The following is a 72,089-nucleotide window of genomic DNA, read 5'->3' as shown; positions in this document are numbered from 1 at the left end:
AAAGAACCCACCGTGTTTGCTTCTTGTGGAGAGTGGCACAGCTTTACCTTATGAGAGCCAAATGTAAGCGAGCTGCTAGGAAAGTTCAGTGTAGCCATTCAAACAAGGCCAACACCGAGGGTCAATACCTTCAAAAGTCTCCTATTTTTCCCACTAAGAAAAGAACCAAAAATATTTAAACTATGAAAACCTGCCAATTGGGTTTATAGCAGAAGTGAGTTGAAGATGGCATTAGCACTGCACAAAGGCTTGTGCCAAAACTCTTCAGTTGTGAGTCATAAGATTTCAGGCCCCTCCCACAGCATCTTGCTTTGAGTATTTGGATCAATTTAAAAGAAAGCCACAAAGCAAAATGCCACCACAATGGCAGAGTTTCACCCAGTTCCCCACTCAAGTGATAAATTGCACACAATTTTTGACACAAACTATAAATTGGGCAAGGTTCCCTCATAAGATTTGTGGACCTTAGTGAATCAATGAACACAGCTGGAGATTTGAGTTTGTAATAAAACATAAAACAAGGTGAATTGCAGAGGTTTTTTGGAGACATTTCACACAACTCTGGTTTCTCTTACTCAGATTCAGGTCCTTTGGGTTGTAAAAAATAATATGTTGATATAAAGAGAGAATATACTCTATGCAGAGAAATCTACTAATTTAGAAAGCTTAGGGCTAGATTGTACCCTAATGCCCAAGGCAAGAACAGGGCAAAATGAGCAGCCTCCTTTCCACAGGGCCGAACACAGGCCCTGCAGGAGTCAGTCTACTGGTGACACTAGCCTCCTAAAAACAGCTGTGAAGCATAGAACCACTCATTCCCTCCCCATAAGCTAAGAAGTCTGGGCTGAAAAAAAAGTGCTGGAGCTGACTCTAGAGAGTTCATTCCTCCGAGCTTCAGGAGAAACTGTGGAGGAGTCACCATTCTGGGGCTCCACAGCAATATGACTCTCACAAGGGGACACTGGCTCTTTAAGAGGGAAGGAACCAATGCCTGATCAGGTGACACCCCCTTCCCCAAATAGGCTTAGACAGAGCACTTGGGCCCTAGTGGAGGGGCTCCCTGAAGCATGACAGGAAGGAGCTGCTGAGAGCTGCCTGAGCCCACAGGGGAGATAGAAGGAGCAGCAGAGAGTTACCTGGGAGAAGCCTGCAGAGAGCAGAAAGTTGTGCAAGCCGTCCCTGGGAAAGAGGGAGGAAATGCCAGAAAGCTGGCAGAGGGAGATGCCTGCTGACCTTCTGAGCCAGAGAGCTGTGGCCAGAGAAGGCAAAGTGCAGCAGAGATAGATGCTTGCTGGCTCTCTGAGCTTGAGAGCTTATGATAGATGGCCAAAGAGGGCTGAAGGCTGGGGTGACACATGGTCAGAGACAAAGGAGCAATACTTGGGAGGTGAGAATGGTAAGAGATACAGTACTGGAGCTACAGAGAGTCTGAGAGTAGTAAGAGACACCAGGGCTTTATGTTGATGGACAGTTGGGGATTTGGTTCATTATGGTTTATAGTCAAAGGGTTTATAAAACATTAACCCCACAAGGGCTATTTGTTCTCAAAGGTTGTTTGGACTATTTCCCCCGAATCAACAAAGGAGAAAATGAGGCCGTAGTCTCACTTTCTGGTGATGTCCTTCTTGTTGCAGGGGCCACTTCACCACAGACTCCTCGTGTTATCACTCAGCATTCCCTGATCTTCCCTGCTTGAGCCTTTCATTCAGCCAGCATCACATTTTCTTCACACTCCATTTGTGGGCAGAGGCGACAAGCTTCGCCATACCTTCCCTCAGACTGCCCCTAACCTTGGAATCTCCCCTGTTTTCGAGGGCATTCCCTCCCATCTTCCTTCACACTACTCCAAATCCCTCAAGCAGGATCCCCCAATCACAAAGCTGATCATAATATTTCTTGTTAAATTCCATTTAGCTCATGGATCTTTCAGGATAACGAGCATGTTTCATTTTCATCTATATAAAGTGTCATACACACCTTCAGCACAATGCTCCCATTTTAAATAATAACCTTAATACATTTACTAGCTCTTGTGTTCGGTGTTTAAATAGCAACATCTTCAAAAGCAAATGTCCGTTCACTGCAGGATGCAATGGAGATTATGAGTCTTGATTGCTATTACTCTCCCTCATATTCCAGTCATCATGCATCACTCACATCGCAGGCTATTATCCACTGTTGGAGTTTGCAATAACTGAAACTATGCTTCAGTGACTCTTACAGTTATTTATAACGATGCATGCATGTTATTTAGATGTAATGATTCTTTAGTTATAAAATAGGCAGTACGCTCCCAAAATATCTGTCATAGTTTCAGGTGCTAGGTCTCATACACTACCCTTCATATATTACTGGTGCTTAGAGAAAGGTGCCTTTAAAACAGCAAATGCACAGATGATAGGACAGATTGTTTTCTCATAAAATGCCCACAAAATAATAGATTCAACCCATATTCTAAATGACAAGAGGCCCTTGTACAGACAGTTCTTGCTACAAGTACTAATAATCTGCAGAGGGAAACAAAGCAACTGACCTTTGTCAGAGCAGGGGGTCACACAGAGACCACGCCCTTGACCCTAGAAATCTCACCATGCTCCTTTAATACAGAGTTTGAATAACCCATCCATAGATTTTGAGTGAATTTGGGCAGATAAGTCCCAGTACCCAATAGATACCCTACTATTTTGTTTTTAAGAATTGTGGTTCTGATGACTTGGAACAGATGTTTCAAATGAACGAGAGCTTAATACATTTAATTATATATCATCCTAGAGCTTTATGACTAAAGTGTAACAGAGGAAACAGACTTGATTCCAAATTGCTGTTTGTCTAAGTGAGGCTAACGTGAAAACTTAAGTAATTCAGGATTTGGCCCTTTGTTAAACTGCATTAAGAAACTGGCTTCTGTGTATGTACACATCGTATTTTACATGATCTTTTCTTCCCACCTTACTCCCTTATTCTTGCTCTGAAAAACTATAACTGAATATAGCAAACACGGCATATATAGCTGTAAAGAGAGGGTGATTATGCAGAGATGTTTTCTATCAACCTGGGGTCTCTTGTCACTCCTTGCTTTCCTCCTTCCATACAGTATGTTCACCAACAAGAAATTAGGGCATTTGGAGTTATGTTGTGCTGGCAATGGCTACAAACTATAGGAGCTCAATTGGAGCTTGTTTAGGCAATGCAGAATGGTGTCTTACCTTTCCAGTTTTCCTACCATAAAATGGAATCATTCTGAAAATATATCCTAGACACTGAATTACCTCTTTCATTGAAGAGAATGTTAGTCAGGATGGAGGTAGAGCTTAAACTACATAATGGTACCTTTGATTTTAAATTAAATGTCAAGCGTAGTTATACAATGGCAAGCTAGCTCCAGCTGTCTGGCAGAAGTGCATTGCATGAGAAATGTAAGGGGTAGAGGTAAAAGGGGAGGAATAAAACCCACATATCTCAGAATGAATTACTCTGGAATAGAGATAGACAAGTATTGCTATTCCCAATCCATCCTGATGCCCTGCAGTAATGTGACCTGCCTGGTCCCTGAAAAACACAGGTCAACATGAAGGAGAAAAAGTGAAATGAGAAGGGAAAGATTTACAAACCTATGACAGCTTCCCAATTCATCTCTGTGTACAAGAGTAAATTCCATATTCAACTTTAGACATTCTATTGTATCTGATCATTTCCACTATTTAACCAAGTTATTGTGGAAACCGTGGAGCGCAAGGCAACAGCAAGAAAAGTTATGGGCCCGGTCTCTAATATCTAACATCTATAATACCCCTGTGAGGAATGGGAGTACCATTATTTCCATTTTACAGCGAGAGTCACAAGGTGATTTTTCCAACGTCACACAGGAAGTCCATGGCAGAACAGAAAATTGAACTAAAGTCTCAAGCTCCTAGCACCCTAAGCATGGGACCATCCTTCCTCTCTAAAGGGAGGTGAAATGACTCACCCAGTGTCACAAAGCAGTTGATTTGGAGAACTGGGAATAGAAATCATGTCTCTGCCTAGTGCCCTGTTCTCTCCTGGAGCACATTACATAAAACAATCCAGTCTCCAAACTGGTAACATTTTACATTCAGTTTGCACAGATGAAAATGACTAAACAAAATGCAAAATAGTTGAGACTCAGACTTTCTCTATTCTCAAGCCATGTTAAATTTTGCATTTTATTTATTGAAGCAGATCCCATTAGTCTTGTGGCCGAAGGTAAACAGGATAGCCCCTACATGATGGAGAACACTAGATAAAGACAAAAAGCTGGGCTGACCCCTTCAGGCTACTGAATGCATGGCTGAAGGCTGGTAGTGGTAGGATATAGACATTCAATACGGAGACTCATCATTCAGGAAGATAGGAGAACCCTGGACTATCAATCACGAACAAGATGACACACAGCAGGGACCACCAAAAATTAAACATTTGTCAACAACTACCATACAGTAATTACTGTTGTTTCCTATTCTAGCGATAAGAAAAAAAAACATTATACTGCAACCACCACTGTGTGGAAAGTATTGGCAACTGCTGACTTCCTAATGGCTACCAAGACTGCTACTCATTCCACTGACTGGGTATTCTATTCATCCATCACTGTTCATAACCATTCATCTGAAGCACTATACTGTATATGATTCCTGAGAAATGACTGGCCAGGATCATCTGTTGGGGTTAATCAGTGCAGTGTCATGGAGATCTCTAAAAAAAGAAAAGGAGGACTTGTGGCACCTTAGAGACTAACACATTTATTTGAGCGTAAGCTTTCGTGAGCTCTGGAGATCTCTGCAGCTAAAGCAATTTACACCGACTGAACAGTCATTCCAGGATACTTCACATTTTACAGATAAAGACAGTGCTATCATTTATCCAGATTTGACAGCAGGAATTACACTAGACTGGCCCTTTCTTCAGCCTTCTCAGGGAGGGGAAAGAGGAGGATTTCATCAGCTTAGCAAACAGAAATGAAAGATTCACATGGTCATCATGACTGACTATACAGATTTGATAGTCTGGAGAGTCAGCAGAGCAGCTTAAATTTGAAACATATGGCTTTTACAGCATCAGTTAATTTGGGCCTTTTTTTTACTATGAAAACATTGAATGCTCCTGTCATTTTTAAACTTATGACATTATCATGAAGTTCAGTAATGACCAAATAATGCACATTACCTGACTAATTAGTAACCAATTTTCTGAAAAGGCTGAATTTCTGAGGAATATGACAATAGGTCCTATAATCTTAATAAACTGTTTCAATATCTATTACTGACAAATCCATTCCCACCGGTCAGGGTCGACAACTTAGTGTAACCTCACCTCTGCTTGATGAATTCTTCCTTATATCACAAGAATGCACATACAGATGCTGTTGTGTTGCTTATCCAGACACTATTGATTTCTAATCGGATCCAAGTACTTTGTGAATATTTTTGAAGCTGGAGCTAGATACCCATTTACTGAAGAAAGACTCCCCTCTCCCCCCACCAAACCCTCTCACCCCATTTACCTGTAGCAACCAGAGGAGCAGCAGATTACGGTGGTAAGCATAGCTGCACTTTTGTACTATTTCTTGTACCGATCACAATGCATCTTATTCTTTCCTTGCTTCCACAAGTATGTTTCCATTGACCTGAGCACAGTCCCTCCTAACTGAAGTAAGTGAGATCAGTACCATTTCAGGATTAGATACGAACTTTGTGCCAGGATATACACTTTATTCCATATTATTTAGTTCTGCTTACATGTAGTACTGCATAAACAGTAATATTATAATACTGCCCCTTATAGAAGAGCTCTGTACTCTTTAATGGAAAATTATACCATTTTTGGACCATCTCATAGATTTCTATAACACGATCAAAGAGGGGAAAATGTTTAGGAAAGATCTAATTTCTTTATTGGATTCTAATGGATTTTAGCAAAAAGAAAAGAAGTACTTGTGGCACCTTAGAGACTAACAAATTTATTAGAGCATAAGCTTTCGTGAGCTACAGCTCACTTCATCGGATGCATCCGACGAAGTGAGCTGTAGCTCACGAAAGCTTATGCTCTAATAAATTTGTTAGTCTCTAAGGTGCCACAAGTACTCCTTTTCTTTTTGCGAATACAGACTAACAGGGCTGCTACTCTGAAACCTGTCATTATGTAATGGATTTTAGATTACTCTCAATTGCTCTTAAATTTCTATAGAATTCTATTGAATAAAGCTGGAATTTTCAAAGGAAGGCAAGACCTTGTCTAGGTTCAGAGACCCACCTCACATTGAAATTCAATGAGAGTTGAGTGCCTAAGTCACTTAGGTCTCCTTTGGCAATTCCAGTCTAAATCCCCATCAAATTCTACAGGATTGAAAGCAGAACTGTATTTTCAGGAATAGACTTCTATAGTGAGCTATAAGATTTATCCTAATACTTTTTACTAAGACGGGTAAATTTTCATATAGTTGCACAGATAGCATAATGCAGAGTTGTTTGTTTGGGTTTTTTTTTTTTTTTGTTTACAATGTTCAGCTCCCAGAATTTAACCAAATTTTTAATTGCATAATGCTTCTGAAAGAGTGGCTAGTATAGTAGTTAGTTGAGAAATACATGTTTTAAGTGACCAAGGAACATTATTATTAGAGCGGGCTGGAAAATGAGCTGTAATCCAAAAGCTGTAGCTCACGAAAGCTTATGCTCAAATAAATTTGTTAGTCTCTAAGGTGCCACAAGTACTCCTTTTCTTTTTGCGGATACAGACTAACACGGCTGCTACTCTGAATCCAAAAGTAATCCAAAAATATTTTAGCTGAAAATCAAATTATTTTAATTTTGAAATATCACTTCAAAGCCTCATGGGAATTGTAATGCACCACAGTCTTCTCTCTCAGTGAGGGGAGGTGGTGTATTACGGAAATTGCATGGCCTCATGGAAGATAAAGTCTAGAGGGGGAGCTTGGCCCATAGAGAACAGGGAACTACAACTCCCCTGAGGAACTACATAGGGGTTTTTTTTTCCAAATTCGTCCAAAAACTAAACATGGTTTTTTTTGTTGTTTTTTTTTGGGGGGGGGGCACGATTTGGTTTTCGAAGATACTAAATATATATAAACAGTTTTCAATTGAAAAACAGTTTTAAGGGAAAACATTTAGGCTGTATTGTGCACTTTCTATAGGATATGGCACTGGTGAGTGATTTGACACACTAGTCTCACCAACTCAGTTTGGAACCAATGTCCCAGTGTGTAGCAGGGGGATTTTTACCTTTTTACTGAGGTGACAAACCATTTGTTGTTTAATTATCTTATCCCAAAGTTGACAAGGGGTGGTTTTCCCAGAGTCTTGGACAAATTCTGTCTTGGGTTATTACATTATGCCTGCTCTAACTCCACCTGAGTTATTCTTCTTTGCTTCCTGTCCTAAACTGTTTTATGATATTGGTGTGCAGTTAAAAAGCTATTGAGCACCTCAGGAGGTGGCAGAAGTGATCTCTGTGTATCCATTCATTACCCCTCAGGTGTTGGGAGACTTAATTAACTAATGTTTATATAGTGCTTTGAGAAATTGAGATACTCAGATGAAGAAAGCTACATTAATCCAAAGTATTATTTGTATTACAACATACAACATGATTAAAAAAAGAATCAATACAATGGTGTTTCTAGAGGCTAATAGAGACCAGTCTGTGAAAGGATAAAATAACTTTAGCCTTTATAAGCTCAGGCCATTCAACTGCTCCCTCCATAATAACTTCTGGCAATAGCAGAGACTTCTAGATATTTATACAGTTAATTCTACTTTATCCAACAGCCTTGATAGCTGACATAATTTTGCAGGAAAGTGTGAGGCACTCTTAGACATACTGTGGTAAAAAACATCAATAAGTTTTTTATCCTTGCCAGACCCTGTGACAGGGCACATTATTGTTAGCCATTGTTTACCTTTTAAACAATGGCTGTAGCCATGATGACTCAGGCTGGATAGGTTATTGGTCGTATCATTAAATCTCATCTCCACTGCAGAACCAGTCCTATGTAACACAATTATATAGCGTTAACTCTGCATCCTGAGTGAATCTCCCCAGTAAATAAGTAATTTCAAAGAGAGCAGATAGAGCTGAAGATGTTTGTTTGAAGTCAAAGCTAAATGTGCCTAAAGTCAAGCAACGAAAGCTCTTTATTTTCACCTAGATGAGGAATACCAACCCAGCCTGAATTAAATTTTCATATTAAAGATTTTTCTCAACTCCCACAAGAATAAATTTATCATTATATAGCTGTATTACATAAACTATGTAGGAGATTAAAGTACATAGACGAGGCTTCAGAGTAGCAGCCGTGTTAGTCTGTATTCGCAAAAAGAAAAGGAGTACTTGTGGCACCTTAGAGACTAACAAATTTATTTGAGCATAAGCTTTCGTGAGCTACAGCTCGCTTCATCGGATGCATTTGGTGGAAAATATAGTGGGGAGATTTATATACACACACAGAGAACATGAAACAATGGGTTTTATCATACACACTGTAAGGAGAGTGATCACTTAAGATGAGCCATCACCAGCAGAAGGGGGGGGAAAGTAGGAAAACCTTTCATGGTGACAAGCAAGGTAGGCCATTTTGAGCAGTTAACAAGAACATCCGAGGAACAGTGGGGGGTAGGGTGGGGAGGGAGAAATAACATGGGAAAATAGTTTTACTTTGTGTAATGACTCATCCATTCCCAGTCTCTGTTCAAGCCTAAATTAATTGTATCCAGTTTGCAAATTAATTCCAATTCAGCAGTCTCTCGTTGGAGTCTGTTTTTGAAGTTTTTTTGTTGAAGGATAGCTACCCTCAGGTCTGCCACTCAACAGCAGATAGAATGCGCTTGTTATATAAAAAAGTCCACTAGCATGTGGGTTTCTTTCATTTCAGCTAATCACACAAATACGTTATGTGTAAACATTCCCTCCACACACACACACAATATTTATTTATCACAAAAACTGTGTGTCAGTAGATTCTCTACAGACAGTAAGAAGACAAAGCGTCTGTCCTGAAGAACAAGAAAAGCATGCATATTGTAGACCATAGGGCTAGTTTGCCTTTATTATATTCACTGTCTTGCCTTCATTATATTCAGTCTTTATTATATTTATCAGTAATGCAAAGATCCTACAGGCCTGTATCCTGTAAGACATTAGCTTCATCAGTTAGCATAAGGCTTGAGGTTTATGAACTTTGGCATAGATAAACAGCCCAGTGGTAACCCCTACATTTGGAAGCTCTGGAAATAGAGTATAAGGTAAAATTTTGTCCATAATGACATCAGCCAACCACAGAAACATGAGGTAACACCAGCTTTGGGAAACTTTGGAAAGAACATCCAACGACAAGAGTATCATGGCAACAAATTTTTGTATATGATAATAAGTTAAGATCATTGATATACTAATCTATAGGTGAAGGGCACTTAACAATTTTAGGGTGAGAAAATATAAATAAGGAAGAGGGGAGAAACCCCTACTGTATATGCATCAGACATAATGGACGGTGCCAGAATGATGGCCACTGGGGATGAGAGGGAAGGTGATGAGGAAGATGATGGCTCAAATTTCAGGTTGCTCTGCAAGGGATAGTGAGAGTATATGTATGTTCAGATTTACATTCTATAGTCTGTCTAACTTACTGAGTTAGAGTGTTTGTGACTTGATAAAATGTATTAATAAATTATACATAAATAGAGAAGAGTGTGAGTGTTGCAATCGTACACAATGGGGACAAAATCCGGTTAAGAATTCCCACTTTGAAGGTTAAGTAATCAATATAATTAATACATAATCTATAGATTGGTCTACAATGTAAATCCCTTTTTCTGTCAATAGACCACACTTAAGTGAAGTCTATTTGGGTTCAACCAAAGATAGAGGAATCGAAGACAGAATGCAACAAAAAGAAAAAAAAGGTGATTTGGTGGTGAATATTAGCAGAGATCTAATTAGTGCAGGGATTTTATTTGTGTTTATTCTTAAATTATCTATAGTAAATTTTGTTAATATAATACTTCTCTGGGGAGAAAATTGTGAACTAGAGTTCAGAGACCACTTCTCAAATGTATTTAAAGAGGAACTTGAAGAAAATGGTGGATAACAGCAATCACTTCACTTAGAAATTTACATTTCTGTCCATGCCCGGAGACAAGCTGGGCTTCAAATAATCTACACTCAGGAACTGCCACCATTTCCCACACAATTATTGAATTGTTTAGAGTAATTGCAGGGCTGAAAAATCATCAACAACTTTTTGCCTGGTAATTTAACTCTTTCTGAAAAAAAAAAAACATATGATTTTTGTGATTAACAATTGGTCTATTATAAAATAATCTAACAGCAAATGAAAAAAAGTTTAAATTCACTGACTGTAAATTTTTTTGGAGTTGCACAGACTGCTTGGTTCATTAATAATTTGGCTTCTGATAAAAATGGCCCTGTCCCTCCACCACATTTATCCTATTCACTGTTGTATAGTCCTCAGTAGATGTACTATACCAGAAGTTAAGCTACTATAAGAACTGACTGGTTTTCAGGCTGAAAATCAGTATATACTACTTTCAGCTGGCAGCTGGCATTTCATGATTTAGGGATGATGTGTCATTACTGGGATACATCTAAAGATTAAAATTCTAGCACACAGCTGAAAATTTTGAGTGGTATACAGCATGGAAAGACATTATTATTATTTTTAATGGCTTTCCCAACCGCAAAATGCAATGGATTGCACAAATTAAATGTTTGTTGGGAAAAAACTTCCTCTAATAATAACAAAGAAAACAGCAAACTCTAGGTGGTTAGCCCAGAACTAATTGTAGTGTGGCTTGAAATGGGCCAAGAAGAAAATATAGCCCTTCACTGCTACTCAGAAGTAGTCTTGCCAGATTAGTGTCCATAAGAGTAGAGGTTGGGAGTCTGCACAATGCTCAGGAGGAAAAAAAATCCCATAGATTTAGTAACCTTTACAGTGCTTTATAATCCATTTATATTCCTCTTACAGTGCTCACTATTTTTACTCAGAGTGAGCATGCTTCATTGTCCTCATCTTCCACTTCAAACCCTTGCTAATTTTACTTCTTTGAGGGTGTAGATAGGGGAATATGCTGTTGAAGGGGATACAATGAAGCAAATAAAGTTTGCCTCTATCTATAGAATAGGATTGGTTCCACTGAAGGAAAATGATGCACTATCCTCAAACACATTTTAACATCTGTGCACAACAGGAGCATCTTAGCAAATATATTAGATTATGTTATGGGAGATCATGGTGAGATGCTTACCTTAACATGAAATCGGGTAGGTAGAAGCATAAGTCAGACTCGGTTGCAAAGCAAGCCTTAATGGTGAAGATTGTTTAAAAACAACACGCTTTTAGGTCAAAAATAAAGCATATAATTATTTGACTTTGAATTAACCTATTGGATGAAATTAATCCCCTGGCAGAGGGAGGACCCATGCAAGGCTGCCACAATACTTCCTTGGGGTAGGTGGAGTGACTCATAAAAGAAAGCTTAATACCGTAAACAATCTACAACCTACAGTTTACCCCACGTTCTCCAAGGAATAGGGAGTGAAAAGCCAATGCCACATTGCATATGGAATTCTATATGCTGGCATGATCAGATGATCAGGTATATGTTGCACCGCTACAGACTAGGGACCGAATGGCTCGGCAGCAGTTCTGCGGAAAAGGACCTAGGGGTGACAGTGGACGAGAAGCTGGATATGAGTCAGCAGTGTGCCCTTGTTGCCAAGAAGGCCAATGGCATTTTGGGTTGTATAAGTAGGGGCATAGCGAGCAGATCGAGGGACGTGATCGTTCCCCTCTATTCGACACTGGTGAGGCCTCATCTGGAGTACTGTGTCCAGTTTTGGGCCCCACACTACAGGAAGGATGTGGATAAATTGGAAAGAGTACAACGAAGGGCAACGAAAATGATTAGGGGTCTAGAGCACATGACTTATGAGGAGAGGCTGAGGGAGCTGGGATTGTTTAGTCTGCAGAAGAGAAGAATGAGGGGGGATTTGATAGCTGCTTTCAACTACCTGAAAGGGGGTTTCAAAGAGGATGGCTCTAGACTGTTCTCAATGGTAGCAGATGACAGAACGAGGAGTAATGGTCTCAAGTTGCAATGGGGGAGGTTTAGATTGGATATTAGGAAAAACTTTTTCACTAAGAGGGTGGTGAAACACTGGAATGCGTTACCTAGGGAGGTGGTAGAATCTCCTTCCTTAGAGGTTTTTAAGGTCAGGCTTGACAAAGCCCTAGCTGGGATGATTTAACTGGGACTTGGTCCTGCTTTGAGCAGGGGGTTGGACTAGATGACCTTCTGGGGTCCCTTCCAACCCTGATATTCTATGATTCTATGATTCTATGATTCTATGTTGAGGAAAAAAAATAAATGGGAGCCTTGGGAATACGATCAGGGTCAGAGATTGGCCTCATGTTCAGACTATAATTTTCACTATCACTGTTCACTATTCAATATTATAGAAGTGTTGATTGTCCATGCTGAGCTGTATTCTGTTACAAGAGTTGCCTGCACAAAAGAAAATAACTGCACCACACATTCTGGCTGCTGCAAAAATTATTAACTGTCTCCCCCATCACACACACTTTCTCTCTACTACAGATGAGACTGGACTTAACTAGCCAACATACCTTAGGACCTCCAATTATCTAAAACAATCTCAAGTGGGTTGAATGTCATCATGTGCCCACAACTTCCATGAGGATGACCAACTCAAACACCTACCTGTCTTTCAATCAATTATTTGATAGTGGGTTCTCTTTTTTCACATGGTGTTTCAAAGCAGTATTGTTTGTATAAGTAATAAAAACATGTTGGTCTGAGAGAAATTGCTACTTTTTCCTTTTAACATTCAGATCTATCATCTCGTTTCTTAGTAATTTAACATTTATGAATGTTTAAAATATTTTTAAATAAGGCAATATATTTTAGCAAGAGGCTTTTTAGAAGTCAAAATACCGCAGTTGTTCTACAGAAACTTCAGGTCTGTTTTGACACATGAGGAGTGCAATAAAACTGTGCTGTCACTTGTTTACAGCGTGAGTGGCAATCCTACTTTGAAGTCCTAAGAAAAAGGTGTTAGACAACTGGCAGTCCAGAGGATGCACACGCTTTATTATACTGTGTAAAGAAACTGTCTGCAGTGCTCAAAAGCTATGGGCCAGATTGTCAGCTCATGTAAATTGAGATAGATCATTGACAACAATGGGACTATTCTGATTTACACCTAGTAATAATCTGGCCGTCATTACCAATGTCATCATTCAATGGTCTCTAATTTACTGTTGACACTTGCTTCAAGACCTCGGCATTGGTCTACACCTACAGATCTGTTAGCTCTTGCTCTATTGTACTACAACAGTGGATCAAATAGGGTAGGGACTTCTGCCTCTTGGGGAGGAAAAAAACAAACATAATATGAGACTGCATCTCCATACTTCAGCAGGCAGAAGAGGGAGTCCCATTCCCAGTCAGCAGTTGGAGGAAAAAGGGAAGTTTCCCCCCACCCTAGCCACCTCCCAAACCTGCCGTTCAAATTAAAACCCTGATTATGCAAGCTGCTCCATGCTTGTGAAAGCCTATGCTCATGCAGACTCCCGTGGACTTGTAGGGGTCATGCAGGAGTTTGCTAACCTGGAGCAGCTTGCAGAATTGGATACAAGTCAGAGCCTGAGGCCTTTAATAGCCCAAACATCAAAGTCAACAGGTGTTTTGCCCAGCTAAGTAATGCAACAGTTAACCTTTAATGAAGCAAGGCATTTGAGTGCATCATAAAAGGCAGCAGAGAACAAAACTTTTGCTCCTTAAGAGTAGACTGAGTGGAGTCTTACCTACCTATTCCAACTAGGAGGAGAAGCCCTCAATCTTCTAGTAGTTTGCCAGCTCGGGTCTTAGTAAAAACAAGAGTGTTCATCACTATTCTGGAGGAAGATACTGAAATCCTGAATTCTCCCAGGAAAGCTAATGTTAGCCCATGTAAATAATAGCTTCCTCCACAGGCATGCGAGTGATTTGGAGGGGAGGGGGAAGTTTGATGTCTTACCCGAAAGAAACATTTGTGCTTTAAAAAAGTCCACGTACATCATTTTGTGTATCAGAGTTTGAAAACAAGATAAATCCACTGATTAAAAATACATCTACTTTAAACTCTACTCAGGAGGTGGGGTAAGGGGCGGGGAGAAAAAAAAGACTATACATAAAAATAGCAGGACTTTTCATCTCTCAATGGGGTTCCAATTTCGTAGACTCAGCCATCCAGAAAAAAAAATAGTAATATTATACTATTGTACAACAGAATGTTTTTTCCTCTCTTGAATGAGTTATTTAGAACTGTGAAGGGGATACAACTGACTTGTGGCATTTCTGAAAGATCTGCTGTAGTTGTAGCCTTAGATTAATGTCATTTGTAAAGCATTTAAAAATTGACCATCTGAGAGATGTTTCATGAAAAGAAAGATAGTTTGTATTTCAAAAAGCATACAGGTCTAGCCAACTATATGTTTTTTTCTCAGCTTTTCAATTAAAATATCACAAAGGCAGTACCAAAGTCTGACCTGACTTTCCCATGAAAGCAAACTCACTGAAGTCAGGAATTCATCTTCTCTAAAGACACTACAGGCCAAATTTGTACAAGTGCTCAGCACCCCAATCCAGGCTACATTTTCAGCTGTGTTCCCATTTAGGCACCTAAATGAAGCAACCAGATTTTCAGACATGATCAGCACTCCGCAGCTTCCGCTGACAACGAGAGCTGCTGGGTTGTGAGCTTTGGTCCTATGTTAACTGGATCCCTACACTCAAGACCTTGGTACCTGAGCACGAGAGAGGCTGAAATGCTCTTAGAGCTCAAAAGGTTTTTTAGGTTGAGGAGTTCAGCTCCATTCTGAGACGAATGGCCAGAGCCTTAAGGCCTCCCTCCAGAACATCCCACTTCAGTTCCTTCCACCAAAACTCAGCTTCTCTTGCCCTGTTGTCTACTTATGGGTCTGTACTGCCCCACAGCTTTCAGTTTAAAGTGGTAATCACTTTTATTGATTTCCTTTTTCCATGTTGATTCTCTGGCCCCCCATAGTGGCTCCTGGTAATGCTGACCAGGGCATGCTGGTACTCATGTGTCAGTTTTGGCACATCTCTGCCTCTTTTCTTTGGCTGTTGACATTGTTTCACTGCTTAGTGCATTCTTGATGCTTCACTGATAGCATCAGCTTCCCCTCAGTGTGATATGCTTTGATGAAGTATCCACCTTTACCATCTCAGTCAGTCATCCCTGCAGACCCCTTCTCTGAACATGGCATTTCTTTTCCTACGCTTTGGTTTCTTCTCTACTAGAATCAACTGAAGAAACATTAGTGCATAATTGTCCCTCAGCATCTAATATTCCTATATTCCCTCAGACCTCCAGTCCACAGGAGTGGTATGGTAGTTTTTCAGTACAAGACTGATAGAGGATACAGAGCTTAAAGCAAGTGGTGGTGATGACAGAGATCCACCAGGAAACCCAAGTGTCAGTGAGCTCCAGTCTCTGTGAAGTGTAATGCATGTCAGAATGTCAGTGGGAGTTGCTAAAAGAAAAGGAGTACTTGTGGCACCTTAGAGACTAACAAATTTATTAGAGCATAAGCTTTCGTGAGCTACAGCTCACTTCATCGGATGCATTTGGTGGAAAAAACAGGAGAGATTTATATACACACACACAGAGAACATGAAACAATGGGTTTATCATACACACTGTAAGGAGAGTGATCACTTAAGATAAGCCATCACCCACAGCAGGGGGGGAAAGGAGGAAAACCTTCCATGGTGACAAGCAGGTAGGCTAATTCCAGCAGTTAACAAGAATATCAGAGGAACAGTGGGGGGTGGGGTGGGGGGGAGAAATACCATGGGGAAATAGTTTTACTTTGTGTAATGACTCATCCATTCCCAGTCTCTATTCAAGCCTAAGTTAATTGTATCCAGTTTGCAAATTAATTTCAATTCAGCAGTCTCTCGTTGGAGTCTGTTTTTGAAGCTTTTTTGTTGAAGTATAGCCACTCTTAGGTCTGTGATCGAGTGACCGGAGAGATTGAAGTGTTCTCCAACTGGTTTTTGAATGTTATAATTCTTGATGTCTGATTTGTGTCCATTCATTCTTTTACGTAGAGACTGTCCAGTTTGGCCAATGTACATGGCAGAGGGGCATTGCTGGCACATGATGGCATATATCACATTGGTAGATGCGCAGGTGAACGAGCCTCTGATAGTGTGGCTGATGTGATTAGGCCCTATGATGGTATCCCCTGAATAGATATGTGGACAGAGTTGGCAACGGGCTTTGTTGCAAGGATAGGTTCCTGGGTTAGTGGTTCTGTTGTGTGGTGTGTGGTTGCTGGTGAGTATTTGCTTCAGATTGGGGGGCTGTCTGTAAGCAAGGACTGGTCTATCTCCCAAGATCTGAGAGCCAAAGACTGGCAGCAGTGGAGCACAGGCATACCATGGAGCTGAAACGGTGATATACTCCATGCACCAAGAGTAGTGGTGCAGCATTACCGCAGCACAGAGAGTGTGTTGGTATTGTTGAGTAGGCAACATTGGTACAGAACTTGAGTTTGGCAGCAGTGAGCCATTGTATTGTAGGTTTCAGAGTAGCAGCCGTGTTAGTCTGTATTCGCAAAAAAGAAAAGGAGTACTTGTGGCACCTTAGAGACTAACAAATTTATTAGCGCATAAGCTTTCGTGAGCTACAGCTACAGCTCACTTCATCATTGTATTGTAGGCAAGCTTATTTCAGCCTGGCAGAGAGAGAATAAATCCTTAATTTATAAAATCTCTTAAGTAACATACTGAATGGTCTGTTTCCCATTTTCTCGTCTAGAAGAAAGTAAGGAGCATGCTTCCTCTTCCTCAGAGTATCTCTCCCTTAGCTTCAGGCACCTTCTCTTTACAGGATACTCCTGCTCTAATGACCCCTATTTAACTTTTTCTCTGAATGCTTATTGTGGCATAGATATGATATTCCTCATCTCACAATACTTGCATTGCTTTCTAAATCTCCCACTAACTCCTGAAAACACACACTTGAAGGCACTAGCCACGTGGAGAAGATGTGTGTGTGTGTGGGGGGGGGGGTGGGAAGAGATGTTTGTAGGTAAAACCAGTTAGGAGATAGAATAGGCCAGAAAGTGCATGAGAGATTTACAGAGAGAGAGAGAGAGAGAATCAGCAACAGGGACATACCTTTTCTGAGTTTTTCTAAATTTCCCAGGGAAAAAAAAACCTAGCAGATGAAATTTCACATATCACATCTCAAGGGGATTGATGTCTTTTTAAGAAGTTAGGAGGATTGAAAAATCTTCCAATTAAAGCCTGATATCTTCAACCTTTATTATGGCATGGTGACTGGTGCTCCATAACATTTTATTTGTCAAGTTGTATTTAGACATGACCTGCATTCTAGGGATCAAGGTTGTCATCCTATTCAAATGACCTTCCTTTCCAAAGCCATGTTTTCTTCAGAGAGGACTCCACATTAAAATGACCCTTTCCTATCACTTTTTATGATACCACCATGACTCCTAATCTGAGATGAAGAAAAAAAAAAAATAGGTCAAATAGATAGGTACAATTTGTAATGACTTTAATGGGCACCAAGCACGAGTATCTAAGGGCAGAATTTAACTATATATGAACATGAATTTGGTAAATAGTGCTTTTAAAAAATATTAACAAAAACACACCAGTTGTTTGCAGCTACCCAGGGTGAAACTGGTATTCTCAAATGCAAATGCTCCTGACCTATATGTATGCTTCCCCCATCTCCAAACAGAATGCTTATGTGTTCTAAGCCTCAACACTTTTTAGCTATTTAGAACGTGCTTTAGGAAATTATGAAGCTTCTAGGACAGTAATTTTATGTTTCCAGACAACACCAAACCTCATTCTCACTTCGTCTCTTAAAAATTGGTTGGAGTAAAAGTGATTTTGAGTAATGTTTTTTCCTTCCCCCGCTAGTCAATTAAATTATAAGGAATGGGCAGAAGAAGGGTAAAAGCCAGAAGGAAAAGCAGCAAGGTAATAATAAGTTGCATCATTGACATCAGTAGCTGATCAAGCAGTGAACTTAAGAAGTCCTAAAAATTTTCTAAAACCCTTTGATTTTCTGGTTTCTGTCATCCTTGCAAGTTAAACCCAGAATTGGTCTTGAGGTTAGCATCGACCTGCCAAACTATCCGGGGCCAAATTATGCCCTTGACTGGAATGAGAGATGCACATGTGCATTTGAGAGTACAGAAGTACATTATAAATGGATTTTGTAACCGGAAACTGAGTTGAGGCCTAAACAATTCTACTGCAGTATGGCCAATGAATATAACTATTACATATAGGAGACTTCTAGTCACCAAAAGAACCATTTCCTGCAGATCTTTCTAAAACACTAAGTTTAAGGGATTACCATGCATGGTATATTAGCTTGCCTTGTACATTCATTGTGGATGTAGACAACCATAGATACTACAGAAGTGAAATGACACCATCACAAATATATGAATGGATAATTTGTATGCTATATAAGGTGATTTAGCTACTGGAAAACCTTATCAGTTTTGTGAAGAACTAGGCCATTTTGATCACATATGCCTATTTTTCTTTTTCATTTAAGAAAAAGTACACCCTGTGTGTCAAATAAGTGACAATATCTTGCAGACTTTTTGACTTTTACACAGCACTGCATGGAAAAGTTTAGCAGAGATTCTGGTTTAGCAGAGATTCTGATTCTTTGTCCAATCTCTAGATTTGGAATTTACCCTACATGGGGTTGGACACATTTTGGAAACCAATTTTACTCACTTGAAAATTATTTCTATTGTAAGAAAATTCCTGTTAATCAAAACTAATTAAGCCTGCACATTGGTTTGTGCCTGTCTGACTCTTTAAATAATAAAAAAAAGATTTTGCTACTATTTCCTGACAGAAAATCTGACTGCAGTACATAGAGCTACTTTATCGTTTCTCACAGCTGCCACTGTGATTGCAGCTCCAGAGATGGTTCAATGTCACGTTTGTTATGTTTCCCACTTTTTTGCATTTGTGAAACGGGGGGCGGGAGTTGAGCAGATATGGGAATTTAAGATGGAAGATGTTAATGTAACTGTATTTTTCAGCTGTTATTTTGTTATCTAGTGCAGCAACAGGAAGAGATGTCCAGCAACTGGCTGAAGCCATATGAGCACCTCATACTGACAGATATCAAATGGCTGGCACTATCTAAATTGATTAGCACCTCAAGCCCCAATCTTGTTTCTGTAAGTTGAGGACTTCTTCCTTGTTCAACCTCCACAAGAAGCCAACTCATTTTACTAAATGGGTCTATAAAGTTTTATGAATACAGGTAATCATCAATAAAAATAAACCCTGATCACCCTGACCCATGAGGGCTGTAAAATGAAAGCACCAATGCCATGTAAGTTTTCTGTTAGAGGAATCACACCACCCATAGCTGCTGACCTCCCTGTGGGAGCACGTTTGCTTGCATCTGTGCATTCCTGCACTCTCATGGGTGGCTTATGCCAATATTCATTCTACGTGGCTGGACACAACCTAAATGGCAGGCTTGGGATGTGGTACTGGGTAAACACTAGAGGTTTTGGATATTGTTAATGATTATGAAACCTACCTGAGCAGTGAGCTTTAAATTTTTGGCTAATGTGTTACAAATTGCCTCTCTTGCTATGTAATTCGGCAAATGTATGACTAGAGAAACCAATTAATTTTAGACGCATCGTGGGCTAGATTTTCAGAAGACTTCAGCTCCTATTTATGCACTTAAATAAGATCTTTTTTAAGAGTCCTGTATCCAATGTGCTGAACTATTGTGAACATCTGGCTCAATGTATGTACAAACTACCCAAACTGTACTTGATGTCCATAAATATTACATCTGGAACTTCCACATTTCTAGTTTATGACTAGAAAAATCGGTAGAAATTGGTAGAAAAATCAAATTTTATATTTGTGAAATGTTTCCAAGAAAATGATTTTGTTCTTTTTCACAGAAAGTTAAAAAGGAAATTGACAAAGGTATTCTAGAACAGAACAAAACATTGTTTAATTTCAAGCTGACATTTAGATTTTCTTTTGTTTTTCAAAAACCAGATCATGAAAATGTCAATTCAAATCAAGACAAAATAAAAACTTTAATTTCAATTTTTTTTCAATGAAAGTGTCATTGAAATTTTATTTTTTGTGAAACATCCGATTTTGAGAAAACTATTTTTCAAAGAAAAATATTAGGTACAAATAATTTTGATCAGTTCTGTTTATGACAGGGATGGAAATATCAATACAGTCAGGAGCTGAATGCACCAAACATTAACTTGTGTAGTGGGAATTGTGTCTTTACTCAAGTGCAAGCAGGTAAATTGTCAGAGCTATAAACAGGGAAATAAAGTGATACAATACAAAATATGCAGCCTGGTTGCATATCAGATACTATTTCTAATCCGTATTTAGCAGACAAATTACCTCAAAGACTAATTCTTCTATGCTGGTGCCACCCTTGTCAAAAGGTTTTGAATGGAAATTCACCAACAAGTGATGTGTCTTCAGGTAAACCTGGTTCTTATCTCAAATGGATCTCAACACAGTCCTTCAAACTGATATGTCTAATTGCCATTTTGGAAAAAACAGTCATTTTCCACCACCGCATTCCCCCATACATGGATATTTATGGAGTGCTGAGATAAAAGAAAACAGTGAAGATGATGAATCTGCTTGTCCTGATAAAAGTAGAAGACAATGAAAATTTACGATAACCTGTTACATAAAATTTCTTCAGCATGCTATAAAAATATAGAGAGGGTTGTTCTTTTTTTCCTTGCACGTTCAAAAACAGCCATTCACCATATGAACATGAATACATTTAAGAGACTTTTCCCACTTACAAATAGTAACAGGACAAAGTTAAGCACTCTCTTAAAAGCAATAATTTACCAGCCTCAATTGTAAGAAGAAAGAATTTGTAAGACAGTCTAGCAGAACATATTGAGATTTCAATTTAGCAAAGCACTTAAGCATATACTAGCTTTGAGCATGACTTCAGTGGGACTATTGATATGTTTAAGCTTAGGCACATGCTTAAGCACCTTGTTGAATCAGGGACTGAAACAGCATTTCTTTAACCTGTCTTTGGAGTGGCTATTTAATTTACATAAAACAACTGGCCTTTGTGCTAGCCCTGCATAAGGCACAGGTTTGGGACAAGAGTGAGTACATTGGGATTCTCCTTACTCTCCTTCACAAATGAATTGCTACTCAATATGGGGCCTGATCTTGAGCCAGATTCTGCTACCTTTATTCATGTGAAGTAGTGCCTTACTCCTTGAGTTAAGCCACTGATGTAAAGGGCACTACTTCAAGAACATTACTCCTCAAGCACAGCAAGGTGACAGCCCTTGCACGAAGCACTCAGCAAACTGCATGACTGGCCTTAGAATATCCAATTAATTCATTTCATTGGAAGCTGCAGAATCTCAACATCACACTGGAGAGGCCCTAGGGTCCCAATCCTCCAAAGTACCAAGAGCTTCTGGTCAAGTAAAGAGTACTCCCATTGAACTTGTATGCCGGGCTTTTCCCGGGGAGTGCCCAGCATTGAGCCCTATGTTTGCAAATCCGTGGCAAACATGTTTAACGATGGTTTATGTATTCAAGTTTCTCCCCAGAACTGCAAAATCTTGAATATATTCTTTGTAGGGTGACCAGACGTCCCGATAAAATCGGGACTGTCCCGATTTTTAGTTCTTTGTCCCGCATCCTGACCATTGCATGGTCGGGACGCCATTTGTCCCGGGATTGTGGCTTTGGCCACTCCGGATGCTTTTTTTTTTTTTTGCTTCCCCCATGTGTCCCGATATTTTCTCCGTTTCATCTGTTCACTCTAATTCTTTGTGAGAGATGTACCCATCTGTAAACTCTCCCATTCCTGACCCCCCAGTCCTACTACCACTTAGGTCACCAGCAGCTCTAGATACCTATATTTTCTGTATAAAGGCTATCAGAGTAGCGGAGTGTTGTATTATGCCAAAGTTAAGAAAATGCCTAGAATTTCCTGGTGCAATGAGTGTTTCATTCCTAACACAGCTTCAGCATCTGTCTGCTTATTTCAAAACTCTCCAGTCATACCAGTATAATTCCAGAGGAGATCTTCACACACACCCTGGTATATGCCTGATATAACATTTGTCAGTAAATAAGGGCATGAACCAGGCACTGGAAACTGCAAATGCAAGGGGAAGGGGGAAGAAAAAATAAGATACATTTTGTGATTGTCTCTTATAACCTGGCTTTTGTTTGCTAAAGATGGCAAGTTTAGGCTGTCTGAGACAGTTATAAAAATATAATGTATCAGATTCCCATGGCTCTCTTGTTCATTAAAGCTTTTCTTCTTTAAGAAATATGCCCTGCTCTAAAGAGCATTAGAAATAAGGATTGTATTTCAACTGAAGCCAGAGTGAACAATAAAAGCTTTCCTAATTATGTTACTAATTACTTGAACAGTCCTCCATTTGACAATATAATTGTACCAAAACAGAGTGGAATGTCTTCATTACACTGAAAAGAAGAAGAATGTGTGGGTTTTTCTCCCTTAGAATTTATATACTATGATCCAGACGCAGAAACATTACCTGAACTTAAGGAGCTTGGACAAACTTTCTAAAAATATCTGTTTTTCAGCACAAGTATGTATAGTACATAATAGCTCATATCCTGTGTGTTTTCCAGTATGTCTGTCTCTCACCCCAGCTCCATGGCACAGTCTGAGATCAAGCTAACATCAAATCCGAGCAGCAACAGTGTATTTAAATCTTTGCTGCTGGTCCTCCCTTTTCAGTGCTGTGTTGCCCTGTTTGCTATTTATAGTCCATAGAAGTCAGTGGAAAGTCATAGTATTTCTGATGTATCCAGCAGCAGTTAGAGGTGCAGTCTACCAATATACCTGAAGATTTCAGCAGCCATAATAGGCAAGTATCAAAGCAAAACACAGGGATAAAGAGGCAGCTAATGACATGCAAAGGTACCATGACAGACATCATGTAACAGTCATTAGCCAGCCCCAAACATCCTAAAATCATTGTAATAATGCCAAGCTTTTTTAAAAAAATCTTCAAAGCACTAAATATTAATCCTCACAACATTCCTGTGATGTAAGCATTAGCCCATTTTTACAGGGTGGCAATTGAGACACAAAGGTTTGCTGTCAAATCTACCTCATACTGAAATCAGTAGAAAACTTTTATTCACTTCACCAATGCAAATAGGGTAAAGGCCCTAAGTAATTTACTAACGGCCACAGAGCATGTTGGTATCATAGGCAGGATTAGAACTCAGGAGTTTCTAGACCAGTCTTGGGCTCATGCCACTAGGTCATGTCTTTGTCAACAACATATTCTACTCTTATACAATGTCTAGCAAAGACCCTTAGTCATTATTTGGGCTTCTAGATGCTACCAGAACAAACAATAATCGTCTTCTAAGACAACATGAAGGGGAAATAGGGGGAGATGCACAGAATTCATGAAAAGAGCAGAAAGAAATAGTTTCCCTGCTGCAGAGTGCTATCAGTCTACAGCTGAGGATACAGGCAAGAATAGCCTTGACTGCTGTGCAAACAGATTTTGCTGATATATACAATTAGGTTTGTGAAGTGCCTCTGGTTCTCTAGAGAGAACTTTTTTAAAAAATGCAAAATATATTTCATCTTTACTTCGCTAGTTATAGTGTTTTGAACTGTCTGCAACGAAAACAAAGTGTGTGTGCAAGTTTCCAAAAGAGAACAAAATCTTATTTCTCTTTGATAGTAGAACAATGCTGAATGTTCTGACCTTGTGGATTCAGGAAAACATAAAAAAGTGTTATGGAATAATTTGTGATTCTGTGCGGATTTTACCATGCACACTGGTATATACCACCCTCTCAGTGTGCACAGTTTAAATCAGATTAACTGCAATGGTAAATGTATAAAAAACATATTTTATATACTTTGCATTGGGCTAAGTGTGGTGACCTCCTGCAGATGCATGTGATAAATTATGTTTGTCAAGTAACCGGTAATAATGTTTGTCAGGTAACAGTGATGACTTCACCTGCACTCTGACTCCTAATTTAAATGGGACTACCTCCAATATTCCAAACCACTGAGCAAAACCAAAAATCACTCCTCCCATCCCCCAAATAAACCACCACCATCTTTAAAAAATATTGAGCTGGCAGATAAATATTTCCTCTCCAAAAAGCAGGGCTAGAAATAGACATTTCAGACCAGAGTAAGGGGTTGATTCCCAGTGTGAAAGAACACTCATCTGGATAACTCATTTATGGCTTCAGCCTTCAGGAGTAATGAGGTCCACCCCAATAAATGCATTATCCCACACTCCTCTCTTATCATATGTACTTTTCCTCTTATCTTCCCAGGTCCTCTGATATTTCTTACCTTTTATGGCACACTATGAAGAGCATGTGTAACTTTACACCTTGCACTTTTGCTCTATTTTATTTAGTCAATTCTTCACAATTTGTGTTGACATTTTCGGGCAAGCAAAGCAAGGTCCTACACTCAACTTGATTACATTTCTCTAACTGACTGTCCATCTGTGACACAGTTCAGCTGGTCTCCCATCTTGCTGGCTATTTCCTTACAGCAATTGAGCAACCAAGTAAAATTAACTAAATATCTGATCATCTCACTCATTGGGGTTAAGTAAAGTGAGAAGAGAAGCATGGAAATGTGTTTGTACCGTGCACTAAATCAGACTTGCCAACAAGCTCTCATCCCTCACAAACACACAGGGCATCCTCTTTTTCTTTTTGATCTTGAAACAAATAGTTTGGAGCTCCCACAAGTCATTTTTCCCCCTATACAGGTTTAGCAATATTGAAAGCGACTCGGTTTTATTACTTTAAACCTAACCTCATATTTTACGGGTGTTCTCCTCTCAACAAACCAAAGAGAAAACATTTCAAACTAATTCTGCAGCGCCACAAACCTCATCTGTTTTCAGCTCCGCTGCTGCCTCAGTTTCCAGGCCAATTGCCTGCTCACATCATCCACCATACGTGGGCTGTTCACCTCATTTCCCTCAGCCCAGGAAGGAACATTTTTATCCTTCCAGTATAGAAGTTGGGCAAAAACATCCACCACAGAAAACTTTCTCCACCCACCCTGGGCTACAGCACCCAGAGGCTTTTCCCTTTGCCTCTTTCAATGCTCCTGCTTCAGAGCCAACTGCACTAGTCCAGATCATTCTGACCTGAACATGCTCTCAGCCTTTTATAGGAATTCACCTGACCCCTTCCCAGCTGGGTCTGATAAATTGAAAAGTGCTGACTACAGCCAGATTCCCTAGCCCTTAAAGGGATAGACCACCCTGTTACAGTTACTTTCCCATATATACTACCTGAAAATAATGTGAAGATCATTTTAAAGAGTTCTAAAATGTATTAGTTAACATTTCTCTTTTAGAGGACTGAATTTTTAGGTTTCAGTCCTGCTAACACTTACATGTACGCTTAACTTTAAGGACATAAAGTAGACCACTGACTTTGATGGGGACTACTTTTGTGAGTAAAGGTACGCATGTGCAGCAGTGCGTTTGCAAGATCAGGGCCCTCCGGTGGCTGTCTCCAAATGGAGAAATACAAAATAATAGTAATTAAAATTATTCCACAGTATTCGGGGTGTCTGCTGAGCCTCACAGTTGTCCTGTCTTCCCCCCAAACCATAGAATGGCAGTCATTTTGCTTGTGGGCATGTCTTCAATCTAATTGAAAACACTGGGAGGTAGCAACCAACTTTATTAAAAGCAGCCTTACTTCCACATGCAGACAGAGAGGAGAGAAATGGCAGCCATCTTGCAGGCTTTATTCCCATTGACTGCAATAGGGAATGGTGTCCATTTTTTAATAAGGGTAAATTCGGAACTTGGTAGTTTTTCATCATGTTTTCATGAGATAGGTAATAGACACACCAAAATCACTTGAGTCACCATAAAATTGTGAAAATTGGCAGTACTGAATGTAATAATATCATTGTGTGGTGACTTATATGCAAGCAGCTTACAGTTTAATATTATATATATATATTCATTCTTGAATGTTATTAGATGAATAAGTTCTAGCCATGTTTATTTTTGGATTACAGAATTTTTGCACAAATTTAATTATGAGTAGTCTATATTCAAAATTTGGGGAGTGTGATTTAGCTTTGATTGCACACTTCTGTCACTCGTCGTTTGTTTCCCGACTAGAGCAACAACTTCCAGGATCAAGTTTACAGTATGAACATTCATCTTTATGAGTTTCAGGTTCATTTTCTGTAAACATTTATAACTTGAAAAAGAAGAAGAACCAGAAACTCCACAAAGTCCTTCCTTATTGCCAATTTATTGTGTGTGGAAGGTCACAAAATGGTGATGAGCGGCTGTACAAAACCTGCAGATAAGAGCGATTTGCTATTTATCTAAAAATGTACAGGATATGTCAACATTTGAGCCAAACATTCATTTACTAGAAAGTTCATAGACAGCAAATACAAAAGAGATGCCAGTTGCTACAGTTTTTCTTCAGGTAAATATTCACAGAATATTGTTAGGTAATCACCTAGCTTTACTACTGGTAAATACTGAATTTGTATTGGCAAACACTATGGCCCCAGACCTCCAATGTGATGCATGTGGGAGAAACTTCAATGATGGGGTCACAAAGTCTATTGTAGAATCAGGGCCTATCTATACCTGCACTTTATTCCATGAATCTGTAGAGTTGCTAGTACCACACTTCCCATCTTATTGTTGCTTGTTGAATGATAAAGGGACCAGTAACTGGTAAGATTGCCAAATCCACTGTGCACCTAGTGAATGCCCCGTTCCCCAGGTTATTATTGTTAAGCATCTGTTTTACATTAAGGAAAGGTTTCAAATCCTCTTGCACTCTGGCTACAGAGCTGACTAACTCCCTCAGCACTCCTCTGTCTACAAAGTGCAGATCAGGAAATGCCTTACATGGGCATATTAAATTCAAGCCTTGGATTCCAGCCTACCCACTGGTATGTGAATCAGATTCAGACTTTTCAACTGTTTTTCTTTCAGTGAAACCTACACCTACCATTTATTTAGATTTGCAGGATACAGGCAGAATTCAATGGTAGAAAAACACTTCTCCTTTAAAGAGGGTTTGTTGTAATTTATTTAGCTACTTCTGGCCATTCTCAAGAAAGAGGATACATCTCTGAAAGTTATCTAGTTTCAGTTTATACCGTTCTCTCATCAGAAAGTATGGAATATACAGGGCTAGATTTCCAAGAAGTTATTCCATTGTCCCTGTATTATTGATTGTTCAATAGTGACTCTTAACAGTGATAACACAGTAAGAGACCAAAATAGAAACGGGAAGTGCAGGAATATGATAATCTCCCTAAGTATATCACTGAAAATATTAACATCTGTAAACTGCGACTAGACATTCAATGATGCCAGAAAATGTAGCTGATTTGTATATTCTATTCAGATTATCATGCTGTGCCTTTGCCCATCATTGTGGTATCTGAGTACCTTTCAGAAATGCATGAAGCAATGAGATCTGAGGAGTATGTGTTCTCTGATCAGGGCAGTTGCAATGTTTTCATCATTTCACATGAGACAGCCTTCTATTTTCTGGGTTATATTAAAAATGTTTACTTTCTTTGTTTGAAAGAAATTCAGAGGTGGATAAAAAGAAAGGTTTTTTCCTACTTGACAAATAGTGTATAAAAGACAGCTGTTTGGGGAATTCTGCTTGAAGACAAATGCCCTGATATTAAAATTACATCCATGGGAGTTTTGCCCTTCTAAGCAATGCATAATCTGACCCCTAAATGTTGTCAGTTGGCCTGAATGGCTATTTCTGAAATTGCACCATCAAAAAGAGAGTTCCCACTTTTAAAAGGTGTTGTTTTGTTTTAAACAGATTATGACCATACACACATGGAGGCATAGGTACAAATATGCCTTTTTATAAAAGGAAAAACTGGACATTTTAAAAAGGAAACAGGCCAGTTCAAAGACACCTCTTGCCATTTTGAAACCATGTTTCATGTGCTCCCTAGGGGATCCTGCACAATCCAGTGTGCCGCAATGTGGAAACATCTCCTTTTTACAGTGGCAGCACTGTAGCGTGAGAAATGTCATTTACAATTTTAAATAGGTCAGAAAGGCACAAAAAGACCTTATCCAATTCAGGAACATTCCTTTATACTGAGACACATATTTAAACTGGCCTTCTGTTAGAACTTGTTTAAGGCTAGTAGAAGCTAACCTTATGTCACATGCAACTGATAATTCATCTGAAGTTTAACTTTCATGAAGATGGAGCACTCTATTTTATCTCTTACACACTGACATACAGTTACATTATTTAGTATAGAAATGTAAATGAATATAAAGAAATATTTTCTTTAGTTGGTTAAGAACTAGTTTCACAAATCTTACCATCCGCAAGAACAATGCTTGAATCCCCGAAGTTTTTCATATGAGAGAGATTAAGAAATGCTATTTAAAAGTTTAGAGTGTTCAGTATGGAGTGAAACCCAGATTGCCAGCTTTAATTTCTTCTATTAACCTCTTTGTTGTGAAATTCATCTTAAGCAAATACATTCCTTATCAGTTTATTTTATGATATCAAATCCAGTCAAAGTTTTGTTTTTTATTTGCCTTTTGTGTGGATCCAGTTGTTTCTAATTTATTGTCATGTATCACTTGCAATGGAATCCTTTGAGTTTCCTCTCTGATCTTAAGCCACCTGGTTTCTGTTATTTTTAAGGTGGACAAGGACACTAGGGCACTTCACTCTACACATTGTAAAAGCAACAATTTAAAAAGGTGGCAGACGTGTGTATAAACAGAAACAAAAGCCTCCTATGTGCCTGAAAATCCTCAGCGTTTAATAGGGTTTTAGTAAGTTTCGGTCACAATTCTCAATGGAATAGATTGTTTTTAAACTGTGGGGTTCTTGGGTGTGCCATAATGTAACATGACTCAGTAATATTTACTTTTAAAAAGATCATCCATTTCAATTTAATTCCTGCGTCAGGTCAATGAGGGCTAAAGATTTTTCCAGAAAACAGCTGTGAAACATTACAGGAGACAGAGCTAATTCTGCAAGCACTTATTACATGTGTGATTCATTTTACACAAAGACAATTGAATTCAGTGGGACTACTCACATCTAGAAAGTTACTCACGCGCATATATGATTGCAGGATTAGGGCCTAAAAGCTTGCAGATAATTCAAGCAAACACTGAGGAGTGAGATCTCCCCTCATTTTTTGCAGGGCTCCCTTACTGCATAACAAATTAGAGAGGTCATAAAGTGAAATCAATAGGATTACTCATATGAGTACATTTTAACTCAGGACACAGGAAATCTACAGAAAATAGATTTTATTCCTCCTAATTTTTGCACCAAAGAAGCCTGTGCAATATTTTGATACATTTGCACTTTATATCTCTTGGAGTATTAAAGTTTAAACCACTGAAAAGAAAATTACCTAAATGTAGATATAGGTTTGAGATACACCATTATCAGACATTTTCCAGTAACACAATTCCTTTCAAATTTTTAGGATATAAATAATGCCAGAGGGCATGCAATAACATTATGAATGTGTGTGTTTTTTGTCTGACATAACAATAAACTGAGAAGTCTGTCATACACAGAATGCATCTAATTATTGTGTTATAGACTTTGAAGAATTATTATAACATATAAAAAGTTCAGTGACAAATCATACTTCTGCACACATGCAAAAACACAAAAAAAATCCTCACCACCTCACTGAATCCAGATAAATAATTTGAATTGAAAGATCCCAATGTATAAAATTCTAAGTTTGGCATTAATATTTGCTACTCTGAGCACATCAGATTTTATGGAGCCAACAGTCTCCACTTCTTAAGCTGCAGATTTCATTATACAGGGTCACACACTGTTTTTCCTCGGCATCGTGGGCACAAGCCCAGGCTTTTAGACTCCTTTGTTGATTTCACTGCAGTGCTACTCAGCCTCTTTGGCTAGACAATTAAAACCAAAAACCCGATTCCAAGTTGTTTTGTTTTTCCTTTACCCTTTTAACATTTCCTAATTAGTTACTTTAGGGCCAAATTCTGCTCCTAGGCTCAGGTTGTGCCTTGTCCAGTGAAAGCTTGTGGGAATAGTCCTTAAACTGTAGACTGCAATTGTATATTTTTCGTGCACAAGGAGGCTCTTTCTGACCTTTCCCTGCTTGCGTGACAGACTGTAGAAGATCTGATGCAATTTGGATCCTAACAGATTAAGGTTTACTTTGCATCATCTACTAAATCTTTACACATCTTTTGCTGTGTTTCTAGCTCCTATTATTGCAATGCAGATTTTCTTAGTCTCATACTGCATGCTACTCCATAACCTCTATGAAATAACATTAGACTTTTCTCTACCAACAAGTAGTGTTGTTCACTACTTAAATGTATAGCCAATGGATTTAAACTTGGGTGTCTAGAGCTAAGCACAAAAATTCTGATCCTTCAGTTCACTCTGTGTAGGCACACAGCCAAGCCAGCATTGATCCCATTGACATCAACTGGGCTTCACTTGTCCACACTGCAGTGTCTGCCTGCAGTGAATTAACTGCAAGGTTGGAGCTTTAACTTGTCATTTAGTTAAGTAGGGCCCAGGTCTGTAAAGATGTTGAAACATGTTTAACTTTACACACAGTGAATACTCTCATTGACTTCAATTACTGGCCTGATTTTCAGAGGGCTGAGTACCTACAATTCTCTTTGACTTCAATGGAAGCTGAAGGTATTCAGCACCTCTGAAAGAATCAAGCCATTTATTAGAGGTTCCCACATTTGAATACTGGTATATTAACATGAACCCATTATAAATAATATCTATTCAGACAATGGGCCAGATCCTCAGCTAATATAAATTATTCCATTAACTTCAGTGGAATGATGCCAATTTATACAAGCTGGCAAGAAATGATAGAGAATCTGCACTAGGGCCTTTATTCTAAATCTGCACTAGGTCCTTTATTCAGGGAAGGACTTAAGAACTAAACATGGAAGCAGTTCTAGTGAAGCCAGTGAGATTACTCATGTGCTAAATGTCCACTACCTGTTAAGCCCCATTTCAGCAAAGTATTTAAGGGAGAGATTTTCAAAAGCATAAACGACAGAAACCTGACTCCCATTGACAACCCACAAAGCCATAACATTTAGAACTAAATGTGAAATTGTGCCTTCTCTTTCAGGGCTAAGGTATGCATGGCACACATGATGATCTACTCTTCTGGGGCGTCTGCTAGACAGGAGGTTATCAGAGTAAGATCTTATGGACAATTATAATTTTATACCCACTGAGGACCTGACTGTCAGTCTTAAGTTAGATGTTTGGGCTGAAGCCAGGCCCATAAAATTACTGAGACAAATGTTTTGTCTGCACACTTTTATTTTTAAAAAAAAAAAAAAGTAAAAATGTGTGCAAATAAGATGGAATACAGATATTAGGGTCTATAGCGTAATTACATAGCTATGGACTTTTTCCAGACTCATGTTTAATGTATATGTCCCAGCTTCTATAAAGGGGGTATTCTAATGTATCATGTAAATCTGCTTTTAGATATTTTTTAAAATATGTTAATGGATTAATAAAGATAGAGGCCTTTGAGGTTAGCATGTTTCCCAGGAGCTGGGAATGGGTGACAAGGAATCGCTCACTTGATGATTACCTGTTCTGTGCATTTCCTCTGGGGCAGCTGGCATTGGCCACTATTGGAAGACAGGATACTGGGCTAGATGGACCTTTGGTCTGACCCAGTATGGCCACCCTTATGTTTTTATGTTAAAGATCCTATGAACCTTAATATGAAAATATCAGTGCGCTAGAAAAAATATATGCATATATAACCACCACCATTTTATTTCCCCCCTAAATTCCCTCAAGTTAACATTTCAGGTAATATTCTACAAAATTTGCATTAGGGTTACAGTAACATTAATACTATTACTAGAAAGGGAAAAAAACAATATTTTTCAAAAGTGAGTAGTGATTTTGAGGGCTGAACCTGAGACTCATTAAATGGGTCTAATTATTATAAAATGTTGTTGCTTAAACATTTCTCAAACTGAGCACCCTAAAACTGAGACATTCAGTGTCTCTAGTGACTTTAGAAAATCTTGACCAGATTGTGCCTAAACACTTTGAAGCCATTAGCCCATTTTTATTATTATTTTGTCACTGAAATACCTTGCAATATTACCAGTCTGTGGACTTCAATCCATCTGTGGAATTAGGACAGGGTGAGCTAGTCAAACCGAATAATTTATTCAGTCAATTTTGACTTTTTTTCCTCTCTACACTGGCTATTCACAAGGAGTATTCAATTTTATTGTGTTGGTTATTATTCAAAACTGTTTCACAAACCCTTTACTCAAACATACTTCAGCCAAGGTTTGTTTATGGAATATTCACTATTTGCCATGTCACCTTTTGGCTCCCAGACGGGATGGTTGAAAGTTTTATGGGAGGAACAAACAAATCAAAAAAAGACTTCAGGTGACCCAAATAAACATTCTGAGCATTCTCAAGCATTTGCAAAACATTTGTTCTACTAAAAATTTGTTTCATAAATGTTTTCAAAAGACAAAGTAAAGGGGGCACAGAAACCACTGGTATGAATTTGAAACTTTTTTACAAACATTCTGTGATGGGTTGGACCCCCTAGGATGTCACCTGGTGTGCTGGGACCCCACTGAGCCAGACTATTCTGCCATCCTGGGCCCCCTTTTACCTGGTCTTGCCTCACCACCCCTAAATAGGATTTGCATAAGATGGGAGTCCTTTGTTTCCTAGTTTGACACACACACACCCCAGCTTCTCGTGGAAAAGTACAGAATTCAAGAAGGATTCCAGTATCAGGTGACATGGTCACATGCCTCTGTAGGGCCCCGTAGCCATTCTTCACAGGCTGACCCACACGTTCACAGGAAGACTAAGCTCTTTTAAAGTCCATTGTTTCTTGCTGATGGGCCATCAGCACTATCTGCCTTTTTCATTGTTGTACCTGAAGTGTTAGCAGGGGGTGTCACCCAAAGTAACAATTGAAATACAGATACATAGTCAATATTCCTAATTTCAGATACAGAAATGATACATGCATACAAATAGGATAATCACATTCAGTAAATCATAACCTTTCCAATGAGATCTCACATGAGCCATCTTGCTTAAAGTATATCTCAGTAAGTCATATTCATATCATAAGTATATTTTTATAAAGAATATGGAATGGCACGTCACACATTCACAAATACTTCTTTGCACATAAGGCTTATGTGTTCAGAATTCATTGTGCCAAACTCAAGTGTCAATCATTCCAATGTAAATCCACAGTAACCTTTAATGGGGTTGCTCTGAATTGCCAAGAGCACTCTTTGGTTAGTTATCTTAAATTGGATCCTAGAAAGTTTGCGGGATGGAGCCCAATGTGGGGAAAGGAATCTTAATGGATGACTAAAAACTTCATAGTAGTACCCAACTGTGAATATAGGTCTTACATAAGTAGTCAGAATGAAGGATTTATATCTGCCACGTATGATTCCCACTTTTGCTAGAGCTTCCTGGGAGCTAATAGTGTGTAAGAATTCATTTCTAAGATAATTTGCTTGATAAACTCACTTCTAGTACAGAAGGAGCTATTTTATTTTAAATAGGTTTTGATTTGTTTTGTCTGTACTGAGATGGAAAACTAGAAAGAATGTGATTTCCAGCAGTAATTTATTTTGGGATCAATCTTGGAGTTTTTTTTGGTAAAGACTTCCTAATCTCACCGTGTATTAAACTATATAAATGTGCCATATTATCGTATTCTATGTTCTACTGATCTTTTGCTGATTTCATATATTGGATATCATTATTAGAATCACCCAGTCCATAAAGTCTCCTTGTATTAAGTGTTAGACCTGTTTATCCTTTTATTATGTGACATTTCATGGGGTTTTGGAAAAAATAATGAGAAAGCTGAGGAAACTGGACAATTTTGAACACATACCTGAAGAGACAAAACAAACAAGAGAGATTGGAATGTCAGAAACAACAAAGTTTGCCAAACTGAAAATAAAAATATGGATTAGAGTGGCTGTTAAGAAGAACTATGTTTAACCTTACAAAGAAAAAGAAAGATGAACAAAGAAACTCACATAACTGCTACAGTCAAATATTTCCACTTATTTGAATGGTTACAAAAAGAAAAGGGGGCCCTGACGCAAATCACAAGAACAAAACTAAAATTAAAAAAGCAGCTTTCCTCTGACAAGCAGAACTTAATCCCTTATAAATATAAAAAAAAAGCTTCCCACATGCAAATCTAAACTCCATCAAGTCTTGCCTTCTATAACAGACAACACAAATAGATCCATTGATTTCCATTTGAATTATTGACATAGCGAAGGCCAGAAAGAGTTCTGAAGAATTCTGTAGAATTTTCTGCTTGTGCACTTCAGCTACTGAGATGACAACACCAGAGGTACATCTACACTTCACACTCCTTACACCATTATGGAGCTTATATAAACTGCATGTCCCCATAGCACAAGTATAAATGGCAGTGCAGACAGTGAAGGGCTGCTCAGGTGACTAAAGATATGCTTGAGCCCTGAGGGTATATACCCTATAAGGCTTTTTATTTGACCAAACAGTGCCTCCCCTAGTCTAACCCTGCTGCTGGAGCCTTTACCCACTGCATCCACCTGCCAGAGCCTTTCATTGCTGCATGTAGCTACACAACACAGTATGGACACAGCCTGCTTTCTACTGAGGGATATAGCTATGCACATCCTGCACCATGCCACCAGGAGTGTGTAGTGTAGACATAACTTCAGGAACCTTCTATAGGGTAAGTAACATTGAATGTGCCATCAGTGATGAAGAATAATTATGGAGATAACTTGCAATAGGCATTTGGAGACTAGAAAAGTACCATCAGACTGTCATGTTACAGTAGAAAAAATAGTTAATGAGATGTCAAGGGGACTCAAGGAACTCAATTCCCTGAAGCATACAATTGTGGGGAAAAGAAAACTTTCACCAACATCTTTAGCATACAGGGTCTGTATGATTTTCCTGGCCAAAGTCTGAAAGATATCGTTTGCTGTTGAAGTCCATGGGTGAAATTCAGGCTCCATCCAATGCCAAAACTCCCATTAACTTTGAAGAAGCCAGGATTTCACCCTCATATTTCACATTCCCCTCCCCACCCCACCCCCCATTCACACATACTTTTATTGCCCCATCCTAGAGTCAGGGAAGAACCTCACTATCAGGTAGTTCCTAAAATTCTGCAGATCAGCAGCTATAGGAGTGAATTTAGCCTGGATAGGGGAGACTGCAACGGGTCCTACTGAAAGGCGAACTGTCAGGTTGGAGGGAGGTTACCAGTGGAGTTCCTCAGGGATCGGTTTTGAGACCAATCTTATTTAATCTTTTTATTACTGACCTTGGCACAAAAAGTGGGAGTGTGCTAATAAAGTTTGCAGACGATACAAAGCTGGGAGGTATTGCCAATTCGGAGAAGGATCGGGATATTATACAGGAGGATCTGGATGACCTTGTAAACTGGAGTAATAGTAATAGGATGAAATTGAATAGTGAGAAGTGTAAGGTTATGCATTTAGGGATTAATAACAAGAATTTTAGTTATAAATTGGGGACGCATCAATTAGAAGTAACGGAATAGGAGAAGGACCTTGGAGTATTGGTTGATCATAGGATGACTATGAGCTGCCAATGTGATATGGCTGTGAAAAAAGCTAATGCGGTTTTGGGATGCATCAGGAGAGGCATTTCCAGTAGGGATAAGGAGGTTTTAGTACCGTTATACAAGGCACTGGTGAGACCTCACCTAGAATACTGTGTGCAGTTCTGGTCTCCCATGTTTAAAAAGGATGAATTCAAGCTGGAGCAGGTACAGAGAAGGGCTACTAGGATGATCCGAGGAATGGAAAACTTGTCTTATGAAAGGAGACTTAAGGAGCTTGGCTTGTTTAGCCTAACTAAAAGAAGGTTGAGGGGAGATATGATTGCTCTCTATAAATATATCAGAGGGATAAATACAGGAGAGGGAGAGGAATTATTTCAGCTCAGCACCAATGTGGACACAAGAACAAATGGGTATAAACTGGCCACCAGGAAGTTTAGACTTGAAATCAGACGAAGGTTTCTAACCATCAGAGGAGTGAAGTTTTGGAATAGCCTTCCAAGGGAAGCAATGGGGGCAAAAGATCTATCTGGTTTTAAGATTCTACTTGATAAGTTTATGAAGGAGATGGTATGATGGGATAATGGGATTTTGGTAAGTAATTGATCTTTAAATATTCAGGGTAAATAGGTCAAATCCCCTGAGATGGAATATTAGATGGATGGGATCTGAGTTACCCAGGAAAGAATTTTCTGTAGTATGTGGCTGGTGAATCTTGCCCATATGCTCAGGGTTTAGCTGATTGCCATATTTGGGGTCGGGAAGGAATTTTCCTCCAGGGCAGATTGGAGAGGCCCTGGAGGTTTTTTGCCTTCCTCTGTAGCATGGGGCATGGTTGACTTGAGGGAGGCTTCTCTGCTCCTTGAAGTCTTTGAACCATGATTTAAGGACTTCAATAGCTCAGACATGGGTGAGGTTTTTCATAGGAGTGGGTGGGTGAGATTCTGTGGCCTGCACTGTGCAGGAGGTCAGACTAGATGATCAGAATGGTCACTTCTGACCTTAGTATCTATGAATCTATGAATCTGTCTTGGTTTTATTTATAATGGAGGTTTGGGTTTCATCAGGTTTTGCAAACTTCTGGTGAGTTTTGAGTGAACTTAGAGTAATGTGTGGTTTCCGCATGGGAAGTTAGGGTTTTCAGCCATCCTCCCCATCCCCATAATCACTCCAAACTTGGAAGTTTAAACAGTCTCACTATAAGTTTGAGGTCCATTTGAATGCCTTTAAATCTGCTTAATGACCTTTATTTAGACATGTTTGGAATGTGATGCCATTGTGTGCAGTCCTTCTATAAATTCCAACAATTTAAAAGAAAGGTCACTTTGGAGTTCTCTTGACTCTAAATGAGACCAGTTATGTGTCTTTCCCCATACCTCACTGTTTAGATTTATCAAGGAATGATACAAAGGATATTTATGCATGGTTCCTACAGCTGAGAGGCAAAGCATGCTTCATTCTTTTACAGTATAAAGTAAAAGTAGCTGTTGTGTGTGTGAGGGGGGAGAGATAACATAAAATTCAGCACTCGCAGATGAGGTGGGGAGCACACACATTCTCTCCTGTGGACATAAAAGAATCTGCAGTTTTCATGTCCTAGGACCCAATATTTCAGAGATGTTTATGTTGGTTTTCAAACTATTTATAAAACCACAGCCTTGAAGGCTTACAAATGGAACAGAGAACCTTGGGAGTGGAAGTGCCATTTGGTTTGGTTTCCTCTGAATTCCTATTATATTTTACTTAAAACAAAATTTTTATCACAAGACTGTGATGGTTTTTTTATTTTTGTGTTATTATATTTAATGCCAAATAGGAAATCCAGCATGAAAATAAGACCAGACACAGCCAACCAAAATACCCAGCCTGCTCAGGTAACAGCCAGAACTCTCAAAATAACTAACAGGATAACCTGACTTTGGTCTGACACATGCAGAAAAATGCACATCAGATGCTTCCTATTAAGAGACATGATTGAAAAAAATGAATTCCAAACCCGCAAGATTTAACAAACTTAAGCATGAGAACTCCATCTCTTGTGGAATTTTAGTAGACAATGCATTAGAAAAATATACCTGAGAGAATTGTTCCGCATTGACCACTTGGCAGGAATTAGAGAAGCTAATATCTTTGCCACCCCAGATTTCATGGCTGTGATACAACAAAGGAAAATGCTCAAAAAGAGAAGGAAATGGGTTAGATGAACAGCAATGAAAAATAAAACTGCTTTTTACTAGTTGTGAGGACTTGTTCACATTCTCTTGCTCAACTATCGCTACACTGTTCAATGCAACATGGTACATGCTATGGTTCTAATGTAGTTTGTGTGCAACTTCTGTTGAAGTCAGTTCCTCTCTCTTTTTCATGGTTTCTGATTGCTGAAGTCAACAGGAGATGCATGCACATAGCTAATGAGATGATCAGGAACCAAAAGCAGTGTATGTGAAAATATGCATACTTCACACAGGTGATTTGGATTGTATATAGATTTAAGGAAGCTGAAAAATAAAGGGGGGAGGAAGAGAGGAGAAATTATTAAATTACATCTCTCCTTTCAGAGTGCCATGTAGTCATTTCAGCAGCAGTGTATGATGTCTCAACCCAACTTTTAACTCACTCTGTGCTGTAAAAAAGGAACTGGCAACTGTATAGGACCTGATCCAACAACTGCTGAAACCAATGGTCTTTGAGCCTTTAGTTTTAATAAAGTGAGTTAATATGGTGAGTTATGATACTAAAACAACATCTGGAATCATAAAGGGATAGATGAGGGAGAAATCCAAATAGTCCAAGAAATTTTAAGAAAAATAAGGAAAAAAATAATACTTATTGCATCGGGGAAAAGCTATATTTAATCTTTCCCTACTATTTTCTCTTATTATTGTATTAGGAACTGTTTTTCATGGCAGAATAATACATCATATACTTCATCGTAACCTATAACCCATCTGAATTCATCCACTGATTTTCCCTTTTCCATTACTTCATACTCAAGCTTCCTGTTCTCTCCTTGCTATTTTTCATTTTAAAAGGCTTGGCTCTTTACCAATTGTAGCAATGGAGAATTGGAACACTAGCAAAATTGAAAACTTTGAGAAATGGTTTGTTCCAGATATTCAAAAAGACTAAGGTGGGCAGTATCCAGATACAGGTATAGCCAGTTTTATCAGGGATTAACACTAGCCCAGTGAGGATTAGCAGAACAATTGTGTGGAATTTCAGAGGGAAGTGATCATCATCCGGGTGGTAAAAAGACAGAATTTTCTTCTCTGGATTTTTAAATTTAAACAAATAATAAGCATCTCTGGATGTGATTGTTGCAGCAGCTGGAATCTTCCAGAAACAGAAGTCTCTGCCAGACTTTCTCCAGAGCTTTCTTCCATTACTTTTTACTGCCGAGCTTTCTTTTTGATTTTAGTGCTTCTACAAACACCCAACTGTCTCTGCTAGGTTCAAATAGGAGGAGTTTCAGCAAGATAATCAGGGCCTCTTTCAAGCCCAGCTACAATAGAAATAGCCAAATTGTACAACACATTGTATTTTTTGTTTTGTGTTCTAGTTGGCACACTATCAGCTGCCACCAGCAATGAAACTAAGCTCTACCTTTGTCCAACTCACTGAGGATTCACAGGCTATTTTCCTAGAGCCAATGCATCGTAATCCAATAATTTTAGTGTTTCAACATGATAACTCAGTAAGCAATGTTTGCCAATAGCACTGCTAGGAGGATACTGAAAGATCATATGACTCCAGGAAGTCACTTCAGAGTCAAGGAAAGCCTTTATTTAAGATGAATGCCTCTGGGGGCTGTTTGGTTACAGTCCAAACTATTGTATCTGACATTTTGCCAGTGAAGTGTTATGTAATAAATACCTCCTCTACAGTCAGACTGGTAGCAGTATCTCCCATACTTGAAGGCATGGACACTTAAAAGAATTAGGTCAGCTTTATTTTACTAAAACTTCAGTTGAATTAAGTATTACACAATAATAAAATAAGCAATTTCTTTCATTGGACAAGAACTGCGCTTTCATTAAATGTTTAAAAATCAGAAGTAATACAAGTAACTAAGGCTAGAATTGGGCTGACTGCCTCTAATTTCCTGCCTCTTTCACTGAAGTTTTCAATTATACAATATATTGTATAATATATAGAGACAATATATTTTGCTAATAACTGAGTTGCAGCACTGTTTCTTTAGTATGATGTAAAATGCCATTAGTCACATCATGTCAGGTATCAGAAATGAATTCATATCTAAAAGACCAGCATCTCTTGCAGACTTAAATAATGTTACTAAACAGATAAAGATAGAAAAATGTACAAGCTAATGTCACTTGTCAATAATCTGACAACATTATAACTGTTTAAGTGGATACTACTGACAGATGTCATTATTTAAATTATATGTGTATACCAAGGGTATCTTAAGCATAAGTTTATTGCTGACAACTGAACCACCATTTGATTGGCAACCTCTTAGTAAATTTAAGCAGGTACAGCAACACAAAAATGTATATGAACACGGAAGTGAAAGCATTTAACAAAAGAAGTTCTGAATTTAAAACTCATGCATTCCAATTATACTTAAAATTATTAGTTAAAATTATAGTTCTGTTTATAATAAATCCTGCTTCTCTTGGGATCATAATTGGGACACAAAAATTCTCCCCAGGATGAAACTGTAACCTATTTGGAATCAGCCCAGCAGCATGGAAAGGAAGGAGAGGGAAAGGTGGGGAGTGATAGTAGATGAAATGTTGGCAGGGGTTGAGCCATGTACATCCTTAAAATCAAGATAAAAAGATAGAACTTTATGCAGAAAGTGACAGGAAACCAGCATCATTGGTAGTTTCCTTGATCACTGTGGGCAACACGACTATCCTGCTTGTCACCCTGACCATAACCTTGGCATCATCTTCAGCTCAGACTTCTCTGTAGGTCCTCACATCCAGGCTATGACTAAGTCTTCCAGATTTTTTCTGCATAACAACTCTGAGATATGGCCTTTCATAACCATTCACACCGCTAAAATTCTTCCCAGGCTCTTATCTCATGTCTCAATTATTGCAAAATGTTTTTCTTTGACAAATGCAATCTTGCCCCACTCATATCCATTCAGAATGCTGCTGCAAAGATCGTTTTCCTACCCCCATCACTTTGACCATGTCAGCCCTCCTCTTAGCATCCCTCCACTGGCTCCCCCTTCTCTGTCTCACCAAACAAAAGCTGCTTGTGTTCACCTTCAAGGTGCCTCATGGCCTAACTCCACCCTTCCTATCATCTCTTATTCACTTTTGAAAGGTCAACTCCTGCCTCCAATTGGCCCAATGCCAGCCTCCATTGCCCACTTATGGAATTTTCAAGCAATCACTTTTGTGCTTTTTTCTTTCGCCACCCCCACAGTTGGGAGATGCTTCCCATAAACATCTGTAAAACTAACTTATTCTCTTCCTTGCAACTCTCATCTGCAGTGGAGCATATAAAATATTTGACAAAAGTTAGCCTGCTGTGATCACTGCCTATCATGCTTCTCAATATTGTCTCATTGTTTGTTCGTACGCTCTTATCAATCTGGCTGTGTCCACTCTTGTTTTATACTTAGATTGTAAGCTCTTAGATACTCTTTGTTGTGTGTTTGTACAGCAGCTAGGACAATGGATGCTGGCTGTATGATAACACATATAATAATAAGAGGAGGGAAGCAATGCAGGCAGAGTGGTAGGAAAACCACTTTATTCTATTGGATTATTTTATCCACTAGAAGGGTGAAAGGTGAGCATTAGAGAAATTGGCAATTAGAGTCATCCATGTGTTAGAGAGAAACGTGTTGTGACAGTGGGGATGGAGAAGAGTGGATGACAAACACGACAGAGGGAGAAGCCACAAGATTTGATGAGAAGATTTGGTCAGAAGCAAAGAAACCATTTGAAGTGAGGGTGACTAAAATAGTTCAGAGATCTAACCCTAATGTTAAGTTCTGGTCCTCTGTGATGCCTTTTAAACAGAAGCCACTTTGTAGTTAATGCAGCATAAAGACCATACAAAAATGAAAATTATTTTTCCTCTTGTATTGCTATTAATCCAAAGCATCAGGACAGTTCTCTTTCTTTACAACAAAATAATACAGTAATTTCTCTCTGAGCCCATACAGTAAGGCACCTCTTATGCTTCACAGGCTACCTCCATCACAGCTCACACAATAGGAACAAGGACAGCAATCTGTATGAGGCTGCTCCTTCACATCCTGTGCATGTGAGTAGAGAGTGGGTAAGACTTTGATTCTGACCCCCTCCAATGCCAGCTAGTTGTGGAGCTGAGCTAGCGGAAAGGTGAATAGTTTCCCCCTTCTGGTCAAGGGACATAGCATATTAGCTCCCCCCTGGAACAAGTGAGCTTTATAGCTCCTTTCGTTGGGTACCATGCCATCCTCAATCCAAGCCAAACACTTTCAGAATTACAGTGGGGTAAATTTTTTTTCAGTGAATAGTTTATTTGCCAAAAAGGGCAGTTTTGGGTTGACCAAAACTGTTTGTAAATTTGGGTAAAAATTAGTTTTGACAAAAAAATTAAACGATGAAATTTTAAAAAAAATAAAAAAGTCATAATGCTTTGCTTTGACATTTTCAGAATGAAATGTTTCCACTTTGATTCAAAACAACATTTTGTTTTGAAATTTAGCTAGATTTAACTTTAAAAAGTAATCAAAAAGAAAGAAACCCGCCAAAAACTTAATAAGTGGCAAAGAGTCATGTGGCACCTTATAGACTAACAGACATATTGGAGCATAAGCTTTTGTGGGTGAATACCCACTTCGTTGGATGCATGTAGTGGAAATTTCCAGAGGCAGGTGTAAATATGCAAGCAAAAATCAGGCTAGGGATAACAAGATTAGCTCAATCAGGGAGGATGAGGCCTCTCTTCTAGCAGTTGAGGTGTGAACACCAAGGGAGGAGAAACTGCTTTTGTAGTTGGCTAGCCAGTCACTGTCTTTGTTTAATCCTGAGCTGATGGTGTCAAATTTGCAAATGAACTGAAGCTCAACAGTTTCTCTTTGAAGTCTGATCCTGAAGTTTTTTTTGCTGCAGGATGGCTACCTTTAAATCTGCTATAGTGTATCCAGGGAGGCTGAAGTGTTCTCCTACAGGTTTTTGTATATTGCCATTCCTAATATCTGATTTGTGTCCATTTATCCTTTTATGTAGTGACTGTCCAGTTTGGCTGATGTGCATGGCAGAGGGGCATTGCTGGCACATGATGGTGTAGATTACATTGGTGGATGTGCAGGTGAATGAACCACTGATGGTGTGGCTGATCTGGTTAGGTCCACCATGATTTTAATTGCTTCCACCCCACCATCAACCTCAGCCTGGACCAATCTACATGGGAGATCCACTTCCTAGACACCACGGTGCAAATAAGTGAGAGTCACGTTAACACCACCCTATACCGAAAATCCACCGACCGCTATGCCTACTTTCATGCCTCCAGCTTCCATCCCAGACACACCACACGATCCATTGCCTACAGCCAAGCACTGAGGTACAACTTCATTTGCTCCAACCCCTCAGACAGAGACCAACACCTACAAGATCTTCACCAAGCATTCGCAAAACTATGATACCCACAAGAGGAAATAAGTAAACAGATCAACAGAGACAGACTTTTCCAGAAGCCTCCTGCTGCAAGACAAGCCCAAGAAAGAAACCAACAGAACTCCACTGGCCATCATATACAGTCCTCCGCTAAAACCTCTTCAACGCATCATCAGTGATCTACAACCCATCCTGGACAACGATCCCTCACTTTCACAGGCCTCGGGAGGCAGGCCAGTCCTCACCCACAGACAACCCGCCAACCTGAAGCATATTCTCACCAGCAAATACACACAGCACCATAGTAACTCTAACTCAGGAACCAATCCATGCAACAAACCTTGATGCCAACTCTGCCAACATATCTACACCAGTGACACCATCACAGGACCTAACCAGATCAGCCACACCATCAGCGGTTCATTCACCTGCACGTCCACCAATGTAATCTACACCATCATGTGCCAGCAATGCCCCTCTGCTATGTACATCGGTCAAACTGGACAGTCCCTACGTAAAAGGATAAATGGACACAAATCAGATATTAGGAATGGCAATATACAAAAACCTGTAGGAGAACACTTCAGCCTCCCTGGATACACTATAGCAGATTTAAAGGTAGCCATCCTGCAGCAAAAAAAACTTCAGGATCAGACTTCAAAGAGAAACTGTTGAGCTTCAGTTCATTTGCAAATTTGACACCATCAGCTCAGGATTAAACAAAGACTGTGACTGGCTAGCCAACTACAAAAACAGTTTCTCCTTTCTTGGTGTTCACACCTCAACTGCTAGAAGAGGGCCTCATCCTCCCTGATTGAGCTAACCTCGTTATCCCTAGCCTGATTTTTGCTTGCATATTTACACCTGCCTCTGGAAATTTCCACTACTTGCATCCGACGAAGTGGATATTCACCCACGAAAGCTTATGCTCCATTACATCTGTTAGTCTATAAGGTGCCACAGGACTCTTTGCCACTTTTACAGATCCAGACTAACACAGCTACCCCTCTGATACAAAAACTAAATGTTTAGTTTTAAGTTAAATGAAATATTTCATTCTAGCAAAACAATTTTTGAGGGTGTTGAGAGAGGAGGGAGATGGAATTGTTTTAGCTCCTGAACCAAAATCAAAACAGGGGCCTCTAATAGGCTTGGCAGTACACTCATTTGAACAATATTTGTTTAGCTCCTGACATATTTAGAGTAAATTTCCCTGAAGAAGGTTTGCTTTTTATTGCAGGGGAAAAAAGAGTGAAATAAGGTCATTGCAGTGCTGCAATTGTACCATCAGTTTGTTCTCATAGCATAGATTTGATATTTTAAAGTGCTGCTGCTTTAAATAAAATTCCTCTTTCGACAAAGGATATGGAGATTACAATTTTAATAGTATTGAGAATGGATTAATTTTGTACCATTTTCCATCCTCATTAAACCGTTGATTAATCTGTCCCACTTTCTGTCCTTTTTATGATCTTTGCAATAAAAATGAGTCATCACAGACTTTTAATTTGTAATATGTGGTATAAATTATGGCAGTATGCTGGAGATGTTTTACAGTTCAAGCATTCTATATTATCATGATCAGAGTGCTCAGGCTTTCTCGTCCTCCAAGCCCAGTCTGTCTATGAGGCTATGATGTTCAAGGAACTAATTTTCAATGTAAATATCCAATCTGAATGTACAGAATATCAGATCTGTCTGAGAAGATTTCCAGCATGGTTTTGAGAGAAGGCTGGATTAAGTAAGGTATAAGACATGCCTGAAAAGAAATGAGAAACACCACTCTTTAGAATAATTGATTGCACCCCTGAAGGAAATATTAGAGAGAGTGAGAAGGTAAGCAATTAGAAGTTTAGCAGAGTCATCACAACACTGCTCAGACATTAACTCTTCTGCAGTCCCAGACTCAATAACTTTCGATATACAGCAGGGTCTATATTGAAAAACTATTAGTTCCCTGGTATTAAATCTACACAAAATAATTGATCCTTTGTTATAAAAACAAAAAACAAAAACCTTGAACACAAACATTTATGGATAATCACCACTTCCAAATAAATCGAGTAAGCCAAGACCCTGAACAATGAGCGTGCATTTCTTTAAACCAACAGCAGGAAAATATGTACTGCCATGTAATAAATGTTCCCTATACTGAGAAATAAGCAGATGTTCCTGTTCCCATCTTGTTTACTTGCAGGATAACAATGAATAAAAGAATGTAATTAAGTTAATTGCTGTGCCCCACTATTATTTTATCAGACCTAAGCATCAGCAAGCACACTTGTCTCACTTTAGTGTTTCTTGTGTTTTCATATAAGCACCAATTTTTGGCCCCAACTTAACTCAGCTTTCGTAATATTAACACTGCTATTGAATAATAGATCACTACAAATATTGTAACAATTAAACCAACTAAGCTTTAATGAGTTTTTAACATCTATTCATGTAGGAGCTTTTATCAATTTATTCATCATCCAAACTGCCTTCAATAGGTTCCTGCCTAATATCAAAAGGTTGGCTGAATACTAGTCATGCATAAAGTTTTGGGGGTTAATTAAGATGATCATTAGCAGCTTTACATGATCTGTAGACAGAGAATTTCCTTCTATCAGACACAGTTGCTTTAGCAGCACTAAATGTGTGTTCAGAATGTTAAAGTATCTGGATAAGATGTACAATTAATGCAGCAGATTTGTTCTGCAACACTTTTGGAGCACTCTTAGCTACACCATGCTTAATCACCTGGCTTGGTTCATGTTAATAAACAAACTATAGCTAGAGAATTTTTTCTTCCAGCATTTTGTGAACAATCTTACAGCTCACTTAATTGCTTCATTATACACACTACAAATTTACCTGCTAATCAGAGAAAGCTGTGTTCTTTTTTTTTTGGTAATATGTGGTGTTGCATTGAAAGGTTGTCACTGTATAGCAGGTTTTGCTATAGATTGATGGCCCTACTGCCAAATGAATACTCAGAAATCTGTATTTCACATCATGTAACAAGTCTTTACAGTTATCAATTCAGTATGTCTACCCCTTCAAACAGTCCAGAGTTTTTAGTGTAAATTTAGAGCTGGTGAAGGACACAGGATTGAAAGTCCTGAAGACACCTGTTCACTCCAGCATAGGTACACTGGAGTTTGAAAAGTACAAGCTTCCTCATTCTGTCCCCACAGTGTGCCCCACCCCGTTAGAGGGGAAGAAGATACTTTATGGCCTATGGCCATTCAATCTATGCCCTCTCTGCTGTCAGTTTAATTAGTGGCAAATATGGCAATGGTTTTCCAGCATCACTACATGGACTGAGAACACTAACTACTTTCCTGAACAGCCAACAGATGGGAACTTAAAATTTTGTTCCATTTAAAAGAATTATGGGGCTAAAATAATTAGCTTTACTATGCAATTGTCTGATCATTTCAGCATGGAAAGCTATACACCTGTGCCAAAATTAAAAAAAGTTTCAGACTTGTAAATACGGATGGAACAGATGTTTAATTAATGTAAGAAACCAGTTCCCCCACCAGTTCTTCATTGTTTTGGGGGGGGGGAACGTATATTGAAAGTTAAGGTCCTGATCCTGCAAACACATAAGCAGGTATGCAACTCTAGTACATGAATTGTACTTATGACTTCAGTGAGATTATACATACTCAAAATTAAAAGGCAGACCAAGAATCATCAGGACAGTAATATTAGTTTTAATATCTCAGATGAGGCTTCACATGGGGAGAGCGAAGTCTCTTAGGATCTAAAAAGAATCTCAGAATTGCAGGAACTATAGATACGTGGTCCCATTCTGTTTTGCCTATGCAGACATATCATGGAATTACTAATTCCCCTCTGTACACATTGGAGTGCACATTACATAAATGATTAGTCTATAGCCATGCTGACTTGCTTATGTTCTGACTCATGCCAACCAAACTCAGGGTATTCAGGAATGATATGGAACAAAGCCAGGACAAGGCTGGGAGGTGGAATAGTTGGTTAATCCACTTGACATTTCATTTTAGAGCATAAGTGAAAAAGTGATTAAGGTCTTGTTGGAACTGTGTGGTCTATCAGAGTTTTTAATAAAGTTGTAATAAAAAAGTTTAACTGCAATAGACTGCTAAAATGAAAATAGCAGGTTCCTGCAGAATGGTGCCATAAATGTGACTGGGTTTTGTCTACAATTCCAAGGTTTATTGAAATAAAATAAAAAAAAGTAAAGACCTTTTTGAAAGCTATAATAAGATAACATTCACTTGTTAAATACACACGCTAAATTTCCATAAACTCCAGCATTTTTCACATGCTGAGAGTGAAATCTGAGGATTGGAATTCAGTTCAGTGTCTTTGGTAAAGTGGTAGCGAGATAAGAGCTTTAAGAAATTGAATACTTGTTTCACTCTACATAATTCTCAGAGATGATTAAAAATTGTATTTTAAACCCACAGAGCTGTACCCCAAGAAACCTTCTTACAAATGGATCCTATTCTTATCCACATGATGAAACACTTAAAAATTAAAAACAGATTTAGATCTGCTTGGAAACTAAACTTTAAAATACTTAGAAGTGATGCTGGAAGGTTGAGTTGCAGCTTGAACCAGATGGATTCTTCAGTTTGCCAGCATAACCTTTCGATGTATAGTAGCAGGTTGGCTTTGTTAAGGATGGCTCAATCTGTGTTTTCAGGCCTGCTGGAACCCTTGACCTATACATTGAGATAGTTGAGGGCAGATTTTTTTCTGTGTTTCATGGAGCCTCATTCTACCTATCCAACCTAAAATGGTCTTGTCAATTATCCCTTCTCTACCTGCATCCTAGATACAGGAACACATGGAACAGCTTAGCAAGAGAAGTGGAAGATTACCATCTCTTGGTGGAGACTGGATGCTTTAAAAGGAATATGTGTGTTAGTCAAACACAATACAGGGGTATCTGGATATACTCTGGCTCGTGTTATAATCTAATCTAATATTTGTTATCTAATTCCCCTTCTGGCCTTAAAATCTATGAATTTATGTCATGACATAGTGATGGATATTTCAGAAATGTATCGATTACATAGGCATGGATCAGTCCTTTCCATGTTCAGTATCTGGGGGCCCGTTGTGCTAGTTGCTGTGAAAATACAAAATAAAACACAATCCTTCCCAGAAGAATATACAATCTAATTAAAGACCAAATGAAAAAATGGGTATAACAATACAAAGTAAAGCAAGGAAAGGAGGATGAGTGTAATAGTAATAAAAGTCAGTTAGTGAACCACTTAATGAAATTACTATAAGGTGATACAAAACTGTTTGAAAGATTGCACTTAAAAAGTAATCATCAATGGTGCTCTGTCAAACTAGGAGGATGTATCTATTGGGGTCCTGCAGCGATCTGTCCTGGTCTCATGTTACTATTGAATAGTTTCATTAATGGCTTGTATGATGGAATGGAGAGTATGCTTATAAAATTCATGGATGACATAATGATGGGAGAGATTGAGACAGATTTGAGAGATTGAGAGATTTGGAGGACAGGATTAGAACTCAAAAGGATCTTGACAAATTTGAGAATTGGTCTGAAAACAACAAGATGACATTTAGTATAGACTTGGGCAAAGTAGTACAAATTAGGAAGGAAAAATCAAATGCACAACTACAAAATGGGGAATAACTACCTAAGCAGTCACACTGCTGAAAAGAACCTGGGGATTTACAGTGGATGACAAATTGAATATGATTCATCAATGTGCAAAAAAAGCTAATATCATTCTAGAGTGTATTAACAACTGTCATAAATATAAAGGGAAGGGTAAACACCTTTAAAATCCCTCCTGGCCAGAGGAAAAATCCTTTCACCGGTAAAGGGTTAAGAAGCTAGGATAACCTCGCTGGCACCTGACCACAATGACCAACGAGGAGACAAGATAATTTCAAAGCTGGAGGGAGGGAAAAACAAAGGGTCTGTCTGTCTGTGTGATGCTTTTGCCAGGGACAGAACAGGAATGGAGTCTTAAGAATTTAGTAAGTAATCTAGCTAGATATGCGTTAGATTATGATTTCTTTAAATGGCTGAGAAATTAGACTGTGCTGAATAGAATGAATATTCTTGTCTTTGTGTCTTTCTTGCAACTTAAGGTTTTGCCTAGAGGGATTCTCTATGTTTTGAATCTAATTACCCTGTAAGGTATTTACCATCCTGATTTTACAGAGGTGATTCTTTTTACCTTTTCTTATATTAAAATTCTTCTTGTAAGAAATTGAATGCTTTTTTCATTGTTCTTAAGATCCAAGGGTTTGGGTCTGTGGTCACCTGCAAATTGGTGAGGATTTTTATCAAGCCTTCCCCAGGCAGGGGGATGCAAGGTTTTGATGAGGATTTTGGGGGGAAAGATGTTCCCAAACAACGTTTTCCCAGTAAACCCAGTTGAACATTTGGTGGTGGCAGTGGAAGTCGAAGGGCAAAGGGTAAAATAGTTTGTATCTTGGGGAAGTTTTAACCTAGGCTGGTAAAAGTAAGCTTAGGAGGTTTTCATGCAGGTCCCCACATCTGTACCCTAGAGTTCAGAGTGGGGAAGGAACCTTGACGACAACGGAGCAATATGTCAAACATGAGAGGTATTTTTCCTGCTCTACTCAGCCTTCGTGAGGCCTCAGCTAGAGTACTGTGTCCAGTTCTAGGCACCATACTTTTGAAAAGATTTAGACAAATTGGATTGAGGCTGGACCTGATTTATGAGGAAAAGTTAAACAAAACTGGGCACATTTAGTCTTGAGAAAAGAAGATGGGAGGACCTGATAAAAGTCTTCAATATGTTAAGGGCTGTTATAAAAAGAGAACTATGAGCTATTGTTCTTCATGTCCACTGAAGTCTGGACAAGAAGAAATCTGCTTAAACTGCAGCAAGAGAGATTTAGATTAGAGATTAAGAAAAACTTTCTAGCTATAAGGATTGTTAAGCACTGGAATAAGCTTCCAAGGGAGATGGTGGAATCCCATCCTCGGAGATTTTTAAGAACACATTAGACAAACACCTATGAAGGATGGTCTAGGTTTACTTGGTCCTGCCTCAATGCAGGGGGCTTGACTAGATGACCTCTCTAAATCTCTTCCATCCCTACATTTCTGTGATCTGTCTGCCTATCTCCAGTCTCCCTGTAATTGTAATAAATCAATCCTATTAGTTTGCCCAGCAGATACTAATAGATCATGACTGATCAGTGCTGCACAGGAAGGCAAAATGTCACTGACATCCATGCCAATGTGGGGGTTTTTGAGGGTTAAGCCTCAGCTTAAACAAACAAATCCTAGCAGCTTAACTAACATATGTATATACAAAACACAACACAGAAAGCATTTCCCCCTTCTCTTCTCACTTATCCATGACTGTTATAATCACCATAGGCACAGAGATTCAATAAATTTAATTCACTTTACCAACAGGTATTGAATTATTTTCATACTGTCAATTTCCAGTCTGCTATGTTCTCTTACATAGGATATTCTGTAAGAGCCTCCGGCCTAAAACCTTCCCCCAAATGCCCTAAATCAGCAACTCCAATATTTATTAAGTGTCCAAAAGGCATTTAGATTTTTCCAAGAAAGTTCAGGACTTTTTCAATGTTTCCCCTGCAACAAGGTGATTTCTATCATTTTTGTCAGATTAGGTAAATAGAAAATATCAGGTGTCCATTACTGATGCCAAGTAAACGTGCTACACCCTTTTTTGACAATCTCCCCTCCCCCATCTTCATTCTTCTTCTGTTCCCTACTTCTTTCCATCTCTCTCCACATTGTTCACAACTTTAGTGAGGGCACGATCCTGCAAACATTTTCCTCAAGTAAGTAATAGTTTGCAGATTTGAGCCTTGGGATTGTAAAATCTCAGTGGCAATGAATCCATTTTTATCTATTTTGTCAAGCACCATGCACATCTTCGGCAGTATAGGAATATCATGAACCATCACAGAGTTGTATCTGAGATACCAGAATATTTCCCTCTAGTTAGCCCACAAAGTAACCATTATGTCAGAGATACTGCAGGGTGATAATTGTGTGTAAATATTTGCAGCTCAAGGCCCTTATCCAGCAAAGCAATGGGGCTGCTCACATGCTTAAAGTTACTTGGTTGCTTAAATTCTTTTCTGGATCTTGCCATAGTGTTAAAAATACTTGTTTTTAAAGTAAAGAAAAGAAAATACAAAAATCATCATACATACCAGTGTGATGCACTCTCTATGATTTTATAAAAATATGCAAAGAGTGTGAATATAATGTAACTGGAATATGCTTCATGCAAAAGGTCTCTTGTAAGGGTATCATTACAAAGCTTATAATCTACTGAGTGTGGTCATCCTATTTCTATAAATGTATCACTCTTGTATCTGAAACTAGAAATATGAAATATAACTCTGAGGGCCTATTGTAATTATGCAAAGTGTGGGTCATTAATGGTGGTTTGGAATCTTGATGGCTCCCATTAACCAGGACAATTGTCTGTAGATGGTTCTGTTTCACTTGTAAGTCTTCCTGGCAAGTGGGTAATGAAGTCTTACAGTGACATGTGATCATGTTACCTGAACTGGAATCCATCTTTAACTTGGTGCTTTCCATTGAGAAGGAGGGGTATAAAGGATTCCCACCTTATTCAAAAGATATATAAGTGGGTGGAACAGAACAAAAAGAGGCAGCCATCATGAGAAATCCCTAGCTACCACCTGAGCTGGAACAAGGGCTGTACCAGGGGAAAGGATTGTGCCCAGACTAAAAAGGTGTCCAGTCTGTAAAAGAAACTTACTGAAACATCTCAAAGGGTAAGATTTTTATCTGTATTCAGTTTTTATTACTGTACTAGACTTAGACTTGCATGTTTTATTTTATTTTGCTTGGTAATTCACTTTGTTCTGTCTGTTACTACTTGGAACCACTTAAATCCTTCTTTCTGCATTTAATAAAATCACTTTTTACTTATTAATTAACCCAGAGTATGTATTAATACCGGGGGGGGGAGGGGAGAAACAGCTGTGCATCTCTCTCTCTATCAGTGTTATAGAGAGAGCGAACAATGTATAAGTTTACCCTGTATAAGCTTTATACAGGGTAAAATGGAAGTATTTAGGGTTTGGACTCCATTGGGAGTTGGGCATCTGAGTGTCAAAGACAGGAACACTTCCTAAGTTGCTGTCAATTAATCCTACAGCTGTTAGGGGACATGGTTCAGACCTGGGTCTGGGTTTGCAGCAGGCTAGTTGATCTGGCTCAAACCAGGCAGGGCACTGAAGTCCTAAGATGACAGGAGAGGAAAGCAGGAGCAGAAATAGTCTTGGCATATCAGGGGACAGTTCCGAAGGAGGATTCTGTGATCCAACCCATCACAACCAGGCTTTATTTTGATGTAGGTCTCGGTATTGTTTTGTACATCTTATATTGGACATAAAGAAAAGGAGTACTTGTGGCACCTTAGAGACTAACAAATTTATTTGAGTATATGCTCAATATGTTAATATGTTGGTCAGAGGTGTGTTGGAAATATTCCTTAAGTTGGAGATGTCAAAAATAGGATTCTAGGTCACCACAGAATTACAATTAACTTAGGCTTGAATAAAGACTGGGAGTGGATGGGTCATTTCATAAAGTAAAACTATTTCCCCATGTTATTTCCCCTCCCCCCCACCGTTCCTCAGACATTCTTGTTAACTGCTGGAAATGGCCCACCTTGATTATCACCATAAAAGGTTTTCTTCTCCCCCCCACCCCCATTCCTGCTGGTAATAGCTCATCTTAAGTGATCACTCTCCTTACAGTTTTCAGAGTAGCAGCCGTGTTAGTCTGTATTCGCAAAAAGAAAAGGAGTACTTGTGGCACCTTAGAGACTAACAAATTTATTAGAGCATAAGCTTTCGTGAGCTACAGCTCACTTCATCGGATGCATTTGCAAATGCAAATGCAAGCAAAGGCATTGGGTGATTTATGTGGAGTGAGTAGCAATGACACAGCAGGGCATGCTTTTGTACTTAAGTAAAGCCAAAATTGCAAATGCAAATTGAAATGCATCCGATGAAGTGAGCTGTAGCTCACGAAAGCTTATGCTCTAATAAATTTGTTAGTCTCTAAGGTGCCACAAGTACTCCTTTTCTTTCTCCTTACAGTGTGTATGATAAAACCCATTGTTTCATGTTCATCTCCCCACTGTATTTTCCACTGAATGCATCCGATGAAGTGAGCTGTAGCTCACGAAAGTTTATGCTCAAATAAATTTGTTAGTCTCTAAGGTGCCATGTTCTTTTTGCGAATACAGACTAACACGGCTGCTACTCTGAAACCTGTCATTATATTGGACATGTATTGGATGCATGTCATCATAAGCCAGTCATTTGAGTTGAAATAACTTTAACTGTCCAGTATACATATAGCTAAATATCAGCTGTGTAAAGAAAAAAAAAACAACTAACCATTATATAATCCTCATGTTCAACTTCCGTAAAAGATTGTGTCGCATTGTTTTTTTTTAAATAAAATAAAATAATAAATACTAGTGCAGGTTGTTGATGGAAAGTGAGAAATGACGGATGCTGGCAGAGGTAACAGAAAGTGATCTAAAATATTTCCTTTCCCAGACAAAAACAGTGCAATTTCAGTCTGACCACCTGTGCAGATCTGTGAGGTTAACCAGTGCTTCTGTTTTTCTCCAGCCTCTTGCAAGACCTGGGTCATTCATGCCCAGAGGGCATGATGCAATTTTGGCTTTACTTAAGTACAAAAGCATGCCCTGCTGTGTCATTGCTACTCACTCCACATAAATCACCCAATGCCTTTGCTTGATAGAAAACTAGAAGAACTTGTCTTCCACGATCATTTTTATCAGTACTACCTGTACCTTTGGGCAATTGAATGAATATGACTGTACTCAGATGCCCTCTTTATTGTTTGTTATAGTTTGCCTTGAGAACATGAGCTTGTTGCACTTTTTGTTTTCTTACTCCTTAGTGTATAAAAAGGATGAACTCTCTATATCTGACACGTGTGCTCTGACAGAATGAAAAATCTACAGTGGCAGGCCAAATACCTTTTGTCAAAGATAAATAAAATTCTTGGTTATGCTCCTGCCACTTTTGTGCATTGCTGGAAGACACATATCACTCATACTCTCTTCACACCCTTCAGTTAAATCCCTGTTGGTTTCTCTACCCCCTCCCCCCCACCTCTGAAATATCTGCAGCTATAGAAAGTTAAAGCTTCACTTTCTTGGGTTCTTCCTACTGCTTTGATTGCTTTGGCAGTGAACAGTCACTACTGCAAGTCTTCAGTAAGTTGTAGGAACTGTCTGGCACATAACAAAGATAGACATTAATCTTCTCCCTGCTTCTCATTGGTACACAGGTTACATTACTATTTTATGTCCATTTTAAAATGATGTGAATTTACAGAAACACACAGATCTTTCAGCACAGGTATTATTATAAATAGGCAGCATTTACTATTAGAAAGCTGATTTTTCCTCTAGGAAAAATAACAATAATTTTTTAGGACAAATTTGTGTGCCCTTCACTTACACTGGTGAGTACTTATTCAGCTGAATATTCCTATTCATTTTAATGGGATCATGAGGGTAACTGCTCCCCAGTACAAGCCAGGGATTCACAATCTGGCCTTTACCATTCATATTATGCTTTCCATGTTTAAAGCACTTTACAAATGACTGTTCCTAGTCATATTATGGTAGTACCTAGCATGTTTGTCACTGGACAAATACATAACAAAAGGGAGTTCTTGCCCTAAAGAGTTCATAATCTAAATACATAAAATAGACAAAGAGTGGAAAATGGCACGGGCAATGTTATTTGTTAAAGCTCAGCTAGTAATACTACTCAAGAGATCACTAGCAGTGCTTGGAATAGAATCCAGACTTCCTGATTCCAACTCCAGTGCACTAACCACTGGACCACACGACCTCACATAGACAGCTACTTTGTTTTAGGACATTTCAGTTTCATTTCTGGACTGTCACTAGAGAGAGATAACATATTCTTGTGAATATGTGAAACTATGTCAAATGTGAAACTACGTCAAATTCCAGGATTTTCAGTATGAACTAAAGAATGAATACATTTTGATGGAAAATATCACAAAACCAGGCACCTTTTCTAAGCTGATACAAGAATATACCAATATAGCATTCTGTTGTGCAACAAAACCAGATCTACCAAATACTTATCTGCCTTACATATTTTAATTTGCCTGGCCTTACATATTTTAAGTTGCCTGTCTTTGTGGTATCCTAGCATCATAATTTTTAATCATAACCATCTTTGCCATTACTCTTAAATGCATGTGGAAAGATCCTGACTCTATTGAAGTCAATTGCTAAACTTCCATGGATATACAAGGATTATAAAAAACTGTGGATATTTGTTGCTTTATGCAGATCATTCTTACTTATATCTGAGCAAACTATTTGGAATGGAATGCATTATGACTCATTCAAGCTTCCTCCCCTCCCCCCGTTGTTGGGTTTTTTTTTGTTTTGTGGGGGTTTTTTGGCCAAGGTAAACATTTTTTTAGCCCATATTCCAGCAAAATATTTTTAGGCAAAACAATTTTCATATAAAAATATGGAACTCCTCATGTTTTTAAAAGCAGATAGAGACATTTAATCAAGGTTTCCCATGAAACCAAGTGGTGAGGAGAGAAATATCAGAATTTTACAAAACACTAACCAATTTCACATGGAATTCTTTGTAATAGAAATTCTAATTTCTGTACAGTCTTGTTCTCTGCTCACAGCTCTTAATCCAATTCTGGTCTGACAATAGTCAGTGGCAAAACTGTCATCATCTTCAGCGGGAGTAGAATCTGCAGCTCTGTGTTTACTGACTGAAGTGTATTTTCCACAGCCAGGTAGATATCAACAAGTTCTTATTTTTCAGGGAAGTACATTCCATCCTTGTCTCACTATACAATATTGTAGAGACAAATGCAGTTTGTCTGTGGCTAATTTATGTTTTCACTTCCACAGTGTTCTCAGTTCCTGCTGGGTTGAGGACAGCGGGGAGAAAGCTTAAATCATAATCACGTAAGTAAATTATCCAGTGACACTGAAAAGCAGTTACAAACTGCCTTATCATTTCAAATAAACTTAGAGTTCAGCTGGTATGTGCCTGCCTTAGTCGAGCAGTACCAATCAGTAAATTATTACAGAGACAAACACCATAAATCTTCATTGACTAACAATGATGAGAATTTCCTGCAACTTCTTTTAGTTGATCCTTACCCTGGAACCTTTATAACCTCTTGACATGAAGCATAGTGCTGCAGATGTCTAAGACAAACATTGCTTGGGTTGCTTATTTCCCATTCCTGGGAAATCAATCATCCTGTTACTATCTCTGTTAATGTTTATGTACAGGTAGAACACAAACTATGCACAAAAGATTAATAATAATTCTTTCCACAAGATGTCTAATATCTTCATACTATAAAGCAATATGTTTGAAAAGCTTTCATATAGAGACTGCAAAACTACCCACTACCTAATACCAAATAAAAGCAGTAAAACATTCACCTGGGTTCAGAAGTTTGCCATTTGAAAAGCACCAAGTAATCTACAAAACAACTAGCCATAAATGCTACTGTTTAACATTGGTTGACATCATATTTTAGCAACATGGTGGGCTAGATTCATAAAGGAAATTAGGGGTGGCAATGCTGAATGTCACCACGCCTAACTTTTAGGCGCCTAGAAAATTACTAGGATTCACAACCGGCACCTGGGCTCCCTATACAATGAATGAGGAAGATCAGAGCCTCAGAATGGGATTCAGAAAAAAAAAACATCAGGCTAAGCAGCTCCTTGCCTAAGCTAGCCAATGGGAGGTGTTAAGATGAGAGGTGTGCACTAACCTGTCCACCCTCACTTTCTCGGATAGGTGCCTAAATCCCATCTCGGGGAGGGGCTGCCCTCTGCTCACGAGTCTCAGCTGGAAATCCTCTCTTGGAGTTAGGTTCCTATGCCATTTTGGCAAGAGGAAGGCCCTCCTTCATAATTCTTACCCCAATAGGTAGACTACTCACCAGGGATATGGGAGATCCCAGATTTAAGTCTCTCCCTCCATCTGAGGGGAGGAAGAGGATTTGAACAAGGATCTACTTCCTCCCAGGTGACTGCTCTAACCACTAGGCTAGGGAATATTCTGATGTGGGGTTCCTCAGTCTCTCCTGTTGAAGCTATTCCTCTGTGAATAAATGATTTTTAAAAGTCATTGGCACAGGAAGCCTGGGTCTCCCCTGTGAGCACTCTAACACCAAGCTACAGAGTCAGTCTCATACTTGTGCACTCTCTCTCTGCACCCCCACCCCAGAATCCACAGTATAACACCAGGAAAGACAGAGAGCCCTATGCCCGAATATCCTATAGTTCAGTGGCTGGAGCACTTACCTCAGAGGGAGTAGATTGCTGTCAAATCCCTTCTTTCCTTCAGGTGGAGCAGGGCCTGGAACCAAGGATCTCCCATATCCCAGGTGAGTACCCTAACCACTAGGCTAAAAGTTATGAGAGAGGAAATTCTTCCCACCCTCAATCACTTTGTACAAGCAGACAGGGGCCCGATCCTGTAAGCAAGCTCTGAGCATGCCTACCAGATCAAGCCCTACAGGGAAGTTAGATGGTATTAGTCCTATCTTTCCCTAATTTATGTACCACTCTTAGGCTTAGGTGGTCGGATGTGTGGCATGGAGCTGCAGCACATACATTCTGCAGAAACATAGGTGCCTAGGGAACTTTGACTGCAAGAATGTAGTCACTGAGTGAGTTTGGGCACCCACAGGGTTAGGTGGCAGCTGAACATGGGTTTTGTGAATCCCAGTCGGACCCGATTCGGGAATTTAGGTGCTTAAGGTGGCAGATAGGTGTCAAAGTCCTCTTGTGAAACAAGCCCCTAGTACATTCTCCTGTAGGAATTTATTCAGCTCTCTTAGAATGACAGCTTGGAGAGTACGAAATTAGAGAGCAGACTACAAAGAGAAAGTGTTCTACCTCATTGTGTTACATTAGAAGATGTTATATAGTTAAAGAATGCTGTGACTGCCCTCTGTTCACACTCCCCAGTTGTTAATATAGTATGTTAGGAGTACACGTCACTCATAGGTTTGGTTTGTTTACCAAATGTGCACTTTCAAAGGCCCTTTACTAGGGACAAGTAATTCCCAACTCTCCTAATATAGCCTAATGCATTATGTATAAGGTTATAGAAAAATGTGTATTCATAAGAGCTGTTTGGCTTTTGTCGAAAAGAACTCTGAAAAATTATGATGGAACAATTTTCATTTCTGCCACATTGTTTTTATAGTACATTCATGACTGGGAATTGAGGGGTTTAGAGTTTTGTCTGATGCAGATGTTGCAGTGCAGAGAGGAACTACAGAGCTCTTTCTTTGCTGACAATGACATGAGACCTAAAGGAAATCCTTCTCCAGAAGTTAAACATTATGAATGAATCCCTAGCCTCTCACTTTACTCACCAGGGAAAAAAAAACCCAGCAGCAGGAGTTTGGGGATATCTGTAAACAAATAAGTTTTATATCAACAAGCTCCAGGTTTCAAGACATCAGCACCATACAAGGATGACAAAATGGTTCATAATGATGATGTAAATTGAGAATGTAAGTAGACCAGCATAAAGCTTAGCAAGCCTGTCATAAATATAAAGGGAACTGTAAACACTTTTAAATCCCTCCTGGCTAGAGGAAAAACCCTTTTACCTGTAAAGGATTAAGAAGCTAGGATAACCTCGCTGGCACCTGACCACAATGACCAACGAGGAGACAAGATACTTTCAAAGCTGGAGGGGGGGAAAAACAAAGGTTTCTCTCTGTCTGTGTGTTGCTTTTGCCAGGACCTGAATGCAGGTCAGAACTCCTGTAAAGGGTTAATAAGCAATCTAGTTAGATATGTGTTAGATTCTGTTTTGTTTAAATGGCTGAGAAAATAAGCTGTGCTGAATGGAATGTATATTTCTGTTTGTGTGTCTTTTTGTAACTTAAAGTTTTGCCTAGAGGGATTCTCTATGTTTTGAATCTGATTACCCTGTAAGGTATTTACCATCCTGATTTTACAGAGGTGATTCTTTTACTTTTTCTTCAATTAATATTCATCTTTTAAGAATCTGATTGCTTTTTCATTGTTCTTAAGATCCAAGGGTTTGGGTCTGTGTTCATCTATGCAAACTGGTGAGGATTTTTATCAAGCCTTCCCCAGGAAAGGGAGTGTAGGGTTTGGGACTACTTTGGGAGGAAAGATGTTTCCGAGCAGGCTCTTTCCCTGTTATATATTTGTTAGACGCTTGGTGGTGGCAGCAATAAAGTCCATGGGCAAAAGGTAAAATAGTTTGTACCTTGGGGAAGTTTTAACCTAAGCTGGTAAAAATAAGCTTAGAGGTTTTTTCATGCAGGCCCCCACATCTGTACCCTAGAGTTCAGAGTGGAGAAGGAACCTTGACAAAGCCTGTCAGGTGAGTCTTCCAAAGAGAATGTGTTTTCTTTTTTCATCCCTCTTTTCTTTAATTGTTTTCAATATAGAGACAAAAAATGAAGTTTCCTTGTGCAACTGCAGAGAGTCCTACAAACTATATTCCAGTTTCCTTGATTATGCTTTCTGAGGCTTTAGCTGCCACCTGTGATGAACCTACCACCACCAAGGGAAGCCAGTATTTTTATAGCCAGAGTCATTTCCTTATCTGAAAGAGTAGAGGAGAAAAAAAAAAACCTCAGATCTATAACATATTTAAATTCTCAGTTGCCACTAATGAGACAGTTATTTTTTTTCAGGTGGTTCAAATATATCAAGTTTTGGGGAGGGATTAGATGGCTCTTGAGGATGGTGACAGCATAGCAAACCTGTTATCTCTGGTCATTGGTTGAGCTGTATGAACACTGCAGGGATTGTGAAACCTTTTAAGGTTTATCTGCAGAGGTCCTAGCAAACTAGTTCCATGCATATTTACTTAGAAGTTGGAATGCTGTAAACTCAAATCTCCAAAGAAAATAATCATACCAATACATGCCAAACAAATGGCATAACCCTAGTACTGTGTGTTTAATTTAATTATTTTTACTTATTTCCATTTCAGCATAAAAAAGAACAACTGTCCCAGACTCTAGTGTCCTTGGAAAATAAATTAAAAGGTAAAATCCAACAAAGGCCAAACCAATAACCTTTGTTCACACAAAATAATCCAGTCCATTAAACTGAAATTTCCCCTCTGCAGAATGTTGATAAATAAAAATCCACACACTGATAACAATCCTCTAAACTCAGCCTTTCTCAAATGCCTGTGCAAATCAATCACAACTTTCTGTGCAGTGTGCTCTAAAGGTAAATAAATCGGTGCCATCTCTGTCCTGGGGGAGAAGGGAGAGAGAGTTCTGTCTGAGGGCCCCTCCACATTAGAGCACTCTGCCATCAGCTTTGATTCCCAAAATACCAAGAAACCAGATTGAACTCAGTTGTAGTAGTCATAACTCAGCATTATGGGAAAAGGATGATCTCTTAGATAGGCAGGTTCTCAGCCATTTACAGTTTTATATAAGAGATCAGAATGAACACTTTAACCGCCTCTTCAAACTTAACATATAGCCAATGCAGATTCTGGACCACTGGTGTCATGTAATAATGATGAGAAAGACCATGTGAAAAAGCAGGTTTTGTTGGCCTACATTTTTCAATTTGATTTCAGGTAGATTTGATTTCAGGTGCCACAAGTACTGCCTTTTCTTTTTGCGAATACAGACTAACACGGCTGCTACTCTGAAACATTTCAGGTAGAGTGCATTGTGACAGTCCAATCTTAAAATACAAAAGTACGAATGAGGATTGTGAGGTCCACATCAGAGAGAAATGGTCACTTTTTTCCCAAGATGAATTTTAGAGAGCTCAGAGTCTGTTAGAAACATTTGGCACAGTTCTAGTCATTGGTTTATCCTTCTGGGGAGATAAAGACAAAGTATTTCCAGTGGGTGGTTGTTCAACGTTAAATGAGTGTGTGTTGGTTGTCCATTTCACAAAAAGCGGTACCATCATTGGAATTAACTGCCAACCTTCTTGGCCATATCAGAGTGGGCCAGTATGAAAAGGCATGAAGACAAAACAGCTCACTCCTAAAAATGATCCAAATAGACAAAGGGTTTTAGCATATTGAGAGGGTTTTGTGAGGGAGTTTCTCTACTACAGCCAATGTTTTACATTTACTTCTGTGAGTAAAAAGAGAAATTAATTTTCCATGGATACTCTGATGTTCCCAGTCCATACACTCATATATTTTAAGGGTAACATATTTCCATATACCTCCCCGTGGACTTGCCAATTAAATAATGCCTTGTCTACACAGAAAAGATTTTTCATGTAATTTAAGGTATGAATTTAAACTGATATAATTATACTTGTATAACTATGCTGTGTGAACACACTTTGGTATAAGTGCCTTTTTTGTTTTAACTTATGTCATTTGGGAAGGGTCTTAAGTGATACAAAACAAAACCATCTTCATACTGAAATAAGTGTCCACATGAAGGTTGGATTGTATTATACTGGTATAGTTACACCTTTATAACTGGGGGTGGCGGAAGGGGGCTTTCCAATACAGACAAGGCCTAAAACAATTGTACAATCATGGTTCCTGAAAATCCTGGAAATATATCACTGCAAGCTCAAGATAATAAAACATTAGGATAGTGTCAAAATGCATGGATCTCATCAGGTGAAACAGCCACAAGAAAATAAATCTGAGACTAAGTTTCATACCTGGAAATAGGGAATAAGCTACAAACTTCAGTCTGAAATCACAGTACAGTACATATTGAGATACTGTCTAAACTTTAAAAAGAAAAGGAGGACTTGTGGCACCTTAGAGACTAACAAATTTATTTGAGCATAAGCTTTCGTGAGCTACAGCTCACTGTCAACTGAATGCATTCAGTTCTCATTCTTCTATTACTATTTCCCATGTTTTAGATTGCAATTTTAGAATTATGTGGATAATTAATATATAATTATCCCTCAATGCTTTGGTTCAGGTGCTTAAAATGAGCCTTTTTTCCATGACTATTTCATTTTATACCCTGCAACGTGAGTTGCTTTACTTCCTGCCAAATGAAAATGTTTGAATTTCCTCCTGAATCTCTTACCAATTTCCAAAAACAGTATCATTCAATAGTCTTTATCTCGTTCTTTGATAGCTTTTATCTCTGTGGTAATGTCTCATTTAACTCAAATATCATTCCTTTTGGTGGAGGGTGTTTGTTTTGTTTTTGTTTATTTAAGGCATATATGGAAAAGAATGTGTTTATGCATTTCCCTCCCCCCTCGCCCCACACTATCTCAAACAATTTTCTGGTTTCAGAGTAGCAGTCGTGTTAGTCTGTATTTGCAAAAAAGAAAAGGAGTACTTGTGGCACCTTAGAGACTAAAAAATTTATTTGAGCATAAGCTTTCGTGAGCTACAGCTCACTTCCCATGAAGTGAGCTGTAGCTCACGAAAGCTTATGCTCAAATAAATTTTTTGGTCTCTAAGGTGCCACAAGTACTCCTTTCCTTTTTTGCGAAACAATTTTCTATGTCACAGGTACCGTGCCCCACTAATAAGAGTAACAATTACCACTTACATGCTGTTCATCTTCAAAGTACTGTACAAACATTAATTAATTCACCCTTACAACACCCCATGAAATTAGTTTAGGTCATTCCCATTGTAACGGTTTTTTATCAGTCCTTACAAAGTACATATAGATTAATAGCAGGATTTCTAATGGGAGCTGTGTGTATTCATCACCTCTGGAAAAAAAAAATCAGACTTAAATAACTCAGAGCCAGGATTAAATCTCGAATCAAGCTCCTACGGTCACACTCAACACATTAGAACATCCTGGAATATTTTTAACTTCACAGTTGTTTCCACTCAATGGACCAAAAATTCTACTCCTGACTGACCCAGTGTAAATCTAGAAAACAGGATCTGAGAGCAGAATTTGGCCCTGTGCACACCTACATGCATAAACACCTCCTCCTGCATTAACAAACCTGCTAATTTTGTTCACTGCAACTTTGTCATGCGATTGCATAGATGCATAGATTAACTGACAGAGTGGATGAAAAGTATTTGCAATTGTAGATGCTATATTTGAAGCTATAAACATCAACTGTGGGATTTTCAACAGTAGTTAGTGCTGGCCTAACTCTACTTCCATTGGAATCAGCAGCTGACCTCCCTGTAACTTCTCTGAGAGCAGAGTTAGGCCAGAGTGTAATTTCTTCACTATGGGGAAAAACCCTGACTCCGCTGACTTCAATGCTAAAAGCTCCATTGACTTCAGTGGAACCAGGACATTGCCCTAAGGGTTTTGGAGCATAAGGTCCTTTGCAGATTCTCTACAGGAGTGTTTCAGAGTAGCAGCCATGTTAGTCTGTATCCGCAAAAAGAAAAGGAGTACTTGTGGCATCTTAGAGACTAACAAATTTATTTGAGCTACAGCTCACTTCATTGGATGCATTCAGTGGAAAATACAGTGGGGAGATTTATATACATAGAGAACATGAAACAAGGGTGTTACCATACACATTGTAATGAGAGTGATCAGTTAAGGTGAGCTATTACCAGCAGGAGAACAGGGGGGAAAAAAACCATTTGTAGTGATAATCAATGTGGGCCATTTCCAGCAGTTAACAAGAATGTCTGAGGAACAGTGGGGGTAGGGGGAGGAGAATAAACATGGAGAAATAGTTTTACTTTGTGTAATGACCCATCCACTCCCAGTCTTTATTCAAGCCTAAGTTAATTGTATCCAGTTTTCAAACTAATTCCAATTCAGGAGTCTCTCGTTGGAGTATGTTTTTGAAGGGTTTTTTTGTTGAAGAATTGCCACATTTAGGTCTGTAATTGAGTGACCAGAGAGATTGAAGTGTTCTCCAACTGGTTTTTGAATGTTATAATTCTTGACACCTGGACCAGTCCACACAAAAGAGATCCACTTCCTGGACACTACAGTGCTAATAAGAGATGGTCACAAACACCATCCTACTGACCGCTATGCCTACCTACATGACTCCAGCTTTCATCCAGACCACACCACAAGATCCATTGTCTACAGCCAAGCTCTACGATACAACCACATTTGCTCCAAACCCTCAGACAGAAACAAACACTTACAAGATCTCTATCAAGCATTTTTACAACTACAATACCCACCTGCTGAAGTGAAGAAACAGATTGACAGATCCAGAAGACCACCCAGAAGTTACCTATTGCAGGATAGGCCCAACAAAGAAAATAACAGAACGCCACTAGCCATCACCTTCAGCCCCAACTAAAACCTCTCCAATGCATCATCAAGGATCTACAACCTATCCTGAAGGACGACGCATCACTCTCACAGATCTTGGGAGACAGGCCAGTCCTTGCTTACAGAAAGCCTCCCAACCTGAAGCAAACACTCACCAGCAACCACACACCACACAACAGAACCACTAACCCAGGAATCTATCCTTGCAACAAAGCCCATTGCTAACTGTGTCCACATATCTATTCAGGGGACACCATCATAGGGCCTAATCACATCAGCCACACTATCAAAGGCTCATTCACCTGCACATCAACCAATGTGATATATGCCATCATGTGCTAGCAATGCCCCTCTGCCATGTACATTGGTCAAACTGGACAGTCTCTACGTAAAAGAATGAATGGACACAAATCAGACGTCAAGAATTATAACATTCAAAAACCAGTCAGAGAACACTTCAATCTCTTGAAAAAAAAAAAAACTTCAAAAACAGACTCCAGTGAAAGACTGCTGAATTGGAATTAGTTTGCAAATTGGACACCATTAACTTAGGCTTGAATAAAGACTGGGAGTGGATGGGTCGTTACACAAAGTAAAACTATTGCCCCATGTTTATTCCCCTCCTCCCACTGTTCCTCAGACATTCTTGTCAACTGCTGGAAATCGCTCACCTTGATTATCCCTACAAAAGGTTTCCCCCCCCCCCACTCTCCTGCTGGTAATAGCTCAACTTACCTCATCACTCTCGTTACAGTGTGTATGGTAACACCCATTGTTTCATGTTCTCTATGTATATAAATCTCCCCACTGTATTTTCCACTGAATGCATCTGATGAAGTGAGCTGTAGCTCACGAACGTTTATGCTCAAATAAATTTGTTAGTCTCCAAGGTTTACAAGTACTCCTTTTCTTTCTACAGGAGCGTGAAATTCACCTGAACAGATTTTGCATTGACTTTCCATTGATAACATCAAAGGGCCAGAACCTCAGGAGTTGCAAACTGGTGTGTTTCCACTGTCTACAATGGAAAGATGTTGATTTACACTAGCTGACAATCTGGTCACTAATCTTTATATTTTAATATTTAATTTAGAAAATAAGTCTTTCTATACATATAATTGCTGTATTTATTTCTAAATAGTGTACAGTGATTTTATAAGGTTTCAGATTCTGCAGCTTGCCACAAACATTAGTGTGCAATAATCCATTTAATTACTGGAGTAACATTTGTGTTAACTGATGCAAGCAGCACTTTAAGGCAATGGCTAGTTTTGTTCTAGAACAGAAAGTAAGTACATTATGGAATGGGGAGCAACATAAAAGCAACAAAGCTATTACCATGCTTTCTATCATCACTCTCAGCTGTCCCTGATAGTCTGTGACATCTGCGACATCTGTGATGTAGCCTAGAAAAATTCCCGATGTTCCTCTTCAGCTTGATGCTTTTTCTCAGTGAATATTAGTGAGTAGAGAAATAAAACAGTATTAATTTAAGAAGGGTGATTTATGTCCAGACCAATTTGATATCTTTGTGAATCTTTTATGATGGGAGCTGTGTTTTGTTGAGACCTCTTTACCTGACTGGTTTTACATATTGTCACTTTTTCATTCCCAAATTCAGATGGGTTTGTTTTAGGAATCAGAGAGCATCCTCCATCCCAGAGGTTTCCATATGCATCCTGTCAATGAAATCGCCATGCTCCAGGATGCAAAGCGGATGAGCCACTTCCTGCAGCTTCCTTACTTACTTCCTGAAGGACTCCACCAACAGACACCTCTCACACCCAGTGGTTCCTCCTGCCTGCCTTTTGTCAGTGGGGACATGCGGGGTGCTCATTCCCACTAAGTCAAGGCCAGGGCCTGGGTGGAAGCCTCCATGTCAGGATGCCTGTCTCGCGGGGCCCCCACAGGTGCAGGCATTGTATCCCTGAAAGCTGTTACCATTCGGAATTTTGTATTCCCCATGGAAAAATCTGCTCAACTATTAAATAGTAAAACTGAATAGTAATAGACCATGGCTCCACTCCTGCATACCTCCTGCATTGATGCCTGGGAGTTAGAGGTGTGCAAGGAATGCAGAATCAAACCCTAAGAGGAACAAAGATTGCACTCCTTCTGTGCTCCACTGAAAAAAATATCATCTACAGTTGCCAGTTTTGCAGTGTATAAAAGTTGTTTTGTTTATTTCAGTTTATCACTCACAGGGATACACGGCTTATAAGACACACAGTCCTAAAAACTTCAAAAAGTAATTGAAATAGAAGACAGAGCACACTTAAAATATTTAAACCATTTGAACTAATGTAGATATGGATGTCTTTAAAGAACAGAAAACAGCTTACAGAAATACACAAAACAGCCTGTCTCACTGCTTTAGGACGGCTGTTTCCTTATTTCCTTCTTTCTTTGTATTTGACAACTGTTGGTGTAAGAACTATCTTCTCTGCAGCTCCTGCTTGCTAGAACCATCCGTTTCTTCCTTGCCATTTTATTCTCTTCCAATTCTTTTCAAATTCCTTTGGAAAACATTATCATCTATTGTAACACATAGAGACCTCAACTGAAATTAGTCCCCCTTGTATTCGACATACACATAGGTCTTGTCTACACTGTCAGCAGCATATGGGGTATGCGTACCTACACGCTGCTGTGAAAAGCAGGCTATATCCACACTGGTGTGTGTGATTACATGCAGCAGTGAAAGGCACTGGGGAAAGACTTTGGCATCTTGCACTCCACCCTGAGCCATTGCCCTATGGCCAGACTTTAACAAAGTCTAAGAACTGGTGGGTAAGCTCCCATGGGAAGAAAATCTAAGGGGAAAAAAGGAGTTTAGGAGAGTGGGCAGTTTCTCAAGGACACAATATTAAAGACACAACTGAGAACTATCCCTTCCCAATGTGAAGGAAAGTACGAAGAACAGTAAAAGGCCAATATGGCTCCATCAAGAACTCTGTAATGACCTGAAAATTAAAAAGGAATTGTACAAAAAGTGGAAAAATGGACAAATTGCTATGGAGCAGTACAAAAGCATAGCACAAGCATGTAGGGACAAAATCAGAAAGGCTAAGACAAAATGAGTTACACCTAACTAGCAACATAAAGGGGAATAATAAGAGGTCCTTTAAATACATTAGGAGCAAGAGAAAGAAAAAAAAGGATAGGTCCACTACTTAGTGGGGATGGAGAGTTAATAACTGTTGATGTCCAGAAGACTGAAGTGTTTAATGCCTATTTTGCTTCATTTTTCACTAAAAAAGGTTAATGGTGACCAGATACTGAACACACTGAACACAATTAAAATTAACAATGGGGGGGGGGGGACAAGCCAAAATAGGGGAAGAACAGATTAAAAATATTTAGATCCATTAGATGTGTTGTATTCAGCAAGGTCTGATGAAATCTATCCCAAGGTACTTAAGAAACAAACTAAAGCACTTGCAGAATTGTTAGCAATTATCTTTGAGAACTCATGGAGAACTAATGAGGGCCCAGATGTCTGAAGAAGGGTAAACATAGTACCTATCTTTAAAAGGAGGGAACAAAGAGGACCCCGGGAATTATAGACCAGTCAATACCTGGAAAGATGCTGCAAATTATTAAACAATCAATCTGTAAACACGTAGAGGATAATAGGATTAGAAAGAATAGCCAGCATGACGTTGTCAAGAACAAATCATGCAAAACCAACCTAATTTCCTTTTTTGATAGGGTTACTGGCCTAGTGGATGAGGGGATGCAATACACATGATATAATTTGATTTTATTAAGGCTTTTGTCATAGACCCAATATGACATACTTAGAAGCAAGCTAGGGAAATGTGGTCTAGGTGAATTTACTATAAAGTGGGTGCAAAACTGGTTGAAAGTCTGTATTCAAAAAGTAGCTATCAATGGTTTGCTGTCAAACTGGGAAGGCATATCTAGTGGGGTTCTGCTTGGGTCAGTCCTGGTTGTGGTACACTTCAATATTGTCATAATGATAATGGAGTGGAGAATATGCTTATAAAATTTTCAGATGACATCAAGAGAGAGGTTGCATGCATCTTAGAGGACAGAATTAGCACTCAAACGGATCTTGACAAATTGGAGACTTGGTCTGTATTCAAGATGAAATTCAATAAATATAAGTGCAAAGTACTACACTTGGAAAGGAAAAATCAAATGCACAACTACAAAATGGAGCATAACTAGCTAAGTAGCAGTATTGCTGAAAAGGTTATAGTGGATGATATGTGTGATGCAGTTGTGAAAAAGGCTAATATAATTCTGAGGAATTCTAATAAGAATAGGAGTGTCATATGTAAGACATGGGAGGTAATTGTCCTGCTCTACTCAGTACCAGTGAGACCTCAGCTGGAGCACTGTGTCCAATTCTGGGCACCACACTTTAGGAAAGATGTGGACAAATTTTAGAGAGCCCAGAGGAGAGCAACAAAAATGATAATGGTTTAGACAACCTGATCTACGAGGAAAGGTTAAAAAAAAATAAAACCTATGTATGTTGTCATGAGAAAAAAAAAGTGATGGGGGACATGAAAACAGTCTTCAAATATGTTAGGGGCTGATATAAAGAGGACTATGATCAATTGTTCTCTATGTCCCTGGAAGATAGGACAAGAAGTAATGGGATTAATCTGCAGCAAGGGAGATTTAGGTTAGATATTAGGGAAAACTTTCTAACTATCAGGGTAGATAAGCTCTGGAATAGGCTTCCAGTGGAGGTTTTGGAATCCCCATCCTTGTAGAACAGGTTGGACACACAGCTATCAGGGATGCTCTAGGTTTACTTGAGCCTGCCTCAGCATAGGGAGCTAGTCTAGTTTACTCCTCAAGGTGTCTTCCAGCCATACATTTCTATGATCCCATGACTGACCTTGAATCCCTGTAGGTACACATTTTGCACATTGATTTTGTGCATTAACCTATTCCCAGTTTTAAATGTGATTACTATATATTCGTTTATCTAGCCCTGACACACACAAATTAGGAACACATGACTACATAGTAGTGCCTACGCTTTCTCACACAAATGCAAACCTAACTACAGCACTTAAAAAAAAATCAATCAGACCCTATTTTCCCCCCTTGTCTAAATGCTTTATTTATGTTCAGAATTTTCCCTCAAATTGGACACACTTAAGGTTTCTAATGTAGATTGAATATTACTGTGGAATGTGTAGACTCCAATGAAAATGCATCTTAGGTGTTAATTAGCACAATATTTATCTAATCTAATATGCAAACTAAGACATCACAGTCTCATTAGTGTCAACTGTGTTACCTTTAAGCTAAATTAAATCTCCAGCCAATGGTGTGGGGGGACGGGAATCTGTATTTCTCTTTGAAGCTAATGAGCATATGATTACTCCCTTCCTTTGCTATGAAGTGTCAAGTTAAGGAAAACTTATCCTAGATATATAAAATATGGCAAATTTACGTAATATAAGAGCAAGGATTTGCTTGGTGCAGTGCCATATTTGGTGTTATTAAAATACAAGACTAAAAAAGGGTAACTAACAAAATCTAAATGTGCAATAAATAAATAAATGTGAATTCTCCAGGCAGAAATTTAATAGAAATAGACATGACATAGACTTTGCTAACAATCTAGAGGTGACAAAATGGATTTTTGGAGGGTAGTACATCTTCTAAACTGTGAAATGTTTCATTTATTGCAAACTCATGCCATTGGTGTGTACAGTCCATGTTAGTATCAACTTGGTTTAGAAGTATTCAAGTTTTAGTTTACATTCCAGAGAACTAAGAATTGTACTTCTAATGGACATCTCTTTTTTCCCCCCCTCACTGAAGATTAACGTGACTACTCAGTTACTCTCCTAAAAGGACAACACAACATAATGTTATTTATTAAACCAGCGTTAAATCCATCATTGTCCATAATGATCATTTCTGATTAGTGATGTGAATTTTAATGCTTACATACACTACCTGTATTCAAGACAGGCAATGAGCTGTGTTGCTTTCAGCAGGCTTCTGGGGATAGAAAGGTAGAAAATGCTGTACTTAAGGACCATTCTTTATTTCCATATGTTGCTAAGCATGTCAGTGAATTGAGAGCTCCCAAGGTGTGCAGGAAAAGGGGAGGTTGCAGTAAAAAAAGAAAAAAAGTGTTATTCACTAATGTAAAGGAAAACAAGAAAGAATCATAGAATAGAATATCAGGGTTGGAAGGGACCCCAGAAGGTCATCTAGTCCAACCCCCTGCTCAAAGCAGGAAGATATGACCCATCTTATATCTTTGAACCACAATACTTGTCTCCCTCTGTCAGAGATTAACCTTATCAGATCCTGCAGACCCAGTATTAAGACCGATAAGATTTAAGTGTGGATTACACAGATACATCGTCTCTTATAGCTTCTGCAGCTGTGCATTGTGGAGAAAAGCAAGACTGCAATGAGGATGTGATCCATGGGGAGGAGAGAGGCACTCTGTCCTTACCGGACTGCCTTCATTGCCGCCTTCTTCTTCTTCTGGAAATCCATGCAGCAGCCAGGCATTGTGGAAAGAGGATAGGACCAGAGACTGGGAGTAGAAGGTGACATACTAAGTGGTATCCCTTGAAGTTTAAATTATTCAACCCAAAAACTACTGTTGCTGGTGCTAATTTTACATACTCTGCTTTTCCTTTCAGCAGAGGCTCAGGGTGAAAAGCCATCAGCTCAATGGTTGGGGCAGCTTCACTGCCTTTGGGGTAGAGAGTGCAGATGGAAGCTCGGGGCAGGCCAAAATTAGAGTGTGGGGGAACAAGAGTTCCTACTGACATCACAAAGGGCTGTGGGAAAGGGGGAAATCATCTTACCAGCTGCCTCTCAGTTTCTTGGTGAATTATGTTACTAAATCCTCATCATGAGCATTTTTCCACTTGAGAAGAACACAAGGGTCAGTTCAGTTTCTGGGCACATTAACCCTTGAATGAATACCGTTAAGGATACTAATTAGGGTTGAGGGGTTATAGGGTGTTTCCAATAAGAAATGTACTCATCCCAACTCATTCCATATAGGCAGTGCAATGATAATGTCTTCTGTGTCCTAGATTAGATCTGAATAAGTAACAAACTTGTCTCCGATTACGGAAAGAGGCAAGTTATGCTTTAAGCACCCCCTCCCCCCAAGAAACTCGCTGAAGATGCCCAGACACATGTACCAAAACACCTACAGATATGCATGACAATGAGTACAAGCCTTGAAAAAAGTATTGCAAATCATTTTCAGGAACCTGAACAGCACCACAGATTCAAGTAGTATTAAGAAAATTCACTGTACAACTTTAAAGCTGGCATAGAGCACTCACATTTTAAAAACC

The 72,089-nt window shown here is 39.0% G+C and overlaps 1 long non-coding RNA gene across 1 annotated transcript; it reads left to right on the top strand.

The window, feature by feature from the left end:
- Positions 1–36,258: 36,258 nt before the first annotated feature.
- Positions 36,259–52,372, top strand: LOC122456259. Its single transcript, XR_006275049.1, has 3 exons — positions 36,259–36,269; positions 48,674–48,678; positions 52,125–52,372. It is a non-coding gene; the product is annotated as an uncharacterized LOC122456259 (long non-coding RNA).
- The last annotated feature ends 19,717 nt before the right edge of the window (positions 52,373–72,089 follow it).

Source organism: Dermochelys coriacea, chromosome 12 (assembly GCF_009764565.3).
Source record: "Dermochelys coriacea isolate rDerCor1 chromosome 12, rDerCor1.pri.v4, whole genome shotgun sequence".
Classification (NCBI taxonomy): Eukaryota; Metazoa; Chordata; order Testudines; family Dermochelyidae; genus Dermochelys; species Dermochelys coriacea.
This window is presented reverse-complemented; position numbering and strand designations above follow the sequence as displayed.